This window comes from Bidens hawaiensis, unplaced genomic scaffold, assembly GCF_021521415.1.
Source record: "Bidens hawaiensis isolate Kalapana, Puna unplaced genomic scaffold, B.hawaiensis_p1.1 tig00011661_1, whole genome shotgun sequence".
Lineage (NCBI taxonomy): Eukaryota > Viridiplantae > Streptophyta > Magnoliopsida > Asterales > Asteraceae > Bidens > Bidens hawaiensis.
Genome location: NW_027491918.1, coordinates 488,093 through 548,923, shown reverse-complemented (window position 1 = coordinate 548,923; position 60,831 = coordinate 488,093). Strand labels below are relative to the sequence as shown.

Genomic DNA, 60,831 nt, shown 5'->3' with positions numbered 1-60,831 from the left:
GGTATGGGCGGAACAGACAATTTGACCAGAGCAGCCCATGAACCAATCACAGGGTGACAGCTCACCGACAACAATACGAGGAGGAGCACCCTCTAGTACTGTTTGTCACTATTAGCCGCTGCCTACTCACCAACCCTTACGATGGGACGTGCGCAGCCTACAGTTGGTGGAACAGTGCGTAGCCGGCAGTAAAGGAACAGTTTACAGCCGACCTTGTTACTGTTGGCCGTAGCCTATCCACCAACCAGCATGGCCTGTGCGTAGTCCACTGTTGGTAGAACAGGAATACTATTCAGCCGGCTGTACCTTCTAGGAAACCTACCTTCGGCTATAAATACTCCAACACCTTGGAATGGTAAGGACATCATCTGATATCTCAATCTTATCTAGCAATCTCTTAATATACACTTATATTCAGAGCAATCTAGTCTGATTCTCACGCCGGAGGGTGGTCACAAGGAGGAACCCCCCCCTTCTCAGTGACGAGCTTACGGTGTCTGTTTTGCAGGTCCACTGAAGAACAACTCTCTGCTAGACCTCATCCTCGTGGGAAACATTACTTAACCCCCAGATTATCTATAATCTGTCAAGGGTTCACTTAGTGTTTCTTCATTGGCGCCATCCGTGCATAAAAGCTAGAACTAATTTAGTTTTTTCAAAATTTCTGAAGAAATGGTTAACGTTACTCCGGTCCTAAGGCCAGTAACCGACCAAGAAACCCCGGTAACCACAACCCCAGCAACTGGGGGGAACACCGGCGGTTATACAAATCTTACGAACACTACCCCGACTACCCAAGCCGGGGCAAGTGCAGTAAATATTCCACTGGGGTTCACCGATGCCCAGTTGGAAAAACGAACGAGGGTCCCTCGCCAAACACTAGATCAAGTGAAGGCGTGGGCCGAAGCACGTCAGAGAGAGTTCCAAGCTGAATTGGATGAACGCTTGCGTTCAGTTCAACAGGCTGACGAATTCGGCAGTACTCGCCAACATCTCAATATGAACAGCGAGTGCGAGTACTCAGACGACGAGAGGGAAGAATCCGATACCGACGCAAACCCTCGCCATAAGGCGAAAGGGAAGCGTAAGGAAACAGACTTCCAGCAGAAGAGGAATTTTGGGGAAGCTTTTAAACCCAAGAATGCGGAGAGAAACCCGCGTGACTTCTCCAAAACCTTTAGGCCAACTGCTACAAATGCAGGAAAGTCAAAGTTTGCAAGGGACATTGCGGAAGCAATCGCCCCGAGAAGTGCCAAACAAATGTCCAACATTGGCACTTATGATGGTCTATCCGACCCAGACGACCACTTGAACAGATTCATTGCGGGGGCAACCGTCAGTAACTGGACGGAACCCACGTGGTGTTATATGTTCCAGATGACTCTGGTTGGAGCGGCCAGGGCATGGTTCAATCGTTTACCGGTCCACCACATATATGACTGGGCGGACTTTCAGAACAAGTTCAGCCAGCACTTCAGCCAACAGAGGAAATATACTGAAGAACAGTGGACGAGCCTCAACTGCGTGAGAGAGGAGGATGAATCTTTACTAGACTTCATCACCCGTTTCAACTCCAAAAAGCTAAGTCTCGGCAACATAAGTGAAAATCTTGTTCGCGCCGCTTTCATCCAAGGCGCCGAATACCCAGAGCTTATCCGCACGTTGACGGGTAAGGATGGCATGCCATCAACATGGGATGCCATCATGACGGCGGCAAAGCGCTTGGCCGAGACGGAGAAGCAACTGGGAAGGGATCTTCCCCAGAGTACACACCTCTACACGCAGAGGACAAGAGAGAACAATGTTCGGATCGCCCGGCAGAACAAAAAGAGGAAGCTAGGTATCTGGCAGTCAAGGGTAAACTTTGACACCTCATCCAGCTCTCACCCTCTTGTTGGCGGAAGAAATCACACACACCCTTCGAGCCAAAAGCACCGGTGGACTCCACTCACCAAAAGCGTCACGGAGATATTTGCCACTGAAAAGCTACCATGGCCAAAAGCTCCAATGATCCGGCAGCGACCTAATGCGGATCAGAGTAAATCCTGTGACTTCCACGGGACAAAAGGTCACAGTACGGAAGAGTGTACATCCTTGAAGGATATTATTGAAGCATTCGTCAAGGATGGAAGGCTGGCACACCTGGTGGCATCAATCAAGAAGGGAGGAAGAAACGACAACCGGTACCGAGGCAACGGACGAAAGCCCGTTGACATCAGCATCAACATGGTTCATGGTACGATCAGAGGAAGAAAAAGGCGAACGACAGAACCATGTGCGTGGAAGGAAGCTGAGGTGCGCTTCCCGCGAGTGCCAGGAGGACCCAGCAAAGAAGGCCCTATCGTCATCAAAAGTCAGCTGGGGCACTACATCACTTCTCGCACTCTTGCTGACAACGGCGCCTCGTCAACGGTGATGAACAGGCAGTTCTTTGACAAGCTAGATGACGAAAACAAGGAACGCCTGGAAACGATCTGCGCCTCGATGGAAGGGTTCGATGGCAGCACAAACACCCCCTGGGTATCCTATCATTCCCCGTCACTCTTACGGATGGGAAACACTCCCGCACAGAAGATGTGGACTTTGTCGTGATGAGGAAGCCACACCACACATACGACATTCTCTTCAGGGAGAGACGGGATGGCAAGATTCAACGCCGTGGTATCCTCAGTCCACGGCATGATGGGATGGCCAACAGCTGAGGGTGTAGCGATGATCACCGGCATTCCCCAGAATTTGGTGAGCGATAACGGCACCAACTTTGCTGACAAGAAGCTACAACAGTGGCTGAAAGAACTTCAAATCACCCACACCTTTACCTCAGTGGCACACCCGCAAGGTAATGGTGAGGTGGAAAGAGCAAATAAAAGCATCGTCGAAGGCATAAAGAAAAGACTCTTGAAACACAGATCCGGCTGGGTGGACGAGCTTCCGCACGTCCTTTGGGCAAACAGAACGCTGAAGAAGGCCAGTACGGGAGAAACCCCGTTCAGTCTCACTTATGGCACTGAGGCCATGGTCCCGGTCGAAATTGGTTTACCCTCACCAAGGGTCTTGATTCAGCCAGAAGACAATGATGCGGAAAGACGGTTAGACCTAATGCTAACCGAGGAACGCAGAGACTTAGCCGCAGTGCGTGAAGAGAACTACAAGCGACAAATGCAAAAGTACTACAACACGCGGGTAAAACTCTGCAACTTCAAAATAGGAGACTACATACTGCGTAACAACGAGGCTTCGAACCAAGAACGCCCAGGAAAGTTGGCCCCGGTCTGGGAAGGGCCATACATCATCAAAGAAGTCCTGGGAAAGGGCGCATACCGGCTCGAAAGGCTCGATGGCACTCCCATCCCAAGAACATGGAATGAAGCTCAATTACGCAAATGTTATATGTAGATCAATTCCAAACTTGTAAAGAAAAGGCCTAGAGCCACTTCTAATGGAAATGATTCTCCTTTCACAATGTGTTGATAGCCTTACCTTTATACTTATGAACTTCCCACACTATTGTGCCGGTATTCACCGCATAAATGGGGGGAGAAGTAAGTCGTTACGTGTGGAAGGCGGCAAAACCCGCATAAACACAACGCTAAAAATGTTAAAAGTTTTAAGGAAAACCTACACGCAGGTCAGATGTAAGTAAAGTTTAGCCATCCTTGTAAGTGCAAGTGACGGTCTTACCCGCACAATCATGAACAAGGAAGCAAAACTTCAACCTATCATCTATCACGTTCAAAGGTTAACTTATTCTGAACACTTAGAAAATTTCAAAGGAAAAGATGAGGAAAACTTCCACGCAGGTCAGATATAAGTAAAGTTAAGCTATCCTACTAAATGTAAGTGACAGTCATACCCGCACAATCATGAAAGAGGAAGCGAAACAAACTTATAATTTACCACGTTAAAAAGTTAACTTATCTAAGTACTAAAGAAATTGCTAAGTTAGATCAAAACATGCGTAAAATAAACAAGGCAAAGAACAAACACAATCTTTATTTCATCAAAATTCAAATATTACAAAGAGCTATACAAAAGCAAAAAGCTATGCTAGTGGTGTAAAGGGATCTTCAGAATCAAGCTTCAGGACCACTTCCACTTGGACCAGCTCCATCAGTAGAGCGTGGTGGTTCAAGGAAAGCTCTAAGGATAGCAAGCCCATCATCAGCAGCAGCGACTTCATTCACCTTCTCCACCACCGGATGCGGGAAGGCGGCATACTGATTCACTGCTTGGTCGTAAACAGCTTCAGTATCAACATTGTACAAAGGGAAGTTGGAAGGCGGGATGCCTTTCTCAACGAACCCTAGACCAAGCAGGAAGCCGGCCCTTTCCCCATCCTCATGAGAAGCGTTGAGGGCTGCGCTCATAGCATCGTCATAAGACGTCTCTGAGAAGACCCGATGCACAACCTACAAGAAAATATAAGTATCAGAACCCTTTCTATTTACAAAGGAAAGCGTAAAGAGATGAAAGCTTACCTGAGACAACGCTTCTCGAAGAAGCCATTCCTTGGCAACCAGAGCTTCTTGGAGGGCAGCTTGAGCTTCGTTACGGGCGCGTTCGGCTTCACTCTTGTTGAGGTTGGCAAGCAACACTTCTTTAGCCGCAGCCTCTTCGACGCCCTTTAGCTTACGCTCAGTATGGTCAAGCACCCCCCTCTGGTCCAAGATCTCCTGGAGCTTTTTGGCGCCTTCCATTGCCAAGGCATCATGAGCCTGCTGGAGAGCCTCTAATTTGGCTTTAAGCTCTTCATTCTCCACGCGTAGAGGCTCAGCAACAGCTTCAGCCTTGGTGGCCCTCTCGGTTGCGTTCCTCGCAGTCTCCTTAGCCAGCCGAAGCTGTTCATTAACAGCTTGGGCAGCCTTGGAACGGGCCTCGAGTCGAGCCTGAACTTCAACCTCGAGGGCCTTGAAGGCCTTCTCCTTCTCCGCAGCCACTGCGGTAAGTTTTTGGTTCTCCTCCCGGACAGCCCGCGCCTGAGCTACTTCTTTAAGGCGAGCTGCTTTTAACTTGTCGTTTTCACGACAAAGCAGCTCGACGCGCGGCTGCATCCGGGCCAGGAGAACCCGAAGCTCATTGGTTAGCCTACCCTCCTGGTAGCTAGCCATGGCTTCCCCCAACGCACCACTGGGAGCAGCGTGACGAGCCCATTCCACGCACTCCACAGGGGTGCGAAGGGTTGTTCCTCGGCGAATGTTCCATCGTGGAACATACACTTCATTGGAATCCGACACTGCAAAAAACATAAAGCAGTTAGGAAAAGATGATATAAAAAAAAAAAAAAATGAAAAGGGCCAAAAGAACCCTACGCACCTGTAGGGTCAATAACAGGCCGATAGCCGCCGAACCCATCACCTGAACCCAAGGGAAATCCATCCAAGAGGTCAGGCAGATGGGAAGGTGGCAGAGATTGGCGAGAAGCCCCATGCGTACCTGATGGATCGGCCGTCGTTGCCGATGGCGGGGGCATGGTAGCAGCCGCCGCGGTCGCCGCCGCGGAATCCGCAGCAATAGTAACCGTCGGCTCGGTGAAGGATGCTGTAAAAATAGCACTCACAGCCGGCGGTGACGTCATCACAGCTGGAACAGTCGGCTCAAAGGAGTGAGCAACTGAACCAGCGGATGCAGGCGCAGGCGCAGCCGCCTGGGTCGTCGCCTCAGGTAGGCTGACCGGGCCTACCGTCATTGGCGGGGAGGTACCACTCTGCGCTCCACCCTGGAATGCGTCAACATCCACTCCTGCGTAAAGAAGATAAGTGTTAACGATATTAAACTATGAAGCTAAAGACAAAGGAAAATTGTACTTACGGGTTTTCTTGAGCCTGAAGGTACGGAGAGGCGGGGACGAACCCGATGGAGCCGGCCTCTTTGCCCCGGTTACCGTCGTCTTCTTGGGCTCTCCGGAGGTGACAGTCGCAGCCTCCGGAGCAGTGGTCTTATCACCACCGGGATTCCCCGCCACCTCTTCGCTCTCGGTCTCCGAATCAGACCGAGGCGCTGGATCGGCAGTGGAGGCCTTCTCCTTCCCCTTCCCGCCGGCAGCCTTCTTCTTCCGCACCAACGGAGGACCATCTGCGGATTCCTCATCAGAACATACGATTAGAGGAATTCCAGCAGAGGTTTCAACACTGAGGGGTCGAGGGTCGAATAGCGCCTTACCTGGCCGACGGGCGCTAAGGATCTCATGGCCTAGCGGATAGACCTCCACGAACCGATCCGCCGTTTGTTCTAGGATGGGCAACTCGTTCTCGTCTAGAGCGCGAGTACCCATCCGAGCGGGACCATCAGCCTCCCGCGGGTTTAGGAGCGACTGCAAGTCGTTCCCCTCTGAAATAAACAGGAAAAAAGTTAGAAGAGATTCGAAATCAACAATAAGAAACAAAGCATACCGTAAGGAACAGAGTTCGAACCGTATTCGAGGACGATGGGGATCTTTTGCGCATCGGCAGACTTCCACACCCGGCTCATCCCCAGCATCACCATCCCGGACTCCGCAAACCGGTAAACCGGAGATTGGACCCGAGATATCTTCGAGAACCATTCCGCCTCCTGGTAGTTGGAGGCGTGAAGGCTTGGGAGAGCTTGCCCATTCTTAAACTTCATGGCAAGGGGGATGGCGCGAGCGGAGATGAAGAAGAACTCCCGCTTCCACGCGCGAAGACTACGCTCGGTCGTGAAAATCTTCAAACCCTTGATTCGGGTTGTCAGGGTATACCACCCCTGGATGCACCTCCAAATATAGAAGGTCATCAGGCGGTCAACATAGGGCTCAACGCCCAAAATCCGGCACACCCACTCGAAGTGGCGAATCTTGGCGATCGCCATAGGGTGCAACTCGGTCAAATGAACACCGTGCCTCTCAAGGACACGGTAAACAAACTTTGTCAATGTGAACCTAAGATTCCCATAAACAAAGAATGCAGCATAAACCCCGATCTTGCCTCTGGGGGCATCGTACACCGTCTGATGGGGTTCAGGAAACTCAGGCTCGAGAGACTCGAGCATGAACTTCCTGACGACGTACCGATACAGATCGCCGGGCAGAGCACACTGGCACTCGCCAGCAGTACTCTTGTCATCGCCTGTAGACTCGAGATCACGTGAAGACATCTTGCAGAAAGAAGAAAACGATTTCGGGAGAATGCTAGCCTGAAAAGGTGAGTATTCGCCGGAAATCACTTAGAAGATGAAGAGAAGAGTGAAAGTGTGGATTACAAAGAACCCTCTCCCCCTTTATATACTAATCGCAATTAATGCGATGAAATTAATACGGAAGAGAGAGAAAACGAAGGTGCAATGAAACTATGACACGTGGCAAAAAGCAAGCTGGCAACAGCTGTTGACAGGACGCATACCATTAATTTCGCGGCCACGCGCCCGAAAAATCGCGCCCACGCGCCTGAAAAAGCGTCTGGAATGACCATGTACTGTCACGTCACCATAACTTCCTGCACGTCCTGACACAGTCAGAAGAAACCGTCGCACGACGTTTCAGAGGTTTGGGCTGTTCTTATCCTTCCACCAACTCTTCGAATTTCAAAATTCAAAATTCAAAGATTCAAAAGGAAGCGGGAAAATACCCCTTACCTTGGCAACCAAGTAACCGTAAGACGGATGCGGGTACAGTGTTAAGGCAAAACCCTTCACATACTTAGCACCCGCAGGGAATTGACGCCATGAATACCTTGGAAGTAAAGTAACCGTAAGACAAGTGCGGGTACAGTGTCAAGGCAAAACCCTTCACATACTTAGCACTCTGCAGGGAATTCAAACCAAGAAGGATCTTCTGGGCCATGCTTGCGGAAACGGGAATAACATCCCCGCATGACGGGAACGTCGAGAACTATATTGTTCGAAACTCCATGGTGGGATTGATGGTTTTAGCATAATTGATCAGTATGTTGAAAACTACCAAAACCCCATGGAGAATCCACACAAGTGGGACTCAACGCTCCTGACGTACGAGGAGGTTACAAACCTACCCGCTTCACACCCAAAGATCAAGCAGAAAAGTCGGGAATTTCTGCGTGACATCAGGAAAACCGCGGGAAGAATCACCACGGAAAACCTAAAAACTAAACCCTTTTCAAAAACCCCTTGCTAAGTCCAAAAGTTCGCCTCACTTATTAATAATTCATGAGAAGAACATTGGACTGGGGGGACTTGAAGAGGTAGGTCCCAGCAGAGCCCAGTTGAACCCGCAAGACTCACCTTGAATAGGGACGTCTGCGCAATGACCAACTGCTCCAGCAGGACCCACCATGCTCAGAGAACCTTACGCGCAGTACGCCAGCTGTACCCGCAGGGAAAGCCTCCCAATGGTGAAGTACCCCGCCTGTTCCCGCAGCTGCGGATACAAGCCATCAGGGAAGGCTACCCGCACTAACAGCAAGGCTACACGCACAAGGCATTCGCTACTTCAGTAGTCACATGAAGGAATGAGCAAGGCGGGAATACTCCCGCCTAAATGAGCCAGTCCGTATGCTTCTGGAAGGTCTTCCGTACTATACCTACTAAGGTATGGGCGGAACAGACAATTTGACCAGAGCAGCCCATGAACCAATCACAGGGTGACAGCTCACCGACAACGATACGAGGAGGAGCACCCTCTAGTACTGTTTGTCACTATTAGCCGCTGCCTACTCACCAACCCTTACGATGGGACGTGCGCAGCCTACAGTTGGTGGAACAGTGCGTAGCCGGCAGTAAAGGAACAGTTTACAGCCGACCTTGTTACTGTTGGCCGTAGCCTATCCACCAACCAGCATGGCCTGTGCGTAGTCCACTGTTGGTAGAACAGGAATACTATTCAGCCGGCTGTACCTTCTAGGAAACCTACCTTCGGCTATAAATACTCCAACACCTTGGAATGGTAAGGACATCATCTGATATCTCAATCTTATCTAGCAATCTCTTAATATACACTTATATTCAGAGCAATCTAGTCTGATTCTCACGCCGGAGGGTGGTCACAAGGAGGAACCCCCCCCTTCTCAGTGACGAGCTTACGGTGTCTGTTTTGCAGGTCCACTGAAGAACAACTCTCTGCTAGACCTCATACTCGTGGGAAACATTACTTAACCCCCAGATTATCTATAATCTGTCCAGGGTTCACTTAGTGTTTCTTCATTGGCGCCATCCATGCATAAAAGCTAGAACTAATTTAGTTTTTTCAAAATTTCTGAAGAAATGGTTAACGTTACTCCGGTCCTAAGGCCAGTAACCGACCAAGAAACCCCGGTAACCACAACCCCAGCAACTGGGGGGAACACCGGCGGTTATACAAATCTTACGAACACTACCCCGACTACCCAAGCCGGGGCAAATGCAGTAAATATTCCACTGGGGTTCTCTAAATTATGTGCTATTTATAATAGTAGCGAATACGGCCGGCGACATTAATCACATCACTAGTCTCCAGATGTTGTAACGACCTAACGAAACGTGACAACCACTTCTTGCATTTGTACCGGTCAATAGGAAATATTCCTTTTGTCCTTTTGAGTTTTGAGGACCATAATATTGTGCCTTTAGTTCACTGCCATGTCCGGTTTTACCCTCTAGATCCTCGTCGCATCTCTTCACTTTCCAAGGCTATTTCCTTTAGAACGTGGCAAAAGTCATACATAACATCATTAGTATTCAATCATAACTCAAAAATGACATAACAATGCAACGATAGTAATGTAACCCGAATCCCAAAACATTTAGGCGCATTTAGTATAAGGTGGGAGACGCATAATTTTAAAATTTTATTTTCTTTCCGGGTAGATGAATCTTTTATAAAGTAACAACTCATACAAACAAACTCGAGGGTTGAGATGAATAGGATCCCAACTCGAGGGGCTCTGGAACGAATAAACATAAGGGTCTTGGATAGTGTATGTGCTTTATGTGAGATGGGGAGGGAGACGGCGGATCATATTATTACATGCTATCAGCAGTGGTGTGGGAACATATAGGTAGATTGTGAAATAATCCTCCTATTTATTGTTTCTTGATTAGAGATTTAATCAAGCTTCATAAGACCGTTAAGCTCGGAGTGATAGGAAAAGAGCCAATTCACGGGATAATCATAATAGCGTGTTGGAGATTATGAAAGCGAGAAATGAAAAGATGTTTGAAGGTAAGGAGATTAAAGTGAAAGAAATTATTGAAGATATAAAGACGCTTTTCAAGAATACACGTCTAAGTGACGCCGTAATAGTTTTCTTTAAACCAAAAAGTCAATTTTATTATTATATTCTTAAAAGTGGAAACGTACGTGAATACTTTGAACGATATTTTATATGGTCACTATTCGTCATCACCACAGCAAAACCCTAGCACCGTTTTTCACGTAACTCCATATCTCCGATCACCGGAAAACATGACGGAATCTCCTCCGGCAGCCACAACATTCATACCGACGAATCACTGTTCAATTTCACACACAAATTCAAACTAATCGAGACCGTACGTTACTTAATCATCACCGCCTTCACGTTCTTCCTCAATATGATATCTTCTGCTCTCAATTCCGATTTTTATTCCAATTTCGGTGGTTACGGTTACGGAAAGTGTACGGACGCCGGCGATGGTAAATTAGAAGGTGACACGTGCATCGCACGTGCACTTAATCAACTACTCGCGATAGTTAACGAGATTCCGGTGAGTTCGAGAAAATACGAGATTGTCCGATCGTACGCCGAGAAATTGATGGACGAGAATCTAGAGGTGGAGTACGAGCCGTTACAGAGAGTCAACGCCGGAGCACTCGCCGGCGTTTTCACGGACGCTTGAACAGCTGGAACTGGCGGTGGTGGACGGCGGTGAGTGTGACGGAGAGGAATATTCCGGTGAAGAAGAGGTTAAGAAGAAGAATAGTGGTGGCGGTTATTTTGTTGTGTTGGACCGGGTGGTTAAGACGGTCGGGTATATTGGTGACGTGGCGTGGACCCGGTTTGTGAAAGGGAAAAACCGGTTTGGGGGGTCGGGTGAGAAGCTGGCGGCTGAATTGCTTTGGCTTGCGAAGAAGCTGAAGGATTGTGGGAGTGTTGATGAAGCTGTTTGTCAGTGGGCTTCGGCTTCTAAGTTGGGTTTTGTGGCTCTCTCGGCTCAGCCGCGGCTTCAAGGATCGTTGGTCAAACTTTCTGGTATTAGTTCTTTCCCCCCTTTGACCTTTGTTTATGTATTAAAAAATTGTAAAATTAAATTATAGTTTGTGTATTAAATACTATTAATTACAATGTATGGGAACCTTATAATTAAAAAAGGAAGAGACTTAAAAAAAGATTATTTTGAGTTGTGAGCTAAATATAAATAAGCATTGTAGTGAAAGTTAACGTACAAATGAAATTAATGTGATAATCAAGTAGCGCAATTATGTAATTACTTGTAATTACATAATTACTCATTACATAATTACTCTACTTGTATATATAATTACACTACTTAATTATCACAATTAACACGTTAATTTATTTGTATTTGATCAAAACCCAAACACTGTAATATGATATTAATAACTATATTTAATATTTTTTCGTCAAGTTAGAGCATAGACAGGGCCGGCCGTGGGTCAACAAAATCGGGCAAGAGCTTCAAGCTCACTCTTAATTAAGGCCTCCAAATAAAATAAACACTATATATAGATATATTATAAGGGACAAAGTAAATTCAAAGTTATCTATTAGTCTTGTGACAAACTTATGTATTGGTCTTGTGCAAACATAGCTATTGCTAGGTTGTATGTCATGAGTTCAAAACTTGTAACAAGTGTTTTTTTTCTTATTATTATTTCTTCATAATGATCATGAAAGGGTCACAATTTTGGCCTCTAAACTCGTTAAGCCAACCTTGAGCATATAATGTTTTCAAGTTGTAACAAGTAACCAAACTACGCTTGATATGTTACAACTTTATTATGTCGGTTGATGTTAGAAAATCTTTAATTGAGTGTAACGTATAAAATTTTAGACCTAGATATGTATTCAAACTTTGAAATCTTTTATCTTTGTTAACGCTTAAATTTGTAATTAAACCGTTATGTGCAGTTACAGATAACAGAAACTGAAAATTAACCAAACCGATCGGTTATACATTTTCCATATAGTGTTGCATATTACAATATTAGATTCCTTTTAAGTGCCAAACTTAGAAAGTGGTAACATAAACCCAAACTCGACGCAGTGTATTTATTCAAGCAAGTGGCGAGTATGGGAAGCGAAGACGATGAAGAGGGTGCCATGGAGGAGCTAAGGAAAATCAAAATGAAAATGTTGATGTCATGGTTACCGTTTTTGTGTCGATCAAGCCTTGGCACAGATGCACCTGTACTAAGTATTAATGAGAAAACTGAGCTTGAAAATGTGTTAGGTGAGCTCATAATGTGTTTAAAACATGAAGAGCAAGAAAATGTGTTGTCTTTATGGCTTCATCACTTCACTCATTGCCCATCCTCGAACCTTCATCAGTACTACGCTAGTTGGTGCACCACTTCCCGCAAGCTCTTGATTCTCGACGATAAATAAGAAGGTGCACGAGTTGTTCAATCGAAAAACCATGGTTTTCAAGAAACCGAGTGATGGAAAGATGTCAAAAGTCTAGAAATTGCATAAAATGTTATGTATGTTACTAGATGGTGACATTAGATGTGTCACAAAATATGGTTATTAATTATGTAATTAATGTTCATTCATGAAGCAACATAGAAAATGTGTAATGTCACAATCCATGTTTAAAACATGTTTCTTTCTTTTCTTGCTTACAGCTTCTTGGGTAGGTCGTACTTCGGTACTTAGTCGTTGGTTATTGTGACACCCGTATTTTGTAAACTTGTAAATTTATTTTTCAAATTGTTTTGATCCGTTCATGTATGATCAAACCTTTTCATTTATATGCATATAAAGTACATTACTAAATGTAAAGATTACAATATGAAATAAGAGTTATTTTATCATACCAAAACGAAGGCTTTTTAGTCGATAATTATGACTTGTAAATCAAGAATCGACATGATAGTAAACGAATGCATATCTTAAGATCAAGTGGGCATGCCTTATTTTCTGTTCATGTATAGATTATAGATAGATGGTAAGATGGAGTCTACAAGTTAAAAGGCTCGGAGTAAATCTCGAATCTTGTAGAAGAAGATAGTTGAGGCTCCTGCAATTGTCATTCATCAATGTTAGTACATACAAATAATCTATCAAATAAAGGGTCGCGAAGAACCTCATTATATATAATTTGAGATGCATAAATAGAAACATCAAATGCAGTTGTTTGGTAAATTCTCACGTTCGCCTTCTTTTGCGAACGGATGTCAAAAAGTATGTTTATGTGCATAATAAACCAAATATTATTGCTTGGACAATTACTGTATAAACCATTTTCGGCCCATTTTCTAAAAATGCGTCTTACTTCAATTTCGAACTCCAGTGATCAATATTGTTAATTATTCGTCTACTATTATGTCACTGTAGTTAATTATACATGTTACAGACTTACAGTAATCAGACTAGCTGTAGATATCAAACTAACCTGCGACATAGGCGATGCAAATGGCGCATCTATGCCCTGTTGTTGTTGAGCTTCACGAACTATTCTGCGCATGTTGTCAAGTAAATCTCCATATGTCCATCTATACGCACTACCCACAGCTTGAACGAAGCTATGAGTCAATGCACCAATCGCGTTGCCTGTGAAAACCTGCGCGTACGTAAACAACATGTTGAGTAAGCTATTTATATCTATTTGTACTTAATCGCATTGTTACAAGCACTAATACAGATTAGCATACTAACCGATGTATCAGCTGAATTTTGATGATCATCACAAGCACTAATACAGATTGCTGTTCCACCACTAGTACCACCATATGGTGAAACATGTGAAGGATGCTGAACTTCCCAGTTATAGAATCCTCTCCTGCATACAATCTAATTTTCAGTCTTCCGACTTAATTTGTCTGAAAATTGACTCGACTTGGGTTGTATTTTATATTCATTGTCTTAAACGGAAAAAAAAGTGTCACGTTGGCCCAACTCGATTCAAAGGATTTGTTTCTAAAAATAGGTTCTTTTAAAAAGGCCAGATGACAAATGGTGGTTATTATTATTAGATCTTGTTTCTGGGTTAGTCGCGGTTTAAGATAGTGTGCTTACATTTTTAGAGTATGCAAATATGACTAAATCATACTAGTATGCAAAAAAGTAAAGTCGTCATCTTAGATAGGGACTTCAACTACAAAGTCACTATCTTAGATAGCGGCCAACCAGACTTATAGTCTAACCAAAAGAACCACCCATACGTCATCATGCGTTTTCAAAAGAACCCATTTTTAAAATTGTTCCGTTTTAACCCAAACTCGGGATGCCCATGTTACCACCTCTAACTAAAACTTATGCATATGTGTTGTAAAACTATGTATAGTGGAGGAATTTAACTAACAAAAAAGTATTTGCCATGTCACTGCCACGTAGGCGAAGAGACATTCACTAACTGAACCATCAAATGTGTTTAGTGGTTTAACTAAAAACACAATTATTATTTGATTTTTATTTAACTAAAAGTGTGAAAAATTGTTTGATTGGTTAATACAAGACCTTGGCCCCACAACAAAGCCCTCACGCCCGCCATTTTATTGGCGTGTAATGGTGTTTAACATCTTAAAAATACCGAGGTGGAGTGGGGCTAACGTCCACTACAAATGGTCTAACAGTGTTCGCTAATACATACTCACCGATCAATCCTGCAAAGAAAAGGCAGGTCAAGAACAGTTCCGCTAAAGCAAGTGTCCATAATACTATGAAGTGTTACACCATGAGGTAATGGTTCTACAAGGATCTCATTGACCTCATCATCTAGTATCTTGCCAGATTTGCTATAGTCAACAGGACATATTGCTTCATCCACCCCATCTATTTCATCTCCGCTGGCATCCGGCACGCGGGACCCATGTCCTGCGTAGTAGAACACCAACGAATCCCCGGATCGGCTACCTTTGGTTAGCCACTCCATAGCTGTTATTATGTTATGTCTTGTTGGGGTCCTGGTGGGATCTGATTCCTCTTCTGAAGAAATTAAAATCATTCAAATGCCATAATTAATTAGTATGTTTGAGCATAAATGTGAATATTTGATATATTGTCATAAGTAAATTCATTGGTGTAAACTATATTAGAAGTAACATTTGTCGTTAAAAAAAAAAAACTCTAAACAACCCTTTCAAACAAAAGAAAAAGGCGGATGGTGGCAAAAAAGCGTGTCGAAACCTGTAAGAACGCGAATGGAAGCACTTTGGAAGCCGAGGTTGAGCAATAACCGATGCATACTCCTAACATTAGTTATACTAGCAGGCAGTGTCTTGGGGTGACCTTTGTAGGTCACCCCACACAACACTGCCCGCTTCTTCTCATGCACCGGTTGGTTATAGTACCGGTTATAATATCCCAAACCATACCCTTGTGACGGTACGCCATAATAGCCAGAACCGTACGCTTGTGGAGCATTATAGCCTGCATATGCTTGAGGCTGTCCATAAGGGTCATTATACTGATAATTGCTCAAAACTTGGTCTGCATAACCACCTAAATGCTCGAGCATTCGTGCACCGATATGGCACTTACCCTTCTTTTTCGGGTTGTTGACCGTGTAACAGACCGAACATGGTTGCCCAGGTGGCACTGTCAGGTAGTTCTTGCACCCTTTACAGCGTCCTTGAGTTTCCATATGTTTTTGTTATAGATTTTGAATAGTTTTGTGGGCATTTTATAGGGTGAAACTTTAAGTGACAACCACATAATAATAATAATCTTGCATTATTCTTTTGGCAACAAACTTATCTTAGTTGATAATAAAATGAGACTTTTATTATTCCATCGTTTAATAGTCTTAAGCTTTCGGTGGAGATGAGATTCGTTTTTTAGTTAATAGTATGTGTACATATCTTTGATTTGTTTATATAGTATTTAGGTGATCATATGCTTTGTTTGTTATTTCATTTATCTATATATTATTCACCTTGCCTAATACGTATTGGCCATGATATCATCTTCCAATCAACTTTGATTGGTTAAGAGGCAATGCCCTTGGCTGGGGCTCAGCAACTGAAAGTGAAATACGTACGATTCAGAAAATAATCCAAGTTATACGGAATCTACAAAACCTACATACTTTGACTTTCAACCTTTCTTACGATACAAAACAGACGAGACGGACACATCCATCTATGAGGTGGTGCGTCAGCAAACAAGGTGTGGATAATTCATTTAGCAATAGATCGCTAACGGAATTAACATGTACAGATTTTCGGTGTTAGTTGCAGCTTCACTTATGGGTTTTACAGAGAATAAAAAAAATGTTTGGTAAACTAGAAAATGATTTCTAATTGGAATAAACATTAAATACAAAATACGCTTATATAAGATAATATAAAACTTTAAAATAATGCAGGCGCAACACTCTTCCCATGGCCACTCGACACCCCGTTAGGCCCGAATTTTTTTTTAAAAAAAATTATATGTATTTTTATTAAAAACAATATGCATATTTAATGTTTAAACTCAATTATATAACTGATAACAACTACATTGGTCTAGTGGCAATGGAACGTTTTGGCTTGCAAATCTACTGCAAACCATTTGTGTAGTAGTCTTGAAAAACGGAAAGGCATAAAACCTTTATGGCAATTCAAACTTTAGGACAAATATGCGGAAAACTACGCATCGTTCATATGAGAATCTTAGAAAATTTTACATCCATATTGCGAAGACAAGCAACTTAGGTAACATATCAAGCAGTTTGATCCGTCACTATCTTTGGCCATAACCAAATGGATACGTTGCGTTGATACTATTTTTGTTAATATTCTTTCCCCAAAGTCGTATCAAATGTCTCACTGTGTGGTCCATACTACACGATTAGATTTCATGGTCGATGCAAAGTCATGTCGTATACTTGTTTCTGTTTGTGGACAATTGCCTATTTCAGCATTTCAGGTTTTGCCCACAGAAAAGTTATGTTACTGTTAAAAATCAGACAAAGATGACTTTATGAGTTGCTTAAGGAATTAGATGCAATTTCAATATCATTCATTTTAGGAGGTAGCATCTCTTAAAAGTCATATGACCAAACTACATACAGCCCATTGTATGTCACTTTTCGAGATTCTAGACGCCATTGAAGAGCAAACGCTCTTTCAAGATTCCAACATTGTGGTTTAGTGATCACAGATTCAAGACGTTTTCTTCCATAGAAATTCAGATCAACCATCAAAATAACAAAAGTTATGCGGTACAGAATACACAATGCATTTGAAGACAGAACTTTTCGGCTATTAGCATCTGTAAATAAAACAAGTGTGCCATTTTGATGCATGACAACTTCACAGCTAGCTTCTAAGATGGAATCAATAATTAGGCGTTGCGTTTCTTGTTGAGGTCGTAAAGCACACATAAGTCGGCTGCTGTCTTCATCTGAAACCATTCATAAATTTGACAAATATCAGAAAGCTATTTAAAAAAGCAAGAAAAAGTATATAGCACAAATTCTGCATCATAGATGAAGATATTGAGTGGTATAATAGTAAATAAAATAATCATGATACCTGAATAACATTGACTAATTGCTTGGTTGCCCATCCAAAGAGAAGTAAAGCAAGTAATGCAGAATATATTATGCTTTGTTTTGCCGCACCCAACAAAACCTAAGTTTTCACACAAGAAAATTACATTGATGACTCCAATATATTAAACAAGTGTACGTACATCAATGAATAAATTATATATAAAAAAAATGTTTGTGCTTACATCAGTCATCTTTTCTGACTACTTTGCTAGAAGAAACAAAGTTATGTAAAGAACCTGAAAAAACGGAAATTCGACGTAAGGGTGGGGACCCCTATGAGGAAACTCTAAATGGTAAGAAGATCATAAATATATATTCATGAGAAAACCACAAAGTTACGAGACAACTACTGCTGACCAATCACTTTTTTTTAATTAATTTTTTCAAGGTTCAAAATGTAAAAAAGATTAAAAAGACTATATGTAGCTCACGAAGTTACATATATGCATCTCATACAAGGTACACATAGCGTATAAATTACATATATGTAGCTTCGTGATCTACATACTTCTTTTTCCTTATCTTTTTCATATTTCCAACCTTATAAAAATTGAAAAAAAATTGATTGATTAGTAGTAGCGTTCTCGGTTTTCTCGCTCCTTCTAGTTTTCTCATGATCCCTTCCCTATATATGTATATATATCTACGTATGTATATTAAGATGAGGGATCTTTGCAGAACACTATATAATGCAAGAAGAAGAAACGTATTGTTTAAAGAAAGTAAAACAAGTAAAAGAAAGTAAAACAAGTTTGGAACAAGTTTGGAACTTTGATATAATATGTAAAAGAAAAGTATATGTTTCTTCAAGAAGAAGAAACGTATTGTTTAAAGAAAGTAAAACAAGTAAAAGTTGACTGCTTTTCGTATTGAATCATGCTATCTCATTGACTCATTTTGTGATTTGAGTGTAATTCGGGTATTGTTGTTTTACGGGTATGGTCAAAGTTGCCTGCTTTTCGTATTGAATCATGCTATCTCATTGACTCATTTTGTGATTTGAGTGTAATTCGGGTATTGTTGTTTTACGGGTATGATCAAAGTTGACTGCTTTTCGTATTGAATCATGCTATCTCCTTGACTCATTTTGTGATTTGAGTGTAATTCGGGTATTGTTGTTTTACGGGTATGGTCAAAGTTGACTGCTTTTCGTATTGAATCATGCTATCTCGTTGACTCATTTTGTGATTTGAGTGTAATTCGGGTATTGTTGTTTTACGGGTATGATCAAAGTTGATTACTTTTCGTATTGAATCATGCTATCTCATTGACTCATTTTGTGATTTGAGTGTAATTCGGGTATTGTTGTTTTACGGGTATGATCAAAGTTGATTACTTTTCGTATTGAATCATGCTATCTCATTGACTCATTTTGTGATTTAAGCTGGTTTTCTGATGCATTTAGAACATATAAATTTCATGAGTGTATTGATTATGCATGATATTGGTTTTTGGATCAAATTGCTACTAAAAAGTCAGTGGTTGACTTTGCATGTTTACAGACATTTGCATTATTCTACAATAATTTCAAGAACCATACTTTATTGAAGAATTTGATGTAAATTGGCTTATATGTAATTTGACAATTATGGATGTATAAATAAAGTCTTTTTGTTGTTGTTGTTGACTTTAGCATGAAGGAGAGAAGTCAGCGAATAGTTCGGGCGAGGGACAAGGTCAAAAAGGGTCGGTCAAGTACGGTTTCACCCTAGTTAAAGGGAAGGCTAATCATCCAATGGAGGATTACCATGTTTCCAAATTCATCCCTCATCAAGGACGTGAGCTCGGACTCTTTGCTATTTATGACGGCCATCTAGGGCATAGCGTGGCTTCGTATCTTCAACAGAATTTATTCAACAATATCCTAAAGGAGGTTAGACTTCTAAATCTAACAAGTAATGAATATTTGTTATTTAAACACTCTTAAATTTTTTAACTAAAATTTTTATGCATAAAACAACCAATAAGGTATAAAACATTTGAGGACTGTAGAGTCTTTTATGGAAACGCAGCTAGCGTTTCCTCAGTCGCTTTCTTATAGTATTACATTGACGTTGAAATATTTACCTAAAGTTCATAAGATTTAGGGATAGTGTCTGGATGTGATTGTTTTATAGTTTCTTATTTTGGATCGTTTTTGTTTTTTGCGTGCGTCATATTTTTGCTTCCAATGTGCATACATACTCACTTTGGTTAAATTGTGTGCGTCATATTTTTCCGGCAATGCCCATTGAGTTTTGTTTAAAAGTTTAGTACCGTGTTTGTTTTTCTGGCAATCGTGACATAAAGCATAACTTTTCTATTAAAAAACTACTTGAAATAGCATAAAAAACATACACATATGCTATTTTCTACCACCCGTTTTATTACACTCATTCTTGATTTTGATATATCCAACAAAGATCATGTTACGCGATTGTCTTTCAATCAATCAAGCGACTTATTATAATTATTATTTGCTTTTTTTCTTTACCATATGATGTTCTGTGTTATGGCAGGGTGAGTTTTGGAAAGATCCAAAGAGGTCGATTACAAAAGCCTACGAAAGAACCGACCAAACAATTCTTTCTCACAATCCCGATATCAGAAGAGGTGGGTCCACTGCTGTTACTGCTATCCTCATCAATGGTCAAAAGCTATGGGTTGCAAATGTCGGGGATTCTCGGGCAGTTCTTTCAAGAAAGGGGCAGGCAATTCAGATGAGTATCGATCATGAGCCTAATAAAGAGAGGACCAGTATTGAAAACAAAGGCGGCTTCGTCTCAAACATGCCAGGTCATCTTAGAACATATTATGATTACAAATATTAGTAATATATTCATGATATAAATAAATTCATGATTTAGTAGATTGTTTCCTTTTTTACTTTTTAGCCAATATTGATTTATGTTTCAGGAGATGTTGCGAGAGTGAACGGACAACTAGCGGTTTCGCGTGCTTTTGGAGACAATATTCATATACGGTCCGACCCGGATATAAAACAAGCAAAAGTTGATGCAAATACCGAAATGCTCATTCTCGCAAGTGACGGGTTGTGGAAGGTAAAAAAAAGCAAAACTTTGACTTTATAAAGTCAACAAGTGTCTTTGACTTTGAGATTGACTTTTGTTATGGGTGTTGATTTAGGTAATGACGAACCAAGAGGCAGTGAACATTGCGCTGAAGATCCGGGACCCAGAAAAGGCAGCGAAGCAGCTAGCAGCTGAGGCTTTGAAGCGAGAAAGTAAAGATGATATATCGTGCATTGTTGTGAGATTTAAGTGACGAGAATACATGAAGAAGTTTGTGTTTTAGGATGGGTATGTGCAGTATTATAGGCTGTATATTATGGAGGGTTTACAAAGTTCGTTGCCATTATGGATTACAGTTTGTTTTCTGTTAAGGATATTGAATTGTTCGTGCTTGTGTTGTTGCTTGGTTATTTTATTTTTTAATTTTTTCTAACTTCCCGTCTTGTATGTACTTTCGATTTTTGGTTTGTTATTTCAATTTTTGTTTTTTTTTAACTTCCGGTCTTGTATTTACTTTCGGTTTTTGGTTTGTTATTTTATTTTTTTAACTTCCCGTCTTGTATTTACTTTCGAATTTTGGTTTGTTATTTTATTTTATTTAACTTCCTATTTTGTATTTACTTTCGATTTTAAAAAACTGAGACATACATATCCCTGAACTCTTAAAATATAAATTTATCGATATTTTAGTCACCTTTTTGAAATATTTATTTTTATTGAAATATTTATTCTAAAAATATAAAATATTCACCGATTTTGGGACTTTACAAATAGAAGCTACTATATTATAAGAACTAGCTTTACAACCAGTGTATTACACGGAGTAATTCATTATATAAAACGTTCGATTAATTTAATAAATATTTTATATACTTTATAATTGAAATTATGTATGTTAGTTACAAACCAGTGCATTACACCGGTTGAATAGTGAAACGATATAGTTCGTAAACATAACTGTGTATATTCCGATGGCTATAATTTGTGTTCTGTTTAAATAATAGATGATTATGATGACGGTGATAATAATGATGAAGATGATGATGAAAAGCTAAGCTAATAGAAAGTTTGGTACAACAAAAAGGAATGCACTCATGACACTAATGTAGTGTAATGTCACAATACTTCTTAATTACATGTTTATTTATTTTCTTGCTTATGGCTTCTTGGTAGCACATGTGTTCCTATATGCACTTACTTAATGGAAGACTGCAATGTTAGTATAGTTATCTAAGTGATTTTATAAAAATATATCTCAAAATTTTGAAATATTATATCATAGTTGTTATAAGAGAATTAAGATATTAATTTGCAGTCTTGGTGGGTAAAAGGAGTCAATGGCAGACAAAAGTTTTTGGGGTTGATTTTTTTAATAATCGGATTTCTCTTAACTTAGCATTCGAACTTTTGGGTTGGGTTGGGTTGGGTTGGGTCGGGTCGAGTAAGATAAATATTGATAACTTGTTATTTGCTGTTGAACGGGGATTCTAAATCTTTTGAAAGATTGACGAATGAAAAACTTTTTCTTTAAAGACCACTTTATGAAGAAGGAATTTGAAGAGGTAGGTCCCAGCAGAGCCCAGTTGAACCCGCAAGACTCACCTTGAATAGGGACGTCTGCGCAATGACCAACTGCTCCAGCAGGACCCACCATGCTCAGAGAACCTTACGCGCAGTACGCCAGCTGTACCCGCAGGGAAAGCCTCCCAATGGTGAAGTACCCCGCCTGTTCCCGCAGCTGCGGATACAAGCCATCAGGGAAGGCTACCCGCACTAACAGCAAGGCTACACGCACAAGGCATTCGCTACTTCAGTAGTCACATGAAGGAATGAGCAAGGCGGGAATACTCCCGCCTAAATGAGCCAGTCCGTATGCTTCTGGAAGGTCTTCCGTACTATACCTACTAAGGTATGGGCGGAACAGACAATTTGACCAGAGCAGCCCATGAACCAATCACAGGGTGACAGCTCACCGACAACGATACGAGGAGGAGCACCCTCTAGTACTGTTTGTCACTATTAGCCGCTGCCTACTCACCAACCCTTACGATGGGACGTGCGCAGCCTACAGTTGGTGGAACAGTGCGTAGCCGGTAGTAAAGGAACAGTTTACAGCCGACCTTGTTACTGTTGGCCGTAGCCTATCCACCAACCAGCATGGCCTGTGCGTAGTCCACTGTTGGTAGAACAGGAATACTATTCAGCCGGCTGTACCTTCTAGGAAACCTACCTTCGGCTATGAATACTCCAACACCTTGGAATGGTAAGGACATCATCTGATATCTCAATCTTATCTAGCAATCTCTTAATATACACTTATATTCAGAGCAATCTAGTCTGATTCTCACGCCGGAGGGTGGTCACAAGGAGGAACCCCCCCCCCTTCTCAGTGACGAGCTTACGGTGTCTGTTTTGCAGGTCCACTGAAGAACAACTCTCTGCTAGACCTCATCCTCGTGGGAAACATTACTTAACCCCCAGATTATCTATAATCTGTCCAGGGTTCACTTAGTGTTTCTTCATTGGCGCCATCCGTGCATAAAAGCTAGAACTAATTTAGTTTTTTCAAAATTTCTGAAGAAATGGTTAACGTTACTCCGGTCCTAAGGCTAATAACCGACCAAGAAACCCCGGTAACCACAACCCCAGCAACTGGGGGGAACACAGGCGGTTATACAAATCTTACGAACACTACCCCGACTACCCAAGCCGGGGCAAGTGCAGTAAATATTCCACTGGGGTTCACCGATGCCCAGTTGGAAAAATGAACGAGGGTCCCTCGCCAAACACTAGATCAAGTGAAGGCGTGGGCCGAAGCACGTCAGAGAGAGTTCCAAGCTGAATTGGATGAACGCTTGCGTTCAGTTCAACAGGCTGACGAATTCGGCAGTACTCGCCAACATCTCAATATGAACAGCGAGTGCGAGTACTCAGACGACGAGAGGGAAGAATCCGATACCGACGCAAACCCTCGCCATAAGGCGAAAGGGAAGCGTAAGGAAACAGACTTCCAGCTGAAGAGGAATTTTGGGGAAGCTTTTAAACCCACGAATGCGGAGAGAAACCCGCGTGACTTCTCCAAAACCTTTAGGCCAACTGCTACAAATGCAGGAAAGTCAAAGTTTGCAAGGGACATTGCGGAAGCAATCGCCCCGAGAAGTGCCAAACAAATGTCCAACATTGGCACTTATGATGGTCTATCCGACCCAGACGACCACTTGAACAGATTCATTGCGGGGGCAACCGTCAGTAACTGGACGGAACCCACGTGGTGTTATATGTTCCAGATGACTCTGGTTGGAGCGGCCAGGGCATGGTTCGATCGTTTACCGGTCCACCACATATATGACTGGGCGGACTTTCAGAACAAGTTCAGCCAGCACTTCAGCCAACAGAGGAAATATACTGAAGAACAGTGGACGATCCTCAACTGCGTGAGAGAGGAGGATGAATCTTTACTAGACTTCATCACCCGTTTCAACTCCAAAAAGCTAAGTCTCGGCAACATAAGTGAAAATCTTGTTCGCGCCGCTTTCATCCAAGGCGCCGAATACCCAGAGCTTATCCGCACGTTGACGGGTAAGGATGGCATGCCATCAACATGGGATGCCATCATGACGGCGGCAAAGCGCTTGGCCGAGACGGAGAAACAACTGGGAAGGGATCTTCCCCAGAGTACACACCTCTACACGCAGAGGACAAGAGAGAACAATGTTCGGATCGCCCGGCAGAACAAAAAGAGGAAGCTAGGTATCTGGCAGTCAAGGGTAAACTTTGACACCTCATCCAGCTCTCACCCTCTTGTTGGCGGAAGAAATCACACACACCCTTCGAGCCAAAAGCACCGGTGGACTCCACTCACCAAAAGCGTCACGGAGATATTTGCCACTGAAAAGCTACCATGGCCAAAAGCTCCAATGATCCGGCAGCGACCTAATGCGGATCAGAGTAAATCCTGTGACTTCCACGGGACAAAAGGTCACAGTACGGAAGAGTGTACATCCTTGAAGGATAATATTGAAGCATTCGTCAAGGATGGAAGGCTGGCACACCTGGTGGCATCAATCAAGAAGGGAGGAAGAAACGACAACCGGTACCGAGGCAACGGACGAAAGCCCGTTGACATCAGCATCAACATGGTTCATGGTACGATCAGAGGAAGAAAAAGGCGAACGACAGAACCATGTGCGTGGAAGGAAGCTGAGGTGCGCTTCCCGCGAGTGCCAGGAGGACCCAGCAAAGAAGGCCCTATCGTCATCAAAAGTCAGCTGGGGCACTACATCACTTCTCGCACTCTTGCTGACAACGGCGCCTCGTCAACGGTGATGTATAGGCAGTTCTTTGACAAGCTAGATGACGAAGACAAGGAACGCCTGGAAACGATCTGCGCCTCGATGGAAGGGTTCGATGGCAGCACAAACACCCCCTGGGTATCCTATCATTCCCCGTCACTCTTACGGATGGGAAACACTACCGCACAGAAGATGTGGACTTTGTCGTGATGAGGAAGCCACACCACACATACGACATTCTCTTCGGGAGAGACGGGATGGCAAGATTCAACGCCGTGGTATCCTCAGTCCACGGCATGATGGGATGGCCAACAGCTGAGGGTGTAGCGATGATCACTGGCATTCCCCAGAATTTGGTGCGCGATAACGGCACCAACTTTGCTGACAAGAAGCTACAACAGTGGCTGAAAGAACTTCAAATCACCCACACCTTTACCTCAGTGGCACACCCGCAAGGTAATGGTGAGGTGGAAAGAGCAAATAAAAGCATCGTCGAAGGCATAAAGAAAAGACTCTTGAAACACAGATCCGGCTGGGTGGACGAGCTTCCGCACGTCCTTTGGGCAAACAGAACGCTGAAGAAGGCCAGTACGGGAGAAACCCCGTTTAGTCTCACTTATGGCACTGAGGCCATGGTCCCGGTCGAAATTGGTTACCCTCACCAAGGGTCTTGTTCAGCCAGAAGACAATGATGCGGAAAGACGGTTAGACCTAATGCTAACCGAGGAACGCAGAGACTTAGCCGCAGTGCGTGAAGAGAACTACAAGCGACAAATGCAAAAGTACTACAACACGCTGGTAAAACTCTGCAACTTCAAAATAGGAGACTACATACTGCGTAACAACGAGGCTTCGAACCAAGAACGCCCAGGAAAGTTGGCCCCGGTCTGAGAAGGGCCATACATCATCAAAGAAGTCCTGGGAAAGGGCGCATACCGGCTCGAAAGGCTCAATGGCACTCCCATCCCAAGAACATGGAATGGAGCTCAATTACGCAAATGTTATATGTAGATCAATTCCAAACTTGTAAAGAAAAGGCCTAGAGCCACTTCTAATGGAAATGATTCTCCTTTCACAATGTGTTGATAGCCTTACCTTTATACTTATGAACTTCCCACACTATTGTGCCGGTATTCACCGCATAAATGGGGGGAGAAGTAAGTCGTTACGTGTGGAAGGCGGCAAAACCCGCATAAACACAACGCTAAAAATGTTAAAAGTTTTAAGGAAAACCTACACGCAGGTCAGATGTAAGTAAAGTTTAGCCATCCTTGTAAGTGCAAGTGACGGTCTTACCCGCACAATCACGAACAAGGAAGCAAAACTTCAACCTATCATCTACCACGTTCAAAGGTTAACTTATTCTGAACACTTAGAAAATTTCAAAGGAAAAGATGAGGAAAACTTCCACGCAGGTCAGATATAAGTAAAGTTAAGCCATCCTACTAAGTGTAAGTGACGGTCATACCCGCACAATCATGAAAGAGGAAGCGAAACAAACTTATAATTTACCACGTTAAAAAGTTAACTTATCTAAGTACTAAAGAAATTGCTAAGTTAGATCAAAACATGCGTAAAATAAACAAGGCAAAGAACAAACACAATCTTTATTTCATCAAAATTCAAATATTACAAAGAGCTATACAAAAGCAAAAAGCTATGCTAGTGGTGGAAAGGGATCTTCAAAATCAAGCTTCAGGACCACTTCCACTTGGACCAGAGCCATCAGTAGAGCGTGGTGGTTCAAGGAAAGCTCTAAGGATAGCAAGCCCATCATCAGCAGCAGCGACTTCGTTCACCTTCTCCACCACCGGATGCGGGAAGGCGGCATACTGATTCACTGCTTGGTCGTAAACAGCTTCAGTATCAACATTGTACAAAGGGAAGTTGGAATGCGGGATGCCTTTCTCAACGAACCCTAGACCAAGCAGGAAGCCGGCCCTTTCCCCATCCTCATGAGAAGCGTTGAGGGCTGCGCTCATAGCATCTTCATAATACGTCGCTGAGAAGACCCGATGCACAACCTACAAGAAAATATAAGTATCAGAACCCTTTCTATTTACAAAGGAAAGCGTAAAGAGATGAAAGCTTACCTGAGACAACGCTTCTCGAAGAAGCCATTCCTTGGCAACCAGAGCTTCTTGGAGGGCAGCTTGAGCTTCGTTACGGGCGCGTTCGGCTTCACTCTTGTTGAGGTTGGCAAGCAACACTTCTTTAGCCGCAGCCTCTTCGACGCCCTTTAGCTTCCGCTCAGTACGGTCAAGCACCCCCCTCTGGTCCAAGATCTCCTGGAGCTTTTTGGCGCCTTCCATCGCCAAGGCATCATGAGCCAGCTGGAGAGCCTCTAATTTGGCTTTAAGCTCTTCATTCTCCACGCGTAGAGGCTCAGCAACAGCTTCAGCCTTGGTGGCCCTCTCGGTTGCGTTCCTCGCAGTTCCTTAGACAGCCGAAGCTGTTCATTAACAGCTTGGGCAGCCTTGGAACGGGCCTCGAGTCAAGCCTGAACTTCAACCTCGAGGGCCTTGAAGGCCTTCTCCTTCTCCGCAGCCACTGCGGTAAGTTTTTGGTTCTCCTCCCGGACAGCCCGCGCCTGAGCTACTTCTTTAAGGCGAGCTGCTTTTAACTTGTCGTTTTCACGACAAAGCAGCTCGACGCGCGGCTGCATCCGGGCTAGGAGAACCCGAAGCTCATTGGTTAGCCTACCCTCCTGGTAGCTAGCCATGGCTTCCCCCAACGCACCACTGGGAGCAGCGTGACGAGCCCATTCCACGCACTCCACAGGGGTGCGAAGGGTTGTTCCTCGGCGAATGTTCCATCGTGGAACATACACTTGATTGGAATCCGACACTGCAAAAAACATAAAGCAGTTAGGAAAAGATGATATAAAAAAAAAAAAAATGAAAAGGGCCAAAAGAACCCTACGCACCTGTAGGGTCAATAACAGGCCGATAGCCGCCGAACCCATCACCTGAACCCAAGGGAAATCCATCCAAGAGGTCAGGCAGATGGGAAGGTGGCAGAGATTGGCGAGAAGCCCCATGCGTACCTAATGGATCGGCCGTCGTTGCCGATGGCGGGGGCATGGTAGCAGCCGCCGCGGAATCCGAAGCAATAGTAACCGCCGGCTCGGTGAAGGATGCTGTAAAAATAGCACTCACAGCCGGCGGTGACGTCATCACAGCTGGAACAGTCGGCTCAAAGGAGTGAGCAACTGAACCAGCGGATGCAGGCGCAGGCGCAGCTGCCTGGGTCGTCGCCTCAGGTAGGATGACCGGGCCTACCGTCATTGGCGGGGAGGTACCACTCTGCGCTCCACCCTGGAATGCGTCAACATCCACGCCTGCGTAAAGAAGATAAGTGTTAACGATATTAAACTATGAAGCTAAAGACAAAGGAAAATTGTACTTACGGGTTTTCTTGAGCCTGAAGGTACGGAGAAGCGGGGACGAACCCGATGGAGCCGGCCTCTTTGCGCCGGTTACCGTCGTCTTCTTGGGCTCTCCGGAGGTGACAGTCGCAGCCTCCGGAGCAGTGGTCTTATCACCACCGGGATTCCCCGCCACCTCTTCGCTCTCGGTCTCCGAATCAGACCGAGGCGCTGGATCGGCAGTGGAGGCCTTCTCCTTCCCCTTCCCGCCGGCAGCCTTCTTCTTCCGCACCAACGGAGGACCATCTGCGGATTCCTCATCAGAACATACGATTAGAGGAATTCCAGCAGAGGTTTCAACACTGAGGGGTCGAGGGTCGAATAGCGCCTTACCTGGCCGACGGGCGCTAAGGATCTCATGGCCTAGCGGATAGACCTCCACGAACCGATCCGCCGTTTGTTCTAGGATGGGCAACTCGTTCTCGTCTAGAGCGCGAGTACCCATCCGAGCGGGACCATCAGCCTCCCGCGGGTTTAGGAGCGACTGCAAGTCGTTCCCCTCTGAAATAAACAGGAAAAAAGTTAGAAGAGATTCGAAATCAACAATAAGAAACAAAGCATACCGTAAGGAACAGAGTTCGAACCGTATTCGAGGACGATGGGGATCTTTTGCGCATCGGCAGACTTCCACACCCGGCTCATCCCCAGCATCACCATCACGGACTCCGCAAACCGGTAAACCGGAGATTGGACCCGAGATATCTTCGAGAACCATTCCGCCTCCTGGTAGTTGGGGAAAGATCCAAAGAGGTCGATTACAAAAGCCTACGAAAGAACCGACCAAACAATACTTTCTCACAATCCCGATATCAGAAGAGGTGGGTCCACTGCTGTTACTGCTATCCTCATCAATGGTCAAAAGCTATGGGTTGCAAATGTCGGGGATTCTCGGGCGGTTCTTTCAAGAAAGGGGCAGGCAATTCAGATGAGTATCGATCATGAGCCTAATAAAGAGAGGACCAGTATTGAAAACAAAGGCGGCTTCGTCTCAAACATGCCAGGTCATCTTAGAACATATTATGATTACAAATATTAGTAATATATTCATGATATAAATAAATTCATGATTTAGTAGATTGTTTCCTTTTTTACTTTTTAGCCAATATTGATTTATGTTTCAGGAGATGTTGCGAGAGTGAACGGACAACTAGCGGTTTCGCGTGCTTTTGGAGACAGGAATCTCAAGATTCATATACGGTCCGACCCGGATATAAAACAAGCAAAAGTTGATGCAAATACCGAAATGCTCATTCTCGCAAGTGACGGGTTGTGGAAGGTAAATAAAAAGCAAAACTTTGACTTTATAAAGTCAACAAGTGTCTTTGACTTTGAGATTGACTTTTATTATGGGTGTTGATTTAGGTAATGACGAACCAAGAGGCAGTGAACATTGCGCTGAAGATCCGGGACCCAGAAAAGGCAGCAAAGCAGCTAGCAGCTGAGGCTTTGAAGCGAGAAAGTAAAGATGATATATCGTGCATTGTTGTGAGATTTAAGTGACGAGAATACATGAAGAAGTTTGTGTTTTAGGATGGGTATGTGCAGTATTATAGGCTGTATATTATGGAGGGTTTACAAAGTTCGTTGCCATTATGGATTACAGTTTGTTTTCTGTTAAGGATATTGAATTGTTCGTGCTTGTGTTGTTGCTTGGTTATTTTATTTTTTAATTTTTTCTAACTTCCCGTCTTGTATGTACTTTCGATTTTTGGTTTGTTATTTCATCTTTTTGTTTTTTTTAACTTCCGGTCTTGTATTTACTTTCGGTTTTTGGTTTGTTATTTTATTTTTTTAACTTCCCGTCTTGTATTTACTTTCGACTTTTGGTTTGTTATTTTATTTTATTTAACTTCCTGTTTTGTATTTACTTTCGATTTTAAAAAACTGAGACATACATATCCCTGAACTCTTAAAATATAAATTTATCGATATTTTAGTCACCCTTTTGAATATTTATTTTTATTGAAATATTTATTCTAAAAATATAAAATATTCACCAATTTTGGGACTTTACAAATAGAAGCTACTATATTATAAGAACTAGCTTTACAACCAGTGTATTACACGGAGTAATTCATTATATAAAACGTTCGATTAATTTAATAAATATTTTATATACTTTATAATTGAAATTATGTATGTTAGTTACAAACCAGTGCATTACACCGGTTGAATAGTGAAACGATATAGTTCGTAAACATAACTGTGTATATTCCGATGGCTATAATTTGTGTTCTGTTTAAATAATAGATGATTATGATGACGGTGATAATAATGATGAAGATGATGATGAAAAACTAAGCTAATAGAAAGTTTGGTACGACAAAAATGAATGCACTCATGACACTAATGTAGTGTAATGTCACAATACTTCTTAATTACATGTTTATTTATTTTCTTGCTTATGGCTTCTTGGTAGCACATGTGTTCCTATATGCACTTACTTAATGGAAGACTGCAATGTTAGTATAGTTATCTAAGTGATTTTATAAAAATATATCTCAAAATTTTGAAATATTATATCATAGTTGTTATAAGAGAATTAAGATATTAATTTGCAGTCTTGGTGAGTAAAAGGAGTCAATGGCAGACAAAAGTTTTTGGGGTTGATTTTTTTAATAATCGGATTTCTCTTAACTTAGCATTCGAACTTTTGGGTTGGGTTGGGTCGAGTAAGATAAATATTGATAACTTGTTATTTGCTGTTGAACGGGGATTCTAAATCTTTTGAAAGATTGACGAATGAAAAACTTTTTCTTTAAAGACCACTTTCTGAAGAAGGAATTACATGCACATTGAACCAAGTATTTCGTACTCTTCGATAGTTCGTTCTCTAGCCTTTGAATTGAAATCAATCCAGTAAGATAGAACACCATGAGCATCAGTCATTGGATTCTTCTTTTCAACCAATAAGTACAAGAGCAAAAGTACATGTGAAAATGAGAGCAAGCCTCAGTTCTCTAACTTATGTGCTATTTATAATAGTAGCGAATACGGCCGGCGACATTAATCACATCACTAGTCTCCAGATGTTGTAACGACCTAACGAAACGTGACAACCACTTCTTGCATTTGTACCGGTCAATAGGAAATATTCCTTTTGTCCTTTTGAGTTTTGAGGACCATAATATTGTGCCTTTAATTCAATGCCATGTCCGGTTTTACCCTCTAGATCCTCGTCGCATCTCTTCACTTTCCAAGGCTATTTCCTTTAGAACGTGGCAAAAGTCATACATAACATCATTAGTATTCAATCATAACTCAAAAATGACATAACAATGCAACGATAGTAATGTAACCCGAATCCCAAAACATTTAGGCGCATTTAGTATAAGGTGGGAGACGCATAATTTTAAAATTTTATTTTCTTTCCGGGTAGATGAATCTTTTATAAAGTAACAACTCATACAAACAAACTCGAGGGTTGAGATGAATAGGATCCCAACTCGAGGGGCTCTGGAACGAATAAACATAAGGGTCTTGGATAGTGTATGTGCTTTATGTGAGATGGGGAGGGAGACGGCGGATCATATTATTACATGCTATCAGCAGTGGTGTGGGAACATATAGGTAGATTGTGAAATAATCCTCCTATTTATTGTTTCTTGATTAGAGATTTAATCAAGCTTCATAAGACCGTTAAGCTCGGAGTGATAGGAAAAGAGCCAATTCACGGGATAATCATAATAGCGTGTTGGAGATTATGAAAGCGAGAAATGAAAAGATGTTTGAAGGTAAGGAGATTAAAGTGAAAGAAATTATTGAAGATATAAAGACGCTTTTCAAGAATACACGTCTAAGTGACGCCGTAATAGTTTTCTTTAAACCAAAAAGTCAATTTTATTATTATATTCTTAAAAGTGGAAACGTACGTGAATACTTTGAACGATATTTTATATGGTCACTATTCGTCATCACCACAGCAAAACCCTAGCACCGTTTTTCACGTAACTCCATATCTCCGATCACCGGAAAACATGACGGAATCTCCTCTGGCAGCCACAACATTCATACCGACGAATCACTGTTCAATTTCACACACAAATTCAAACTAATCGAGACCGTACGTTACTTAATCATCACCGCCTTCACGTTCTTCCTCAATATGATATCTTCTGCTCTCAATTCCGATTTTTATTCCAATTCCGGTGGTTACGGTTACGGAAAGTGTACGGACGCCGGCGATGGTAAATTAGAAGGTGACACGTGCATCGCACGTGCACTTAATCAACTACTCGCGATAGTTAACGAGATTCCGGTGAGTTCGAGAAAATACGAGATTGTCCGATCGTACGCCGAGAAATTGATGGACGAGAATCTACAGGTGGAGTACGAGCCGTTACGGAGAGTCAACGCCGGAGCACTCGCCGGCGCGTTTTCACGGACGCTTGAACATCTGGAACTGGCGGTGGTGGACGGCGGTGGACGGCGGTGAGTGTGACGGAGAGGAATATTCCGGTGAAGAAGAGGTTAAGAAGAAGAATAGTGGTGGCGGTTATTTTGTTGTGTTGGACCGGGTGGTTAAGACGGTCGGGTATATTGGTGACGTGGCGTGGACCCGGTTTGTGAAAGGGAAAAACCGGTTTGGGGGGTCGGGTGAGAAGCTAGCGGCTGAATTGCTTTGGCTTGCGAAGAAGCTGAAGGATTGTGGGAGTGTTGATGAAGCTGTTTGTCAGTGGGCTTCGGCTTCTAAGTTGGGTTTTGTGGCTCTCTCGGCTCAGCCGCGGCTTCAAGGATCGTTGGTCAAACTTTCTGGTATTAGTTCTTTCCCCCCTTTGACCTTTGTTTATGTATTAAAAAATTGTAAAATTAAATTATAGTTTGTGTATTAAATACTATTAATTACAATGTATGGGAACCTTATAATTAAAAAAGGAAGAGACTTAAAAAAAGATTATTTTGAGTTGTGAGCTAAATATAAATAAGCATTGTAGTGAAAGTTAACGTACAAATGAAATTAATGTGATAATCAAGTAGCGCAATTATGTAATTACTTGTAATTACATAATTACTCATTACATAATTACTCTACTTGTATATATAATTACACTACTTAATTATCACAATTAACACGTTAATTTATTTGTATTTGATCAAAACCCAAACACTGTAATATGATATTAATAACTATATTTAATATTTTTTCGTCAAGTTAGAGCATAGACAGGGCCGGCCGTGGGTCAACAAAATCGGGCAAGAGCTTCAAGCTCACTCTTAATTAAGGCCTCCAAATAAAATAAACACTATATATAGATATATTATAAGGGACAAAGTAAATTCAAAGTTATCTATTAGTCTTGTGACAAACTTATGTATTGGTCTCGTGCAAACATAGCTATTGCTAGGTTGTATGTCATGAGTTCAAAACTTGTAACAAGTGTTTTTTTTCTTATTATTATTTTTTCATAATGATCATGAAAGGGTCACAATTTTTGCCTCTAAACTCGTTAAGCCAACCTTGAGCATATAATGTTTTCAAGTTGTAACAAGTAACCAAACTACGCTTGATATGTTACAACTTTATTATGTCGGTTGATGTTAGAAAATCTTTAATTGAGTGTAACGTATAAAATTTTAGACCTAGATATGTATTCAAACTTTGAAATCTTTTATCTTTGTTAACGCTTAAATTTGTAATTAAACCGTTATGTGCAGTTACAGATAACAGAAACTGAAAATTAACCAAACCGATCGGTTATACATTTTCCATATAGTGTTGCATATTACAATATTAGATTCCTTTTAAGTGCCAAACTTAGAAAGTGGTAACATAAACCCAAACTCGACGCAGTGTATTTATTCAAGCAAGTGGCGAGTATGGGAAGCGAAGACGATGAAGAGGGTGCCATGGAGGAGCTAAGGAAAATCAAAATGAAAATGTTGATGTCATGGTTACCGTTTTTGTGTCGATCAAGCCTTGGCACAGATGCACCTGTACTAAGTATTAATGAGAAAACTGAGCTTGAAAATGTGTTTGGTGAGCTCATAATGTGTTTAAAACATGAAGAGCAAGAAAATGTGTTGTCTTTATGGCTTCATCACTTCACTCATTGCCCATCCTCGAACCTTCATCAGTACTACGCTAGTTGGTGCACCACTTCCCGCAAGCTCTTGATTCTCGACGATAAATAAGAAGGTGCACGAGTTGTTCAATCGAAAAACCATGGTTTTCAAGAAACCGAGTGATGGAAAGATGTCAAAAGTCTAGAAATTGCATAAAATGTTATGTATGTTACTAGATGGTGACATTAGATGTGTCACAAAATATGGTTATTAATTATGTAATTAATGTTCATTCATGAAGCAACATAGAAAATGTGTAATGTCACAATCCATGTTTAAAACATGTTTCTTTCTTTTCTTGCTTACAGCTTCTTGGGTAGGTCGTACTTCGGTACTTAGTCGTTGGTTATTGTGACACCCGTATTTTGTAAATTTGTAAATTTATTTTTCAAATTGTTTTGATCCGTTCATGTATGATCAAACCTTTTCATTTATATGCATATAAAGTACATTACTAAATGTAAAGATTACAATATGAAATAAGAGTTATTTTATCATACCAAAACGAAGGCTTTTTAGTCGATAGTTATGACTTGTAAATCAAGAATCGACATGATAGTAAACGAATGCATATCTTAAGATCAAGTGGGCATGCCTTATTTTCTGTTCATGTATAGATTATAGATAGATGGTAAGATGGAGTCTACAAGTTAAAAGGCTCGGAGTAAATCTCGAATCTTGTAGAAGAAGATAGTTGAGGCTCCTGCAATTGTCATTCATCAATGTTAGTACATACAAATAATCTATCAAATAAAGGGTCGCGAAGAACCTCATTATATATAATTTGAGATGCATAAATAGAAACATCAAATGCAGTTGTTTGGTAAATTCTCACGTTCGCCTTCTTTTGCGAACGGATGTCAAAAAGTATGTTTATGTGCATAATAAACCAAATATTATTGCTTGGACAATTACTGTATAAACCATTTTCGGCCCATTTTCTAAAAATGCGTCTTACTTCAATTTCGAACTCCAGTGATCAATATTGTTAATTATTCGTCTACTATTATGTCACTGTAGTTAATTATACATGTTACAGACTTACAGTAATCAGACTAGCTGTAGATATCAAACTAACCTGCGACATAGGCGATGCAAATGGCGCATCTATGCCCTGTTGTTGTTGAGCTTCACGAACTATTCTGCGCATGTTGTCAAGTAAATCTCCATATGTCCATCTATACGCACTACCCACAGCTTGAACGAAGCTATGAGTCAATGCACCAATCGCGTTGCCTGTGAAAACCTGCGCGTACGTAAACAACATGTTGAGTAAGCTATTTATATCTATTTGTACTTAATCGCATTGTTACAAGCACTAATACAGATTAGCATACTAACCGATGTATCAGCTGAATTTTGATGATCATCACAAGCACTAATACAGATTGCTGTTCCACCACTAGTACCACCATATGGTGAAACATGTGAAGGATGCTGAACTTCCCAGTTATAGAATCCTCTCCTGCATACAATCTAATTTTCAGTCTTCCGACTTAATTTGTCTGAAAATTGACTCGACTTGGGTTGTATTTTATATTCATTGTCTTAAACGGAAAAAAAAGTGTATCGTTGGCCCAACTCGATTCAAAGGATTTGTTTCTAAAAATAGGTTCTTTTAAAAAGGCCAGATGACAAATGGTGGTTTTTATTATTAGATCTTGTTTCTGGGTTAGTCGCGGTTTAAGATAGTGTGCTTACATTTTTAGAGTATGCAAATATGACTAAATCATACTAGTATGCAAAAAAGTAAAGTCGTCATCTTAGATAGGGACTTCAACTACAAAGTCACTATCTTAGATAGCGACCAACCAGACTTATAGTCTAACCAAAAGAACCACCCATACGTCATCATGCGTTTTCAAAAGAACCCATTTTTAAAATTGTTCCGTTTTAACCCAAACTCGGGATGCCCATGTTACCACCTCTAACTAAAACTTATGCATATGTGTTGTAAAACTATGTATAGTGGAGGAATTTAACTAACAAAAAAGTATTTGCCATGTCACTGCCACGTAGGCGAAGAGACATTCACTAACTGAACCATCAAATGTGTTTAGTGGTTTAACTAAAAACACAATTATTATTTGATTTTTATTTAACTAAAAGTGTGAAAAATTGTTTGATTGGTTAATACAAGACCTTGGCCCCACAACAAAGCCCTCACGCCCGCCATTTTATTGGCGTGTAATGGTGTTTAACATCTTAAAAATACCGAGGTGGAGTGGGGCTAACGTCCACTACAAATGGTCTAACAGTGTTCGCTAATACATACTCACCGATCAATCCTGCAAAGAAAAGGCAGGTCAAGAACAGTTCCGCTAAAGCAAGTGTCCATAATACTATGAAGTGTTACACCATGAGGTAATGGTTCTACAAGGATCTCATTGACCTCATCATCTAGTATCTTGCCAGATTTGCTATAGTCAACAGGACATATTGCTTCATCCACCCCATCTATTTCATCTCCGCTGGCATCCGGCACGCGGGACCCATGTCCTGCGTAGTAGAACACCAACGAATCCCCGGATCGGCTACCTTTGGTTAGCCACTCCATAGCTGTTATTATGTTATGTCTTGTTGGGGTCCTGGTGGGATCTGATTCCTCTTCTGAAGAAATTAAAATCATTCAAATGCCATAATTAATTAGTATGTTTGAGCATAAATGTGAATATTTGATATATTGTCATAAGTAAATTTATTGGTGTAAACTATATTAGAAGTAACATTTGTCGTTAAAAAAAAAAACTCTAAACAACCCTTTCAAACAAAAGAAAAAGGCGGATGGTGGCAAAAAAGCGTGTCGAAACCTGTAAGAACGCGAATGGAAGCACTTTGGAAGCCGAGGTTGAGCAATAACCGATGCATACTCCTAACATTAGTTATACTAGCAGGCAGTGTCTTGGGGTGACCTTTGTAGGTCACCCCACACAACACTGCCCGCTTCTTCTCATGCACCGGTTGGTTATAGTACCGGTTATAATATCCCAAACCATACCCTTGTGACGGTACGCCATAATAGCCAGAACCGTACGCTTGTGGAGCATTATAGCCTGCATATGCTTGAGGCTGTCCATAAGGGTCATTATACTGATAATTGCTCAAAACTTGGTCTGCATAACCACCTAAATGCTCGAGCATTCGTGCACCGATATGGCACTTACCCTTCTTTTTCGGGTTGTTGACCGTGTAACAGACCGAACATGGTTGCCCAGGTGGCACTGTCAGGTAGTTCTTGCACCCTTTACAGCGTCCTTGAGTTCCCATATGTTTTTGTTATAGATTTTGAATAGTTTTGTGGGCATTTTATAGGGTGAAACTTTAAGTGACAACCACATAATAATAATAATCTTGCATTATTCTTTTGGCAACAAACTTATCTTAGTTGATAATAAAATGAGACTTTTATTATTCCATCGTTTAATAGTCTTAAGCTTTCGGTGGAGATGAGATTCGTTTTTTAGTTAATAGTATGTGTACATATCTTTGATTTGTTTATATAGTATTTAGGTGATCATATGCTTTGTTTGTTATTTCATTTATCTATATATTATTCACCTTGCCTAATACGTATTGGCCATGATATCATCTTCCAATCAACTTTGATTGGTTAAGAGGCAATGCCCTTGGCTGGGGCTCAGCAACTGAAAGTGAAATACGTACGATTCAGAAAATAATCCAAGTTATACGGAATCTACAAAACCTACATACTTTGACTTTCAACCTTTCTTACGATACAAAACAGACGAGACGGACACATCCATCTATGAGGTGGTGCGTCAGCAAACAAGGTGTGGATAATTCATTTAGCAATAGATCGCTAACGGAATTAACATGTACAGATTTTCGGTGTTAGTTGCAGCTTCACTTATGGGTTTTACAGAGAATAAAAAAAATGTTTGGTAAACTAGAAAATGATTTCTAATTGGAATAAACATTAAATACAAAATACGCTTATATAAGATAATATAAAACTTTAAAATAATGCAGGCGCAACACTCTTCCCATGGCCACTCGACACCCCGTTAGGCCCGAATTTTTTTTAAAAAAAAATTATATGTATTTTTATTAAAAACAATATGCATATTTAATGTTTAAACTCAATTATATAACTGATAACAACTACATTGGTCTAGTGGCAATGGAACGTTTTGGCTTGCAAATCTACTGCAAACCATTTGTGTAGTAGTCTTGAAAAACGGAAAGGCATAAAACCTTTATGGCAATTCAAACTTTAGGACAAATATGCGGAAAACTACGCATCGTTCATATGAGAATCTTAGAAAATTTTACATCCATATTGCGAAGACAAGCAACTTAGGTAACATATCAAGCAGTTTGATCCGTCACTATCTTTGGCCATAACCAAATGGATACGTTGCGTTGATACTATTTTTGTTAATATTCTTTCCCCAAAGTCGTATCAAATGTCTCACTGTGTGGTCCATACTACACGATTAGATTTCATGGTCGATGCAAAGTCATGTCGTATACTTGTTTCTGTTTGTGGACAATTGCCTATTTCAGCATTTCAGGTTTTGCCCACAGAAAAGTTATGTTACTGTTAAAAATCAGACAAAGATGACTTTATAGTTGCTTAAGGAATTAGATGCAATTTCAATATCATTCATTTTAGGAGGTAGCATCTCTTAAAAGTCATATGACCAAACTACATACAGCCCATTGTATGTCACTTTTCGAGATTCTAGACGCCATTGAAGAGCAAACGCTCTTTCAAGATTCCAACATTGTGGTTTAGTGATCACTGAAGGTAGCAGATTCAAGACGTTTTCTTCCATAGAAATTCAGATCAACCATCAAAATAACAAAAGTTATGCGGTACAGAATACACAATGCATTTGAAGACAGAACTTTTCGGCTATTAGCATCTGTAAATAAAACAAGTGTGCCATTTTGATGCATGACAACTTCACAGCTAGCTTCTAAGATGGAATCAATAATTAGGCGTTGCGTTTCTTGTTGAGGTCGTAAAGCACACATAAGTCGGCTGCTGTCTTCATCTGAAACCATTCATAAATTTGACAAATATCAGAAAGCTATTTAAAAAAGCAAGAAAAAGTATATAGCACAAATTCTGCATCATAGATGAAGATATTGAGTGGTATAATAGTAAATAAAATAATCATGATACCTGAATAACATTGACTAATTGCTTGGTTGCCCATCCAAAGAGAAGTAAAGCAAGTAATGCAGAATATATTATGCTTTGTTTTGCCGCACCCAACAAAACCTAAGTTTTCACACAAGAAAATTACATTGATGACTCCAATATATTAAACAAGTGTACGTACATCAATGAATAAATTATATATAAAAAAAATGTTTGTGCTTACATCAGTCGTCTTTTCTGACTCCTTTGCTAGAAGAAACAAAGTTATGTAAAGAACCTGAAAAAACGGAAATTCGACGTAAGGGTGGGGACCCCTATGAGGAAACTCTAAATGGTAAGAAGATCATAAATATATATTCATGAGAAAACCACAAAGTTACGAGACAACTACTGCTGACCAATCAACTTTTTTTTAATTAATTTTTTCAAGGTTCAAAATGTAAAAAAGATTAAAAAGACTATATGTAGCTCACGAAGTCACATATATGCATCTCATAAAAGGTACACATAGCGTATAAATTACATATATGTAGCTTCGTGATCTACATACTTCTTTTTCCTTATCTTTTTCATATTTCCAACCTTATAAAAATTGAAAAAAAATTGATTGATTAGTAGTAGCGTTCTCGGTTTTCTCGCTCCTTCTAGTTTTCTCATGATCCCTTCCCTATATATGTATATATATCTACGTATGTATATTAAGATGAGGGATCTTTGCAGAACACTATATAATGCAAGAAGAAGAAACGTATTGTTTAAAGAAAGTAAAACAAGTAAAAGAAAGTAAAACAAGTTTGGAACAAGTTTGGAACTTTGATATAATATGTAAAAGAAAAGTATATGTTTCTTCAAGAAGAAGAAACGTATTGTTTAAAGAAAGTAAAACAAGTAAAAGTTGACTGCTTTTCGTATTGAATCATGCTATCTCATTGACTCATTTTGTGATTTGAGTGTAATTCGGGTATTGTTGTTTTACGGGTATGGTCAAAGTTGACTGCTTTTCGTATTGAATCATGCTATCTCATTGACTCATTTTGTGATTTGAGTGTAATTCGGGTATTGTTGTTTTACGGGTATGATCAAAGTTGACTGCTTTTCGTATTGAATCATGCTATCTCATTGACTCATTTTGTGATTTGAGTGTAATTCGGGTATTGTTGTTTTACGGGTAAGGTCAAAGTTGACTGCTTTTCGTATTGAATCATGCTATCTCATTGACTCATTTTGTGATTTGAGTGTAATTCGGGTATTGTTGTTTTACGGGTATGGTCAAAGTTGACTGCTTTTCGTATTGAATCATGCTATCTCATTGACTCATTTTGTGATTTGAGTGTAATTCGGGTATTGTTGTTTTACGGGTATGGTCAAAGTTGACTGCTTTTCGTATTGAATCATGCTATCTCATTGACTCATTTTGTGATTTGAGTGTAATTCGGGTATTGTTGTTTTACGGGTATGGTCAAAGTTGACTGCTTTTCGTATTGAATCATGCTATCTCGTTGACTCATTTTGTGATTTGAGTGTAATTCGGGTATTGTTGTTTTACGGGTATGATCAAAGTTGATTACTTTTCGTATTGAATCATGCTATCTCATTGACTCATTTTGTGATTTGAGTGTAATTGGGGTATTGTTGTTTTACGGGTATGATCAAAGTTGATTACTTTTCGTATTGAATCATGCTATCTCATTGACTCATTTTGTGATTTAAGCTGGTTTTCTGATGCATTTAGAACATATAAATTTCATGAGTGTATTGATTATGCATGATATTGGTTTTTGGATCAAATTGCTACTAAAAAGTCAGTGGTTGACTTTGCATGTTTACAGACATTTGCATTATTCTACAATAATTTCAAGAACCATACTTTATTGAAGAATTTGATGTAAATTGGCTTATATGTAATTTGACAATTATGGATGTATAAATAAAGTCTTTTTGTTGTTGTTGTTGACTTTAGCATGAAGGAGAGAAGTCAGCGAATAGTTCGGGCGAGGGACAAGGTCAAAAAGGGTCGGTCAAGTACGGTTTCACCCTAGTTAAAGGGAAGGCTAATCATCCAATGGAGGATTACCATGTTTCCAAATTCATCCCTCATCAAGGACGTGAGCTCGGACTCTTTGCTATTTATGACGGCCATCTAGGGCATAGCGTGGCTTCGTATCTTCAACAGAATTTATTCAACAATATCCTAAAGGAGGTTAGACTTCTAAATCTAACAAGTAATGAATATTTGTAATTTAAACACTCTTAAATTTTTTAACTAAAATTTTTATGCATAAAACAACCAATAAGGTATAAAACATTTGAGGACTGTAGAGTCTTTTATGGAAACACAGCTAGCGTTTCCTCAGTCGCTTTCTTATAGTATTACATTGACGTTGAAATATATACACTGAGTAATTCATTATATAAAACGTTCGATTAATTTAATAAATATTTTATATACTTTATAATTGAAATTATGTATGTTAGTTACAAACCAGTGCATTACACCGGTTGAATAGTGAAACGATATAGTTCGTAAACATAACTGTGTATATTCCGATGGCTATAATTTGTGTTCTGTTTAAATAATAGATGATTATGATGACGGTGATAATAATGATGAAGATGATGATGAAAAGCTAAGCTAATAGAAAGTTTGGTACAACAAAAATGAATGCACTCATGACACTAATGTAGTGTAATGTCACAATACTTCTTAATTACATGTTTATTTATTTTCTTGCTTATGGCTTCTTGGTAGCACATGTGTTCCTATATGCACTTACTTAATGGAAGACTGCAATGTTAGTATAGTTATCTAACTGATTTTATAAAAATATATCTCAAAATTTTGAAATATTATATCAAAGTTGTTATAAGAGAATTAAGATATTAATTTGCAGTCTTGGTGGGTAAAAGGAGTCAATGGCAGACAAAAGTTTTTGGGGTTGATTTTTTTAATAATCGGATTTCTCTTAACTTAGCATTCGAACTTTTGGGTTGGGTTGGGTTGGGTCGGGTCGAGTAAGATAAATATTGATAACTTGTTATTTGCTGTTGAACGGGGATTCTAAATCTTTTGAAAGATTGACGAATGAAAAACTTTTTCTTTAAAGACCACTTTATGAAGAAGGAATTTGAAGAGGTAGGTCCCAGCAGAGCTCAGTTGAACCCGCAAGACTCACCTTGAATAGGGACGTCTGCGCAATGACCAACTGCTCCAGCAGGACCCACCATGCTCAGAGAACCTTACGCGCAGTACGCCAGCTGTACCCGCAGGGAAAGCCTCCCAATGGTGAAGTACCCCGCCTGTTCCCGCAGCTGCGGATACAAGCCATCAGGGAAGGCTACCCGCACTAACAGCAAGGCTACACGCACAAGGCATTCGCTACTTCAGTAGTCACATGAAGGAATGAGCAAGGCGGGAATACTCCCGCCTAAATGAGCCAGTCCGTATGCTTCTGGAAGGTCTTCCGTACTATACCTACTAAGGTATGGGCGGAACAGACAATTTGACCAGAGCAGCCCATGAACCAATCACAGGGTGACAGCTCACCGACAACAATACGAGGAGGAGCACCCTCTAGTACTGTTTGTCACTATTAACCGCTGCCTACTCACCAACCCTTACGATGGGACGTGCGCAGCCTACAGTTGTTGGAACAGTGCGTAGCCGGCAGTAAAGGAACAGTTTACAGCCGACCTTGTTACTGTTGGCCGTAGCCTATCCACCAACCAGCATGGCCTATGCGTAGTCCACTGTTGGTAGAACAGGAATACTATTCAGCCGGCTGTACCTTCTAGGAAACCTACCTTCGGCTATAAATACTCCAACACCTTGGAATGGTAAGGACATCATCTGATATCTCAATCTTATCTAGCAATCTCTTAATATACACTTATATTCAGAGCAATCTAGTCTGATTCTCACGCCGGAGGGTGGTCACAAGGAGGAACCCCCCCCCCCCTTCTCAGTGACGAGCTTACGGTGTCTGTTTTGCAGGTCCACTGAAGAACAACTCTCTGCTAGACCTCATCCTCGTGGGAAACATTACTTAACCCCCAGATTATCTATAATCTGTCCAGGGTTCACTTAGTGTTTCTTCATTGGCGCCATCCGTGCATAATAGCTAGAACTAATTTAGTTTTTTCAAAATTTCTGAAGAAATGGATAACGTTACTCCGGTCCTAAGGCCAGTAACCGACCAAGAAACCCCAGTAACCACAACCCCAGCAACTGGGGGGAACACCGGCGGTTATACAAATCTTACGAACACTACCCTGACTACCCAAGCCGGGGCAAGTGCAGTAAATATTCCACTGGGGTTCACCGATGCCCAGTTGGAAAAACGAACGAGGGTCCCTCGCCAAACACTAGATCAAGTGAAGGCGTGGGCCGAAGCACGTCAGAGAGAGTTCCAAGCTGAATTGGATGAACGCTTGCGTTCAGTTCAACAGGCTGACGAATTCGGCAGTACTCGCCAACATCTCAATATGAACAGCGAGTGCGAGTACCCAGACGACGAGAGGGGAGAATCCGATACCGACGCAAACCCTCGCCATAAGGCGAAAGGGAAGCGTAAGGAAACAGACTTCCAGCAGAAGAGGAATTTTGGGGAAGCTTTTAAACCCACGAATGCGGAGAGAAACCCGCGTGACTTCTCCAAAACCTTTAGGCCAACTGCTACAAATGCAGGAAAGTCAAAGTTTGCAAGGGACATTGCGGAAGCAATCGCCCCGAGAAGTGCCAAACAAATGTCCAACATTGGCACTTATGATGGTCTATCCGACCCAGACGACCACTTGAACAGATTCATTGCGGGGGCAACCGTCAGTAACTGGACGGAACCCACGTGGTGTTATATGTTCCAGATGACTCTGGTTGGAGCGGCCAGGGCATGGTTCGATCGTTTACCGGTCCACCACATATATGACTGGGCGGACTTTCAGAACAAGTTCAGCCAGCACTTCAGCCAACAGAGGAAATATACTGAAGAACAGTGGACGATCCTCAACTGCGTGAGAGAGGAGGATGAATCTTTACTAGACTTCATCACCCGTTTCAACTCCAAAAAGCTAAGTCTCGGCAACATAAGTGAAAATCTTGTTCGCGCCGCTTTCATCCAAGGCGCCGAATACCCAGAGCTTATCCGCACGTTGACGGGTAAGGATGGCATGCCATCAACATGGGATGCCATCATGACGGCGGCAAAGCGCTTGGCCGAGACGGAGAAGCAACTGGGAAGGGATCTTCCCCAGAGTACACACCTCTACACGCAGAGGACAAGAGAGAACAATGTTCGGATCGCCCGGCAGAACAAAAAGAGGAAGCTAGGTATCTGGCAGTCAAGGGTAAACTTTGACACCTCATCCAGCTCTCACCCTCTTGTTGGCGGAAGAAATCACACACACCCTTCGAGCCAAAAGCACCGGTGGACTCCACTCACCAAAAGCGTCACGGAGATATTTGCCACTGAAAAGCTACCATGGCCAAAAGCTCCAATGATCCGGCAGCGACCTAATGTGGATCAGAGTAAATCCTGTGACTTCCACGGGACAAAAGGTCACAGTACGGAAGAGTGTACATCCTTGAAGGATATTATTGAAGCATTCGTCAAGGATGGAAGGCTGGCACACCTGGTGGCATCAATCAAGAAGGGAGGAAGAAACGACAACCGGTACCGAGGCAACGGACGAAAGCCCGTTGACATCAGCATCAACATGGTTCATGGTACGATCAGAGGAAGAAAAAGGCGAACGACAGAACCATGTGCGTGGAAGGAAGCTGAGGTGCGCTTCCCGCGAGTGCCAGGAGGACCCAGCAAAGAAGGCCCTATCGTCATCAAAAGTCAGCTGGGGCACTACATCACTTCTCGCACTCTTGCTGACAACGGCGCCTCGTCAACGGTGATGTACAGGCAGTTCTTTGACAAGCTAGATGACGAAGACAAGGAACGCCTGGAAACGATCTGCGGCTCGATGGAAGGGTTCGATGGCAGCACAAACACCCCCTGGGTATCCTATCATTCCCCGTCACTCTTACGGATGGGAAACACTCCCGCACAGAAGATGTGGACTTTGTCGTGATGAGGAAGCCACACCACACATACGACATTCTCTTCGGGAGAGACGGGATGGCAAGATTCAACGCCGTGGTATCCTCAGTCCACGGCATGATGGGATGGCCAACAGCTGAGGGTGTAGCGATGATCACCGGCATTCCCCAGAATTCGGTGAGCGATAACGGCACCAACTTTGCTGACAAGAAGCTACAACAGTGGCTGAAAGAACTTCAAATCACCCACACCTTTACCTCAGTGGCACACCCGCAAGGTAATGGTGAGGTGGAAAGAGCAAATAAAAGCATCGTCGAAGGCATAAAGAAAAGACTCTTGAAACACAGATCCGGCTGGGTGGACGAGCTTCCGCACGTCCTTTGGGCAAACAGAACGCTGAAGAAGGCCAGTATGGGAGAAACCCCGTTCAGTCTCACTTATGGCACTGAGGCCATGGTCCCGGTCGAAATTGGTTTACCCTCACCAAGGGTCTTGATTCAGCCAGAAGACAATGATGCGGAAAGACGGTTAGACCTAATGCTAACCGAGGAACGCAGAGACTTAGCCGCAGTGCGTGAAGAGAACTACAAGCGACAAATGCAAAAGTACTACAACACGCGGGTAAAACTCTGCAACTTCAAAATAGGAGACTACATACTGCGTAACAACGAGGCTTCGAACCAAGAACGCCCAGGAAAGTTGGCCCCGGTCTGGGAAGGGCCATACATCATCAAAGAAGTCCTGGGAAAGGGCGCATACCGGCTCGAAAGGCTCGATGGCACTCCCATCCCAAGAACATGGAATGGAGCTCAATTACGCAAATGTTATATGTAGATCAATTCCAAACTTGTAAAGAAAAGGCCTAGAGCCACTTCTAATGGAAATGATTCTCCTTTCACAATGTGTTGATAGCCTTACCTTTATACTTATGAACTTCCCACACTATTGTGCCGGTATTCACCGCATAAATGGGGGGAGAAGTAAGTCGTTACGTGTGGAAGGCGGCAAAACCCGCATAAACACAACGCTAAAAATGTTAAAAGTTTTAAGGAAAACCTACACGCAGGTCAGATGTAAGTAAAGTTTAGCCATCCTTGTAAGTGCAAGTGACGGTCTTACCCGCACAATCACGAACAAGGAAGCAAAACTTCAACCTATCATCTACCACGTTCAAAGGTTAACTTATTCTGAACACTTAGAAAATTTCAAAGGAAAAGATGAGGAAAACTTCCACGCAGGTCAGATATAAGTAAAGTTAAGCCATCCTACTAAGTGTAAGTGACGGTCATACCCGCACAATCATGAAAGAGGAAGCGAAACAAACTTATAATTTACCACGTTAAAAAGTTAACTTATCTAAGTACTAAAGAAATTGCTAAGTTAGATCAAAACATGCGTAAAATAAACAAGGCAAAGAACAAACACAATCTTTATTTCATCAAAATTCAAATATTACAAAGAGCTATACAAAAGCAAAAAGCTATGCTAGTGGTGGAAAGGGATCTTCAGAATCAAGCTTCAGGACCACTTCCACTTGGACCAGCTCCATCAGTAGAGCGTGGTGGTTCAAGGAAAGCTCTAAGGATAGCAAGCCCATCATCAGCAGCAGCGACTTCGTTCACCTTCTCCACCACCGGATGCGGGAAGGCGGCATACTGATTCACTGCTTGGTCGTAAACAGCTTCAGTATCAACATTGTACAAAGGGAAGTTGGAAGGCGGGATGCCTTTCTCAACGAACCCTAGACCAAGCAGGAAGCCGGCCCTTTCCCCATCCTCATGAGAAGCGTTGAGGGCTGCGCTCATAGCATCGTCATAAGACGTCTCTGAGAAGACCCGATGCACAACCTACAAGAAAATATAAGTATCAGAACCCTTTCTATTTACAAAGGAAAGCGTAAAGAGATGAAAGCTTACCTGAGACAACGCTTCTCGAAGAAGCCATTCATTGGCAACCAGAGCTTCTTGGAGGGCAGCTTGAGCTTCGTTACGGGCGCGTTCGGCTTCACTCTTGTTGAGGTTGGCAAGCAACACTTCTTTAGCCGCAGCCTCTTCGACGCCCTTTAGCTTACGCTCAGTATGGTCAAGCACCCCCCTCTGGTCCAAGATCTCCTGGAGCTTTTTGGCGCCTTCCATCGCCAAGGCATCATAAGCCTGCTGGAGAGCCTCTAATTTGGCTTTAAGCTCTTCATTCTCCACGCGTAGAGGCTCAGCAACAGCTTCAGCCTTGGTGGCCCTCTCGGTTGCGTTCCTCGCAGTCTCCTTAGCCAGCCGAAGCTGTTCATTAACAGCTTGGGCAGCCTTGGAACGGGCCTCGAGTCGAGCCTGAACTTCAACCTCGAGGGCCTTGAAGGCCTTCTCCTTCTCCGCAGCCACTGCGGTAAGTTTTTGGTTCTCCTCCCGGACAGCCCGCGCCTGAGCTACTTCTTTAAGGCGAGCTGCTTTTAACTTGTCGTTTTCACGACAAAGCAGCTCGACGCGCGGCTGCATCCGGGCCAGGAGAACCCGAAGCTCATTGGTTAGCCTACCCTCCTGGTAGCTAGCCATGGCTTCCCCCAACGCACCACTGGGAGCAGCGTGACGAGCCCATTCCACGCACTCCACAGGGGTGCGAAGGGTTGTTCCTCGGCGAATGTTCCATCGTGGAACATACACTTCATTGGAATCCGACACTGCAAAAAACATAAAGCAGTTAGGAAAAGATGATATAAAAAAAAATGAAAAGTGCCAAAAGAACCCTACGCACCTGTAGGGTCAATAACAGGCCGATAGCCGCCGAACCCATCACCTGAACCCAAGGGAAATCCATCCAAGAGGTCAGGTAGATGGGAAGGTGGCAGAGATTGGCGAGAAGCCCCATGCGTACCTGATGGATCGGCCGTCGTTGCCGATGGCGGGGGCATGGTAGCAGCCGCCGCGGTCGCCGCCGCGGAATCCGCAGCAATAGTAACCGCCGGCTCGGTGAAGGATGCTGTAAAAATAGCACTCACAGCCGGCGGTGACGTCATCACAGCTGGAACAGTCGGCTCAAAGGAGTGAGCAACTGAACCAGCGGATGCAGGCGCAGGCGCAACCGCCTGGGTCGTCGCCTCAGGTAGGCTGACCGGGCCTACCGTCATTGGCGGGGAGGTACCACTCTGCGCTCCACCCTGGAATGCGTCAACATCCACGCCTGCGTAAAAAAGATAAGTGTTAACGATATTAAACTATGAAGCTAAAGACAAAGGAAAATTGTACTTACGGGTTTTCTTGAGCCTGAAGGTACGGAGAGGCGGGGACGAACCCGATGGAGCCGGCCTCTTTGCGCCGGTTACCGTCGTCTTCTTGGGCTCTCCGGAGGTGACAGTCGCAGCCTCCGGAGCAGTGGTCTTATCACCACCGGGATTCCCCGCCACCTCTTCGCTCTCTGTCTCCGAATCAGACCGAGGCGCTGGATCGGCAGTGGAGGCCTTCTCCTTCCCCTTCCCGCCGGCAGCCTTCTTCTTCCGCACCAACGGAGGACCATCTGCGGATTCCTCATCAGAACATACGATTAGAGGAATTCCAGCAGAGGTTTCAACACTGAGGGGTCGAGGGTCGAATAGCGCCTTACCTGGCCGACGGGCGCTAAGGATCTCATGGCCTAGCGGATAGACCTCCACGAACCGATCCGCCGTTTGTTCTAGGATGGGCAACTCGTTCTCGTCTAGAGCGCGAGTACCCATCCGAGCGGGACCATCAGCCTCCCGCGGGTTTAGGAGCGACTGCAAGTCGTTCCCCTCTGAAATAAACAGGAAAAAAGTTAGAAGAGATTCGAAATCAACAATAAGAAACAAAGCATACCGTAAGGAACAGAGTTCGAACCGTATTCGAGGACGATGGGGATCTTTTGCGCATCGGCAGACTTCCACACCCGGCTCATCCCCAGCATCACCATCCCGGACTCCGCAAACCGGTAAACCGGAGATTGGACCCGAGATATCTTCGAGAACCATTCCGCCTCCTGGTAGTTGCAGGCGTGAAGGCTTGGGAGAGCTTGCCCATTCTTAAACTTCATGGCAAGGGGGATGGCGCGAGCGGAGATGAAGAAGAACTCCCGCTTCCACGCGCGAAGACTGCGCTCGGTCGCGAAAATCTTCAAACCCTTGATTCGGGTTGTCAGGGTATACCACCCCTGGATGCACCTCCAAGTATAGAAGGTCATCAGGCGGTCAACATAGGGCTCAACGCCCAAAATCCGGCACACCCACTCGAAGTGGCGAATCTTGGCGATCGCCATAGGGTGCAACTATGTCAAATGAACACCGTGCCTCTCAAGGACACGGTAAACAAACTTTGTCAATGGGAACCTAAGATTCCCATAAACAAAGAATGCAGCATAAACCCCGATTTTTCCTCTGGGGGCATCGTACACCGTCTGATGGGGTTCAGGAAACTCAGGCTCGAGAGACTCGAGCATGAACTTCCTGACGACGTACCGATACAGATCGCCGGGCAGAGCACACTGGCACTCGCCAGCAGTACTCTTGTCATCGCCTGTAGACTCGAGATCACGTGAAGACATCTTGCAGAAAGAAGAAAACGATTTCGGGAGAATGCCAGCCTGAAAAGGTGAGTATTCGCCGGAAATCGCTTAGAAGATGAAGAGAAGAGTGAAAGTGTGGATTACAAAGAACCCTCTCCCCCTTTATATACTAATCGCAATTAATGCGATGAAATTAATACGGAAGAGAGAGAAAACGAAGGTGCAATGAAACTATGACACGTGGCAAAAAGCAAGCTGGCAACAGCTGTTGACAGGACGCATACCATTAATTTCGCGGCCACGCGCCCGAAAAATCGCGCCCACGCGCCTGAAAAAGCGTCTGGAATGACCATGTACTGTCACGTCACCATAACTTCCTGCACGTCCTGACACAGTCAGAAGAAACCGTCGCACGACGTTTCAGAGGTTTGGACTGTTCTTATCCTTCCACCAACTCTTCGAATTTCAAAATTCAAAATTCAAAGATTCAAAAGGAAGCGGGAAAATACCCCTTACCTTGGCAACCAAGTAACCGTAAGACGGATGCGGGTACAGTGTTAAGGCAAAACCCTTCACATACTTAGCACCCGCAGGGAATTGACGCCATGAATACCTTGGAAGTAAAGTAACCGTAAGACAAGTGCGGGTACAGTGTCAAGGCAAAACCCTTCACATACTTAGCACTCTGCAGGGAATTCAAACCAAGAAGGATCTTCTGGGCCATGCTTGCGGAAACGGGAATAACATCCCCGCATGACGGGAACGTCGAGAACTATATTGTTCGAAACTCCATGGTGGGATTGATGGTTTTAGCATAATTGATCAGTATGTTGAAAACTACCAAAACCCCATTGAGAATCCACACAAGTGGGACTCAACGCTCCTGACGTACGAGGAGGTTACAAACCTACCCGCTTCACACCCAAAGATCAAGCAGAAAAGTCGGGAATTTCTGCGTGACATCAGGAAAACCGCGGGAAGAATCACCACGGAAAACCTAAAAACTAAACCCTTTTCAAAAACACCTTGCTAAGTCCAAAAGTTCACCTCACTTATTAATAATTCATGAGAAGACATTGGACTGGGGGGACTTGAAGAGGTAGGTCCCAGCAGAGCCCAGTTGAACCCGCAAGACTCACCTTGAATAGGGACGTCTGCGCAATGACCAACTGCTCCAGCAGGACCCACCATGCTCAGAGAACCTTACGCGCAGTACGCCAGCTGTACCCGCAGGGAAAGCCTCCCAATGGTGAAGTACCCCGCCTGTTCCCGCAGCTGCGGATACAAGCCATCAGGGAAGGCTACCCGCACTAACAGCAAGGCTACACGCACAAGGCATTCGCTACTTCAGTAGTCACATGAAGGAATGAGCAAGGCGGGAATACTCCCGCCTAAATGAGCCAGTCCGTATGCTTCTGGAAGGTCTTCCGTACTATACCTACTAAGGTATGGGCGGAACAGACAATTTGACCAGAGCAGCCCATGAACCAATCACAGGGTGACAGCTCACCGACAACGATACGAGGAGGAGCACCCTCTAGTACTGTTTGTCACTATTAGCCGCTGCCTACTCACCAACCCTTACGATGGGACGTGCGCAGCCTACAGTTGGTGGAACAGTGCGTAGCCGGTAGTAAAGGAACAGTTTACAGCCGACCTTGTTACTGTTGGCCGTAGCCTATCCACCAACCAGCATGGCCTGTGCGTAGTCCACTGTTGGTAGAACAGGAATACTATTCAGCCGGCTGTACCTTCTAGGAAACCTACCTTCGGCTATGAATACTCCAACACCTTGGAATGGTAAGGACATCATCTGATATCTCAATCTTATCTAGCAATCTCTTAATATACACTTATATTCAGAGCAATCTAGTCTGATTCTCACGCCGGAGGGTGGTCACAAGGAGGAACCCCCCCCCCCCCTTCTCAGTGACGAGCTTACGGTGTCTGTTTTGCAGGTCCACTGAAGAACAACTCTCTGCTAGACCTCATCCTCGTGGGAAACATTACTTAACCCCCAGATTATCTATAATCTGTCCAGGGTTCACTTAGTGTTTCTTCAGAATTACATGCACATTGAACCAAGTATTTCGAACTCTTCGATAGTTCGTTCTCTCTCATCATTCTCTAGCCTTTGAATTGAAATCAATCCAGTAAGATAGAACACCATGAGCATCAGTCATTGGATTCTTCTTTTCAACCAATAAGTACAAGAGCAAAAGTACATGTGAAAATGAGAGCAAGCCTCAGTTCTCTAACTTATGTGCTATTTATAATAGTAGCGAATACGGCCGGCGACATTAATCACATCACTAGTCTCCAGATGTTGTAACGACCTAACGAAACGTGACAACCACTTCTTGCATTTGTACCGGTCAATAGGAAATATTCCTTTTGTCCTTTTGAGTTTTGAGGACCATAATATTGTGCCTTTAATTCAATGCCATGTCCGGTTTTACCCTCTAGATCCTCGTCGCATCTCTTCACTTTCCAAGGCTATTTCCTTTAGAACGTGGCAAAAGTCATACATAACATCATTAGTATTCAATCATAACTCAAAAATGACATAACAATGCAACGATAGTAATGTAACCCGAATCCCAAAACATTTAGGCGCATTTAGTATAAGGTGGGAGACGCATAATTTTAAAATTTTATTTTCTTTCCGGGTAGATGAATCTTTTATAAAGTAACAACTCATACAAACAAACTCGAGGGTTGAGATGAATAGGATCCCAACTCGAGGGGCTCTGGAACGAATAAACATAAGGGTCTTGGATAGTGTATGTGCTTTATGTGAGATGGGGAGGGAGACGGCGGATCATATTATTACATGCTATCAGCAGTGGTGTGGGAACATATAGGTAGATTGTGAAATAATCCTCCTATTTATTGTTTCTTGATTAGAGATTTAATCAAGCTTCATAAGACCGTTAAGCTCGGAGTGATAGGAAAAGAGCCAATTCACGGGATAATCATAATAGCGTGTTGGAGATTATGAAAGCGAGAAATGAAAAGATGTTTGAAGGTAAGGAGATTAAAGTGAAAGAAATTATTGAAGATATAAAGACGCTTTTCAAGAATACACGTCTAAGTGACGCCGTAATAGTTTTCTTTAAACCAAAAAGTCAATTTTATTATTATATTCTTAAAAGTGGAAACGTACGTGAATACTTTGAACGATATTTTATATGGTCACTATTCGTCATCACCACAGCAAAACCCTAGCAACGTTTTTCACGTAACTCCATATCTCCGATCACCGGAAAACATGACGGAATCTCCTCCGGCAGCCACAACATTCATACCGACGAATCACTGTTCAATTTCACACACAAATTCAAACTAATCGAGACCGTACGTTACTTAATCATCACCGCCTTCACGTTCTTCCTCAATATGATATCTTCTGCTCTCAATTCCGATTTTTATTCCAATTTCGGTGGTTACGGTTACGGAAAGTGTACGGACGCCGGCGATGGTAAATTAGAAGGTGACACGTGCATCGCACGTGCACTTAATCAACTACTCGCGATAGTTAACGAGATTCCGGTGAGTTCGAGAAAATACGAGATTGTCCGATCGTACGCCGAGAAATTGATGGACGAGAATCTAGAGGTGGAGTACAAGCCGTTACGGAGAGTCAACGCCGGAGCACTCGCCGGCGCGTTTTCACGGACGCTTGAACAGCTGGAACTGGCGGTGGTGGACGGCGGTGAGTGTGACGGAGAGGAATATTCCGGTGAAGAAGAGGTTAAGAAGAAGAATAGTGGTGGCGGTTATTTTGTTGTGTTGGACCGGGTGGTTAAGACGGTCGGGTATATTGGTGACGTGGCGTGGACCCGGTTTGTGAAAGGGAAAAACGGTTTGGGGGGTCGGGTGAGAAGCTGGCGGCTGAATTGCTTTGGCTTGCGAAGAAGCTGAAGGATTGTGGGAGTTTTGATGAAGCTGTTTGTCAGTGGGCTTCGGCTTCTAAGTTGGGTTTTGTGGCTCTCTCGGCTCAGCCGCGGCTTCAAGGATCGTTGGTCAAACTTTCTGGTATTAGTTCTTTCCCCCCTTTGACCTTTGTTTATGTATTAAAAAATTGTAAAATTAAATTATAGTTTGTGTATTAAATACTATTAATTACAATGTATGGGAACCTTATAATTAAAAAAGGAAAAGACTTAAAAAAAGATTATTTTGAGTTGTGAGCTAAATATAAATAAGCATTGTAGTGAAAGTTAACGTACAAATGAAATTAATGTGATAATCAAGTAGCGCAATTATGTAATTACTTGTAATTACATAATTACTCATTACATAATTACTCTACTTGTATATATAATTACACTACTTAATTATCACAATTAACACGTTAATTTATTTGTATTTGATCAAAACCCAAACACTGTAATATGATATTAATAACTATATTTAATATTTTTTCGTCAAGTTAGAGCATAGACAGGGCCGGCCGTGGGTCAACAAAATCGGGCAAGAGCTTCAAGCTCACTCTTAATTAAGGCCTCCAAATAAAATAAACACTATATATAGATATATTATAAGGGACAAAGTAAATTCAAAGTTATCTATTAGTCTTGTGACAAACTTATGTATTGGTCTCGTGCAAACATAGCTATTGCTAGGTTGTATGTCATGAGTTCAAAACTTGTAACAAGTGTTTTTTTTCTTATTATTATTTTTTCATAATGATCATGAAAGGGTCACAATTTAGGCCTCTAAACTCGTTAAGCCAACCTTGAGCATATAATGTTTTCAAGTTGTAACAAGTAACCAAACTACGCTTGATATGTTACAACTTTATTATGTCGGTTGATGTTAGAAAATCTTTAATTGAGTGTAACGTATAAAATTTTAGACCTAGATATGTATTCAAACTTTGAAATCTTTTATCTTTGTTAACGCTTAAATTTGTAATTAAACCGTTATGTGCAGTTACAGATAACAGAAACTGAAAATTAACCAAACCGATCGGTTATACATTTTCCATATAGTGTTGCATATTACAATATTAGATTCCTTTTAAGTGCCAAACTTAGAAAGTGGTAACATAAACCCAAACTCGACGCAGTGTATTTATTCAAGCAAGTGGCGAGTATGGGAAGCGAAGACGATGAAGAGGGTGCCATGGAGGAGCTAAGGAAAATCAAAATGAAAATGTTGATGTCATGGTTACCGTTTTTGTGTCGATCAAGCCTTGGCACAGATGCACCTGTACTAAGTATTAATGAGAAAACTGAGCTTGAAAATGTGTTAGGTGAGCTCATAATGTGTTTAAAACATGAAGAGCAAGAAAATGTGTTGTCTTTATGGCTTCATCACTTCACTCATTGCCCATCCTCGAACCTTCATCAGTACTACGCTAGTTGGTGCACCACTTCCCGCAAGCTCTTGATTCTCGACGATAAATAAGAAGGTGCACGAGTTGTTCAATCGAAAAACCATGGTTTTCAAGAAACCGAGTGATGGAAAGATGTCAAAAGTCTAGAAATTGCATAAAATGTTATGTATGTTACTAGATGGTGACATTAGATGTGTCACAAAATATGGTTATTAATTATGTAATTAATGTTCATTCATGAAGCAACATAGAAAATGTGTAATGTCACAATCCATGTTTAAAACATGTTTCTTTCTTTTCTTGCTTACAGCTTCTTGGGTAGGTCGTACTTCGGTACTTAGTCGTTGGTTATTGTGACACCCGTATTTTGTAAACTTGTAAATTTATTTTTCAAATTGTTTTGATCCGTTCATGTATGATCAAACCTTTTCATTTATATGCATATAAAGTACATTACTAAATGTAAAGATTACCATATGAAATAAGAGTTATTTTATCATACCAAAACGAAGGCTTTTTAGTCGATAGTTATGACTTGTAAATCAAGAATCGACATGATAGTAAACGAATGCATATCTTAAGATCAAGTGGGCATGCCTTATTTTCTGTTCATGTATAGATTATAGATAGATGGTAAGATGGAGTCTACAAGTTAAAAGGCTCGGAGTTAATCTCGAATCTTGTAGAAGAAGATAGTTGAGGCTCCTGCAATTGTCATTCATCAATGTTAGTACATACAAATAATCTATCAAATAAAGGGTCGCGAAGAACCTCATTATATATAATTTGAGATGCATAAATAGAAACATCAAATGCAGTTGTTTGGTAAATTCTCACGTTCGCCTTCTTTTGCGAACGGATGTCAAAAAGTATGTTTATGTGCATAATAAACCAAATATTATTGCTTGGACAATTACTGTATAAACCATTTTCGGCCCATTTTCTAAAAATGCGTCTTACTTCAATTTCGAACTCCAGTGATCAATATTGTTAATTATTCGTCTACTATTATGTCACTGTAGTTAATTATACATGTTACAGACTTACAGTAATCAGACTAGCTGTAGATATCAAACTAACCTGCGACATAGGCGATGCAAATGGCGCATCTATGCCCTGTTGTTGTTGAGCTTCACGAACTATTCTGCGCATGTTGTCAAGTAAATCTCCATATGTCCATCTATACGCACTACCCACAGCTTGAACGAAGCTATGAGTCAATGCACCAATCGCGTTGCCTGTGAAAACCTGCGCGTACGTAAACAACATGTTGAGTAAGCTATTTATATCTATTTGTACTTAATCGCATTGTTACAAGCACTAATACAGATTAGCATACTAACCGATGTATCAGCTGAATTTTGATGATCATCACAAGCACTAATACAGATTGCTGTTCCACCACTAGTACCACCATATGGTGAAACATGTGAAGGATGCTGAACTTCCCAGTTATAGAATCCTCTCCTGCATACAATCTAATTTTCAGTCTTCCGACTTAATTTGTCTGAAAATTGACTCGACTTGGGTTGTATTTTATATTCATTGTCTTAAACGGAAAAAAAAGTGTATCGTTGGCCCAACTCGATTCAAAGGATTTGTTTCTAAAAATAGGTTCTTTTAAAAAGGCCAGATGACAAATGGTGGTTTTTATTATTAGATCTTGTTTCTGGGTTAGTCGCGGTTTAAGATAGTGTGCTTACATTTTTAGAGTATGCAAATATGACTAAATCATACTAGTATGCAAAAAAGTAAAGTCGTCATCTTAGATAGGGACTTCAACTACAAAGTCACTATCTTAGATAGCGACCAACCAGACTTATAGTCTAACCAAAAGAACCACCCATACGTCATCATGCGTTTTCAAAAGAACCCATTTTTAAAATTGTTCCGTTTTAACCCAAACTCGGGATGCCCATGTTACCACCTCTAACTAAAACTTATGCATATGTGTTGTAAAACTATGTATAGTGGAGGAATTTAACTAACAAAAAAGTATTTGCCATGTCACTGCCACGTAGGCGAAGAGACATTCACTAACTGAACCATCAAATGTGTTTAGTGGTTTAACTAAAAACACAATTATTATTTGATTTTTATTTAACTAAAAGTGTGAAAAATTGTTTGATTGGTTAATACAAGACCTTGGCCCCACAACAAAGCCCTCACGCCCGCCATTTTATTGGCGTGTAATGGTGTTTAACATCTTAAAAATACCGAGGTGGAGTGGGGCTAACGTCCACTACAAATGGTCTAACAGTGTTCGCTAATACATACTCACCGATCAATCCTGCAAAGAAAAGGCAGGTCAAGAACAGTTCCGCTAAAGCAAGTGTCCATAATACTATGAAGTGTTACACCATGAGGTAATGGTTCTACAAGGATCTCATTGACCTCATCATCTAGTATCTTGCCAGATTTGCTATAGTCAACAGGACATATTGCTTCATCCACCCCATCTATTTCATCTCCGCTGGCATCCGGCACGCGGGACCCATGTCCTGCGTAGTAGAACACCAACGAATCCCCGGATCGGCTACCTTTGGTTAGCCACTCCATAGCTGTTATTATGTTATGTCTTGTTGGGGTCCTGGTGGGATCTGATTCCTCTTCTGAAGAAATTAAAATCATTCAAATGCCATAATTAATTAGTATGTTTGAGCATAAATGTGAATATTTGATATATTGTCATAAGTAAATTTATTGGTGTAAACTATATTAGAAGTAACATTTGTCGTTAAAAAAAAAAACTCTAAACAACCCTTTCAAACAAAAGAAAAAGGCGGATGGTGGCAAAAAAGCGTGTCGAAACCTGTAAGAACGCGAATGGAAGCACTTTGGAAGCCGAGGTTGAGCAATAACCGATGCATACTCCTAACATTAGTTATACTAGCAGGCAGTGTCTTGGGGTGACCTTTGTAGGTCACCCCACACAACACTGCCCGCTTCTTCTCATGCACCGGTTGGTTATAGTACCGGTTATAATATCCCAAACCATACCCTTGTGACGGTACGCCATAATAGCCAGAACCGTACGCTTGTGGAGCATTATAGCCTGCATATGCTTGAGGCTGTCCATAAGGGTCATTATACTGATAATTGCTCAAAACTTGGTCTGCATAACCACCTAAATGCTCGAGCATTCGTGCACCGATATGGCACTTACCCTTCTTTTTCGGGTTGTTGACCGTGTAACAGACCGAACATGGTTGCCCAGGTGGCACTGTCAGGTAGTTCTTGCACCCTTTACAGCGTCCTTGAGTTCCCATATGTTTTTGTTATAGATTTTGAATAGTTTTGTGGGCATTTTATAGGGTGAAACTTTAAGTGACAACCACATAATAATAATAATCTTGCATTATTCTTTTGGCAACAAACTTATCTTAGTTGATAATAAAATGAGACTTTTATTATTCCATCGTTTAATAGTCTTAAGCTTTCGGTGGAGATGAGATTCGTTTTTTAGTTAATAGTATGTGTACATATCTTTGATTTGTTTATATAGTATTTAGGTGATCATATGCTTTGTTTGTTATTTCATTTATCTATATATTATTCACCTTGCCTAATACGTATTGGCCATGATATCATCTTCCAATCAACTTTGATTGGTTAAGAGGCAATGCCCTTGGCTGGGGCTCAGCAACTGAAAGTGAAATACGTACGATTCAGAAAATAATCCAAGTTATACGGAATCTACAAAACCTACATACTTTGACTTTCAACCTTTCTTACGATACAAAACAGACGAGACGGACACATCCATCTATGAGGTGGTGCGTCAGCAAACAAGGTGTGGATAATTCATTTAGCAATAGATCGCTAACGGAATTAACATGTACAGATTTTCGGTGTTAGTTGCAGCTTCACTTATGGGTTTTACAGAGAATAAAAAAAATGTTTGGTAAACTAGAAAATGATTTCTAATTGGAATAAACATTAAATACAAAATACGCTTATATAAGATAATATAAAACTTTAAAATAATGCAGGCGCAACACTCTTCCCATGGCCACTCGACACCCCGTTAGGCCCGAATTTTTTTTTAAAAAAAATTATATGTATTTTTATTAAAAACAATATGCATATTTAATGTTTAAACTCAATTATATAACTGATAACAACTACATTGGTCTAGTGGCAATGGAACGTTTTGGCTTGCAAATCTACTGCAAACCATTTGTGTAGTAGTCTTGAAAAACGGAAAGGCATAAAACCTTTATGGCAATTCAAACTTTAGGACAAATATGCGGAAAACTACGCATCGTTCATATGAGAATCTTAGAAAATTTTACATCCATATTGCGAAGACAAGCAACTTAGGTAACATATCAAGCAGTTTGATCCGTCACTATCTTTGGCCATAACCAAATGGATACGTTGCGTTGATACTATTTTTGTTAATATTCTTTCCCCAAAGTCGTATCAAATGTCTCACTGTGTGGTCCATACTACACGATTAGATTTCATGGTCGATGCAAAGTCATGTCGTATACTTGTTTCTGTTTGTGGACAATTGCCTATTTCAGCATTTCAGGTTTTGCCCACAGAAAAGTTATGTTACTGTTAAAAATCAGACAAAGATGACTTTATGAGTTGCTTAAGGAATTAGATGCAATTTCAATATCATTCATTTTAGGAGGTAGCATCTCTTAAAAGTCATATGACCAAACTACATACAGCCCATTGTATGTCACTTTTCGAGATTCTAGACGCCATTGAAGAGCAAACGCTCTTTCAAGATTCCAACATTGTGGTTTAGTGATCACAGATTCAAGACGTTTTCTTCCATAGAAATTCAGATCAACCATCAAAATAACAAAAGTTATGCGGTACAGAATACACAATGCATTTGAAGACAGAACTTTTCGGCTATTAGCATCTGTAAATAAAACAAGTGTGCCATTTTGATGCATGACAACTTCACAGCTAGCTTCTAAGATGGAATCAATAATTAGGCGTTGCGTTTCTTGTTGAGGTCGTAAAGCACACATAAGTCGGCTGCTGTCTTCATCTGAAACCATTCATAAATTTGACAAATATCAGAAAGCTATTTAAAAAAGCAAGAAAAAGTATATAGCACAAATTCTGCATCATAGATGAAGATATTGAGTGGTATAATAGTAAATAAAATAATCATGATACCTGAATAACATTGACTAATTGCTTGGTTGCCCATCCAAAGAGAAGTAAAGCAAGTAATGCAGAATATATTATGCTTTGTTTTGCCGCACCCAACAAAACCTAAGTTTTCACACAAGAAAATTACATTGATGACTCCAATATATTAAACAAGTGTACGTACATCAATGAATAAATTATATATAAAAAAAATGTTTGTGCTTACATCAGTCATCTTTTCTGACTCCTTTGCTAGAAGAAACAAAGTTATGTAAAGAACCTGAAAAA

At 41.8% G+C, this 60,831-nt stretch overlaps 8 protein-coding genes and 1 long non-coding RNA gene across 9 annotated transcripts in view; 4 read left to right on the top strand and 5 right to left on the bottom strand.

Moving 5' to 3' along the window:
* The first annotated feature begins 10,497 nt into the window (after window positions 1–10,497).
* Window positions 10,498–12,898, top strand: LOC143538616 (uncharacterized). The gene is made up of 3 exons (XM_077032132.1): window positions 10,498–10,752; window positions 10,787–11,135; window positions 12,172–12,898. The coding sequence occupies exons 1-3, from the start codon at window positions 10,498–10,500 to the stop codon at window positions 12,510–12,512; spliced, it is 945 nt and encodes a 314-aa protein (XP_076888247.1). The 3' UTR covers window positions 12,513–12,898.
* A 99-nt stretch (window positions 12,899–12,997) lies between these two features.
* On the bottom strand, window positions 12,998–15,767 carry LOC143538636 (metacaspase-3-like). Its single transcript, XM_077032150.1, has 5 exons — window positions 15,255–15,767; window positions 14,723–15,053; window positions 13,785–13,908; window positions 13,522–13,689; window positions 12,998–13,146 (listed from the first exon to the last, which is right to left on the bottom strand). The coding sequence occupies exons 1-5, from the start codon at window positions 15,709–15,711 to the stop codon at window positions 13,087–13,089; spliced, it is 1,140 nt and encodes a 379-aa protein (XP_076888265.1). The 5' UTR covers window positions 15,712–15,767; the 3' UTR covers window positions 12,998–13,086.
* Window positions 15,768–17,227: 1,460 nt separating this feature from the next.
* LOC143538635 (uncharacterized) lies at window positions 17,228–17,808 on the bottom strand. The gene is made up of 3 exons (XR_013136278.1): window positions 17,790–17,808; window positions 17,588–17,686; window positions 17,228–17,456 (listed from the first exon to the last, which is right to left on the bottom strand). It is a non-coding gene; the product is annotated as an uncharacterized LOC143538635 (long non-coding RNA).
* A 1,450-nt stretch (window positions 17,809–19,258) lies between these two features.
* LOC143538634 (putative protein phosphatase 2C 9) lies at window positions 19,259–21,010 on the top strand. Its single transcript, XM_077032149.1, has 4 exons — window positions 19,259–19,480; window positions 20,106–20,382; window positions 20,503–20,648; window positions 20,734–21,010. Exons 1-4 carry the CDS (start codon window positions 19,343–19,345, stop codon window positions 20,869–20,871), a joined length of 699 nt encoding a protein of 232 aa, XP_076888264.1. The 5' UTR covers window positions 19,259–19,342; the 3' UTR covers window positions 20,872–21,010.
* Window positions 21,011–28,286: 7,276 nt separating this feature from the next.
* LOC143538615 (putative protein phosphatase 2C 10) lies at window positions 28,287–30,151 on the top strand. The gene is made up of 4 exons (XM_077032131.1): window positions 28,287–28,311; window positions 29,078–29,338; window positions 29,459–29,613; window positions 29,700–30,151. The coding sequence occupies exons 1-4, from the start codon at window positions 28,287–28,289 to the stop codon at window positions 29,835–29,837; spliced, it is 579 nt and encodes a 192-aa protein (XP_076888246.1). The 3' UTR covers window positions 29,838–30,151.
* Window positions 30,152–32,442: 2,291 nt separating this feature from the next.
* Window positions 32,443–34,750, top strand: LOC143538613 (uncharacterized). The gene is made up of 3 exons (XM_077032130.1): window positions 32,443–32,768; window positions 32,824–33,092; window positions 34,129–34,750. Exons 1-3 carry the CDS (start codon window positions 32,443–32,445, stop codon window positions 34,467–34,469), a joined length of 936 nt encoding a protein of 311 aa, XP_076888245.1. The 3' UTR covers window positions 34,470–34,750.
* A 204-nt stretch (window positions 34,751–34,954) lies between these two features.
* On the bottom strand, window positions 34,955–37,667 carry LOC143538633 (metacaspase-3-like). Its single transcript, XM_077032148.1, has 5 exons — window positions 37,211–37,667; window positions 36,680–37,010; window positions 35,742–35,865; window positions 35,479–35,646; window positions 34,955–35,103 (listed from the first exon to the last, which is right to left on the bottom strand). Exons 1-5 carry the CDS (start codon window positions 37,665–37,667, stop codon window positions 35,044–35,046), a joined length of 1,140 nt encoding a protein of 379 aa, XP_076888263.1. The 3' UTR covers window positions 34,955–35,043.
* Window positions 37,668–56,408: 18,741 nt separating this feature from the next.
* On the bottom strand, window positions 56,409–58,691 carry LOC143538632 (metacaspase-3-like). Its single transcript, XM_077032146.1, has 4 exons — window positions 58,235–58,691; window positions 57,704–58,034; window positions 56,766–56,889; window positions 56,409–56,670 (listed from the first exon to the last, which is right to left on the bottom strand). The coding sequence occupies exons 1-4, from the start codon at window positions 58,689–58,691 to the stop codon at window positions 56,458–56,460; spliced, it is 1,125 nt and encodes a 374-aa protein (XP_076888261.1). The 3' UTR covers window positions 56,409–56,457.
* A 1,516-nt stretch (window positions 58,692–60,207) lies between these two features.
* LOC143538631 (putative CDP-diacylglycerol--inositol 3-phosphatidyltransferase 2) overlaps window positions 60,208–60,831 on the bottom strand; it is a 4,125-nt gene continuing 3,501 nt past the window's right edge. Inside the window, exons 9-11 of the mRNA XM_077032145.1 lie at window positions 60,770–60,823; window positions 60,568–60,666; window positions 60,208–60,436 (exon numbers count right to left, since the gene is read on the bottom strand). Of these exons, the coding sequence (XP_076888260.1) occupies window positions 60,377–60,436; window positions 60,568–60,666; window positions 60,770–60,823 (213 nt within the window). The 3' untranslated portion in view covers window positions 60,208–60,376. The remainder of the gene's footprint in view (window positions 60,437–60,567; window positions 60,667–60,769; window positions 60,824–60,831) is intronic.

What these genes read in the sequence shown, in the direction of transcription:
- LOC143538633 (XM_077032148.1), bottom strand. Translation starts at nt 37,667, where the DNA reads ATGGGAACTCAAGGACGCTGTAAAGGGTGCAAGAACTACCTGACAGTG. An exon ending in AAAATTCAGCTGATACATCG is followed by an intron (nt 35,647 to 35,741) that starts GTTAGTATGCTA and finishes ACGTACGCGCAG; the next exon opens with GTTTTCACAGGCAACGCGAT. An exon ending in TTGCATCGCCTATGTCGCAG is followed by an intron (nt 35,104 to 35,478) that starts GTTAGTTTGATA and finishes TGACAATTGCAG; the next exon opens with GAGCCTCAACTATCTTCTTC.
- LOC143538634 (XM_077032149.1), top strand. Translation starts at nt 19,343, where the DNA reads ATGGAGGATTACCATGTTTCCAAATTCATCCCTCATCAAGGACGTGAG. An exon ending in TCAACAATATCCTAAAGGAG is followed by an intron (nt 19,481 to 20,105) that starts GTTAGACTTCTA and finishes GTGTTATGGCAG; the next exon opens with GGTGAGTTTTGGAAAGATCC. An exon ending in CAAGTGACGGGTTGTGGAAG is followed by an intron (nt 20,649 to 20,733) that starts GTAAAAAAAAGC and finishes GTGTTGATTTAG; the next exon opens with GTAATGACGAACCAAGAGGC.
- LOC143538615 (XM_077032131.1), top strand. Translation starts at nt 28,287, where the DNA reads ATGAAGCTAAAGACAAAGGAAAATT. An exon ending in GCTAAAGACAAAGGAAAATT is followed by an intron (nt 28,312 to 29,077) that starts GTACTTACGGGT and finishes AGTTGGGGAAAG; the next exon opens with ATCCAAAGAGGTCGATTACA. An exon ending in CAAGTGACGGGTTGTGGAAG is followed by an intron (nt 29,614 to 29,699) that starts GTAAATAAAAAG and finishes GTGTTGATTTAG; the next exon opens with GTAATGACGAACCAAGAGGC.
- LOC143538616 (XM_077032132.1), top strand. Translation starts at nt 10,498, where the DNA reads ATGATATCTTCTGCTCTCAATTCCGATTTTTATTCCAATTTCGGTGGT. An exon ending in TACAGAGAGTCAACGCCGGA is followed by an intron (nt 10,753 to 10,786) that starts GCACTCGCCGGC and finishes ACGCTTGAACAG; the next exon opens with CTGGAACTGGCGGTGGTGGA. An exon ending in ATCGTTGGTCAAACTTTCTG is followed by an intron (nt 11,136 to 12,171) that starts GTATTAGTTCTT and finishes AACTCGACGCAG; the next exon opens with TGTATTTATTCAAGCAAGTG.
- LOC143538613 (XM_077032130.1), top strand. Translation starts at nt 32,443, where the DNA reads ATGATATCTTCTGCTCTCAATTCCGATTTTTATTCCAATTCCGGTGGT. An exon ending in GTGGACGGCGGTGGACGGCG is followed by an intron (nt 32,769 to 32,823) that starts GTGAGTGTGACG and finishes GAAGAAGAATAG; the next exon opens with TGGTGGCGGTTATTTTGTTG. An exon ending in ATCGTTGGTCAAACTTTCTG is followed by an intron (nt 33,093 to 34,128) that starts GTATTAGTTCTT and finishes AACTCGACGCAG; the next exon opens with TGTATTTATTCAAGCAAGTG.
- LOC143538636 (XM_077032150.1), bottom strand. Translation starts at nt 15,711, where the DNA reads ATGGAAACTCAAGGACGCTGTAAAGGGTGCAAGAACTACCTGACAGTG. An exon ending in TTCCATTCGCGTTCTTACAG is followed by an intron (nt 15,054 to 15,254) that starts GTTTCGACACGC and finishes TAATTTCTTCAG; the next exon opens with AAGAGGAATCAGATCCCACC. An exon ending in AAAATTCAGCTGATACATCG is followed by an intron (nt 13,690 to 13,784) that starts GTTAGTATGCTA and finishes ACGTACGCGCAG; the next exon opens with GTTTTCACAGGCAACGCGAT.
- LOC143538632 (XM_077032146.1), bottom strand. Translation starts at nt 58,691, where the DNA reads ATGGGAACTCAAGGACGCTGTAAAGGGTGCAAGAACTACCTGACAGTG. An exon ending in TTCCATTCGCGTTCTTACAG is followed by an intron (nt 58,035 to 58,234) that starts GTTTCGACACGC and finishes TAATTTCTTCAG; the next exon opens with AAGAGGAATCAGATCCCACC. An exon ending in AAAATTCAGCTGATACATCG is followed by an intron (nt 56,671 to 56,765) that starts GTTAGTATGCTA and finishes ACGTACGCGCAG; the next exon opens with GTTTTCACAGGCAACGCGAT.